General features: G+C 35.6%; 2 protein-coding genes across 3 annotated transcripts; one reads left to right on the top strand and one right to left on the bottom strand.

Moving 5' to 3' along the window:
* The first annotated feature begins 1,445 nt into the window (after positions 1-1,445).
* LOC140169688 (uncharacterized) lies at positions 1,446-17,064 on the top strand. Of its 2 annotated transcripts, none has more exons than XM_072192985.1 (8): positions 1,446-1,881; positions 9,696-10,175; positions 11,262-11,441; positions 12,512-12,638; positions 12,991-13,065; positions 14,367-15,277; positions 16,057-16,163; positions 16,391-17,064. In XM_072192985.1, exons 2-7 carry the CDS (start codon positions 9,717-9,719, stop codon positions 16,093-16,095), a joined length of 1,791 nt encoding a protein of 596 aa, XP_072049086.1. In that variant the 5' UTR covers positions 1,446-1,881; positions 9,696-9,716; the 3' UTR covers positions 16,096-16,163; positions 16,391-17,064. The 2 variants fall into 2 exon arrangements, with proteins under 2 accessions (XP_072049086.1, XP_072049085.1); XM_072192984.1 differs by having other exon boundaries at positions 1,446-1,877.
* A 7,563-nt stretch (positions 17,065-24,627) lies between these two features.
* Positions 24,628-39,031, bottom strand: LOC140169689 (uncharacterized). The gene is made up of 5 exons (XM_072192986.1): positions 38,893-39,031; positions 37,979-38,197; positions 31,832-31,996; positions 29,613-29,766; positions 24,628-25,053 (listed from the first exon to the last, which is right to left on the bottom strand). The coding sequence occupies exons 2-5, from the start codon at positions 38,178-38,180 to the stop codon at positions 24,990-24,992; spliced, it is 585 nt and encodes a 194-aa protein (XP_072049087.1). The 5' UTR covers positions 38,181-38,197; positions 38,893-39,031; the 3' UTR covers positions 24,628-24,989.
* Positions 39,032-72,089: the final 33,058 nt, after the last annotated feature.

A 72,089-nucleotide genomic window follows, 5' to 3' on the forward strand; every position in this document is an offset into this window, starting at 1 on the left:
AATTTAAGTGTATTATAGCCAAAGTATATGTCATCGAAATGGTCCAATCTGCGCACCCAGCTATTTCATTATTCATAAGACTCATTTATATGCATGATAATAACAAAACCAATATTGTTGGTCTCGCTCTGTTCTACCTCATTAAAGCCTTAATGTATAATTTCGGTCAAATTTTATTAAATTGACCATTCTTTGCCAAATACTATAAATTATTATTAGCAACAACAGTCAAGAAAGTTTGCTGGTCATTTTAAGCCAAATTAATGAAGTAAAATAAATAAAAAAAACAAAAAAACAACAACCACGCATTTATTGTATTAGCTGTTTATTTAACCGTGGCGTTCTATGGGGGATTTAAAGTCATATTAAAGCCATAATGGACGATCTTATAATATGAAATTGGTTTTTTGGCATATTTGTAATGTTTACACATATCCCAACTTGCACCAAAATAGAATCAGCCAAATTTGTTGTTTTTGTAGGTCAACAGAGCAAAGTTTGACATTAAGTCATAATTATGACTTTATGTCATCCTATATGTCATCCTGCATGTTAAACGACCAGAATAAACAGTAAAGTTTTGAAAAAAAAGTACATATTTGTGATTCTTGGGCAAGGGCGAATAATACCTTGAAGTGATATTTGAACACTTTCAATTTTTTGACAAAAATATTGAATTCAAATCAATGATATGAGGGTCAGTCATTTACCTGTTTCTGACAACTGACATATTTCAATGATTACAAATGAGACAAAAACAGAAGACGGTGGCGGAAGTTGTAACTAAATTTGTTTTGTTGTTATAGTGACAATTCAGTGACGTGATTGTACCCAGGTGGTGGATGACATGATCGAACCGGCAACTTGTGAAACCGCCCGGCCGTATGGCATTTTCAATATACTTGGTTAGTTTTGTGGGGTTCATTATCGAACCCCAACGGTTTTAGCTTGTATTTATATTACTTATTAACATAGGCCCACTTGTTTGTGATATTTCAAGCGTTTTAAAATTTCAAAATAATCCCATTCAATTACACGGTTGACGATGAAAATTTACTGAATTTAGAGAATGCAATGCGGCCACCACCCGATTGTACCTCGACTTTGACCTGCATTGTACCGATGCATTTCGACATCCGCGACAAAGTGTGTGTTAACTCTCTCCACGCGGGTGTCGAATGCAGACGACAAATTTAAAAAAAATTATAAAATTTCAGAATTGTATTATTTCATTACCATATTTGGAATCAACATGAAAAATGCAAGAAAATGAGTACAAACAAGCCTAGTATTGGTTCAGTGGTTCTTTAGATAGCTCTTAATATTTTGAGAAAAATTCTCAAAACTTGGATTTTTATGTTGAAGGCTATGGCTAGCACGCAGAGCATTAATACTGAGCACTTTGTATTTTACCCAGTATTACCTGGTATTGTAACACACAATCCGGTTCACCAACAACCAGCACGTTTCTACTGATGCTTATAAAAAGCATTGTGTTGTATGTACCTGAAGTCCTGAAAATGATTTCCTAACAAGCTGCTTTTAGGTTTATGGAATACATACAATGTTCAACTTAGAGAAGAGCAACACACCAAGCAACCGTCAAACCGTCGTGTTTCCGCTGCGGAAAATACCCGTATACAAGTTGTATCAAACACCTATATCTGCACTGCACCACTCCAAACCGATCTGTTTCCACTGAGCACATAACCGGTAAACCTCATCACACACCAACTTTTCCCCAGTAGAAACACGCAGATCGACATTCTGGTCGAGGTCTACTTGCACTATTTTGTATAGCATTTTGGATGACATGCATGACACTACACTATACTATGTCATAGTCACTTTGGACTCGCTGTCATATTTCCAGTTAGGTGGGTATGTATAGATTATTTTCTAACATAAGAAGTCGTGTAATGTTTTAATTCATAGATAAATAGGTAGGCAAGTCCGATTATTGTTTATTATTATTACTATTATTAGTGTTATTATTATTATTATTATTATTATTATTATTATTATTATCATCATTATCATCATCATCATCATCATCATCATCATCATCATCATCATCATCATCATCATCATCATCATCATCATCATCATCATCATTATTATTATTATTATTATTATTATTATTATTATTATTATTATTATTATTATTATTATTATTATTATTAATGGGGCTTCTGTGCAGATGGTGTGCGCCCGCGTACATTTGGTGATCGGCATTACACTCGCTCTGAGTTTAATTGTACAAAGTCAGTCTGGTAAAAAATATTGAATTTCTTATTTTCGTGTGATACAAAAATTTATTGCACTTGATAGAAAAGTATATTCTTGTATCACATACAAAGCCATGAATGCTATTAATAGCAATTCACAAATCTAAAAAAACCACCCAAAATACCTATTTAATTTTTCGGGTGAGTTTAATATGTATTTCTGACTTTTGACACTGTTGGCTGCACAATTCAGCAGAATAGCAATGCTAGACGCGTTGACAATGTGTGCATTATTTAACAGTGACCTTGGTAACGTTAGCAGACAGGAACTAACGGAATTACATTGAAAACAACGTCACCTCTGGTAGGGTGTGGATAATGTGCGAGTTGCGAGTTGCGAGTGCGAGTTGCGAGTTCGAGTTGCGAGTTGTGAGATGCGAGTTGAAATCTGCGAGTTGCGAGTTGAAATTTGCGAGTTGTCAAAGGAAGTTGCGAGTTGGATTGCGAGTTGCGAGTTGACATTTGCGAGTTGAAATTTGCGAGTTGCGAGTTGAAATTAGCGAGTTGTGAGTTGAAATATTGTGAGTTGCCAAGAGGAGTTGCGAATTGAATTGCGAGTTGTTCACAAATCCAACACATGTCAACATAATATTCTTGACATTCTGAATGTTCTGAACTTTCAAAGCCAGAATTTGCTTACAACTCACAGTTTTTATAAAACATCTCCATGGCAATATTCATCATACATGTACTATATAGCAGCACATTTCTGTGTAACGTATCGGGACCATGGCCTGGATGGAGAAAAATTAACTTGGCTGTCAGTGTTAAAATCCCAAAATAATCAGTAGTAAAATAATATAGGCCCCTATTATAAGAAGTAGAACAATTTATCTGCTATGATTAATTTATGGTTAACACTTGGACTACATGTACATGAAAATTATGTATACAGGAATATGCAAAGGCAAAGCAGGGCAAGCGTTCAATATGGGTGTCACAATTGTTTATGAATTGCACACATCCCACAATATATTGTACTGTACTTCTGAAATGAAATCACCTAAATTGGATTATTTATAATATGGGCACAAGACTACATATGAAAGTATTGACAGTTGCTTTGAAAATATTTCTCCTTAATATTTCCCCAGCTGACTTTGGATCTGGAGGGATGTTTTACAAGTACACAAGTCATACTGCAGTTACTGTCCGCTTTCCTATACACAATACACAGTGCTCTTACCATTGACGCGTGACCTCTACAAAAAGCGTACGTTAGAAGTATGGGGATTTGCCTAGTTAACGTCGCTGTGTGAAAAATAACCGCCGAATATTAAAAGTACTCTTCTAAAATTCTAGAAAATATAGTTTTGTAACATGTCCTAAATTTTTATCTAATTTAGATGTTTGGAAATATGCGTACTTTGGTGTTTTAGTGTATGTTATAGGTAATAGTACATTGCCTAGTTAACGTCACTGTGTGAAAAATAACCGGCCAATATTAAAAGTACTCTTCTAAAATTCTAGAAAATATAGTTTTGTAACATGTCCTAAATTTTTAGCTAATTTAGATGTTTGGAAATATTCGTACTTTGGTGTTTTAGGAAGGATATGTAAACGACAGATAACACCAAAAAATATGAAGAAATTATTTCCAAACCGTGTTAAGTCAACAATCATTATGTTGCTCATTTTCAAGAATGCTGGTTAACAAAAAAGCAGACCATTGTCTCCTTTCGTGAACAAAGATCCACATACCATTGTTTCCTTGCGTTTCCTTTATAATCGGTTACCCAACTGAATCTATAATAGCAGCTCATTGCGATACCGCACATATAAAACAGACACATGTGCACAACCAGAGAAGATCTGATTTAATCAGTTGAGCTGTTTTCAATGAGTGTTATCTTGGTTTAATAGCTTTTAATGGGGTTTAAGTCCTGCAAAGGTCGTGGTGAATTCTACTGTAGACATGACTACACCATGTGTACACATACATTGCGTAGCACTACTTTCAGGCTCTGTTGCTTTCATATACTATCAAGCGGGGATGCATTCATCGCGGTTGCTCTCGACACATACTTGCGTGTGTGAGGGCCACAGACTGTGGCTAACATTGTAGAGCTTGAAACTAGTCAATTCCACTGCATTAAATGGGATGAACAATCATCATGAATGTATTTACTGTGACCACGTTTATGCCATGTGTGGTGGCATGACAGAGCTCTAAGAGCTGCTCAAAGAACACCATAATAGGCCTATAACATAGGAAGAGCTCTATAGTGGTGTCATGCATCATTGATTCTCCCACATCTGCACTATGTAAACAGGTTATAAATTAGCTAGACTTGTATCCGAGTCTACCTCGTCTGAGTCAAGCCGACATAAGTCTACCTCGTATAAGTCAAGCCGAGTCCATTCGAATCCGAGTCAGAACCACTGTCCGTGTAAATTTTACAAAATTGTTTCAAATTTTGATCAATCTGTAAAATCGCCAAAATTCTCAAGAAAGCTTAAAATCTACAAATTGCTGGAAATCACAGTAAATTATGCTAAATTGTGACCGATCACTATGAATCGTGCAAAATTTTATTGAGGTAAATTTTACAAAATAGTTTCAAATTTTGATCAAACGGCTAACATCGCCAAAAATCACTTAAATTCTTCAAAATGGTGATTAATGAGCAGAGATTGTGCAAATATATTGTGCGATTTACCATCTTTTCCCATGTGACATGGGGTCTCTTACATTGCGATAAGCCGGATCATTTTGCATGTAAAACTCACACATGTGTATGTTAAAATGATCTGATTTTAATGGGTAATGAAGGTCTAATTCCAATAGGGGGTAAAATAGGGGGTAAAACAATGTCTGTATATTTTGAATTCTGTAAATTATCAACTCGCAACTCAGAAGAACTCACAAATGTAAACTCACAACTCGCAAATTTCAACTCGCAACTCGCAAATATCAACTCGCAAATGCCAACTCGCAACTCGCAAATCAACTCGCAACTACCCTTGGCAACTCGCAAATACCAACTCGCAACTCGCAAATCAACTCGCAACTGCCAACTCGCAGATTTTCAACTCGCATCTCGCAAAATACCTTTACCCCCTCTGGTGCATTAACATTACCAAACTATACGAAACTACACGCAACTTTAGTGTATACATGTTGAGGGGCCAAGTGGACTTACGGTCTTGCGCTCAGGTCTTCATATGAAGTCATACTTACTAGGGATATTTGGTAAAACAAAATTTGATGAAGCAAGAAGCCAATTATGATTTAACTTTAAATCACGTGAACTTTGTGTGTGACGTTGAGTTTTCTTTTACCTTCCTTATGGTATTGTATAGTTTCTTTATTTGTAGTTCAAAATGAATACCAGATGTTGTTAGTGTATGTGTGTTTAAATCAGAAAGTTTTGATACATTGCTATAACGTCATTACACTAAGATCGTTTTTATTTTGTTCCGGCCTGTTTAATAGTTTTGAGATGCATAATGGGCCGAGGAACATCCGACTAAAGCTATTGACAATAGCCCGATGACTGACCTCTCTGTGTGTGAGAGAGCATGGTACGCACGGTTCTATCGCAATATGCAAACTAACGACTATCATATCCTTTCAACGGATAAAAATTACGGGAGATATTCAGCATTTTCTATCCTGGTATCCAAAGATTTATCGTCTGAATATCAAATAGTGCATAGCACATTGACGTGTATCGATCCCGGGTATTGATTTTAGTGTCTCTGCTGTACCAAGTAATTATTAACCAGGCGACGATGTTGGTGTGCCAGGCGATGTTGGTGGTCTGTCATTAGTCAGAAAAAAGTTTAGGGTTTTTGGTACTTTAGACTAGAATAGGGTTATGGTTAAGATTATGGTTAGTGTTAGAATTAGCCTGGCATGAGTGTCAGGGATAGCGATAGGTTCAGACAGAAGAGACCTTCTCTAGTTGGGGTAGGGGACAGTGTTAGGATTAAAGTTACGTTTAGGTTGTAGTTGGTTAGGTTAAGGATTGTAGTTGGTGTTAGTGTAGCAGGGTTAGGAGTAGGGCTTAGGTTACTGGTAGTTATGGTTATGGTGAGAATTAGGGTAAGGATTATGTTTTATAACGTCTCTTATAGGGTTTTCGGACTAATGGCCCTTCGGACTATCAACTGCTGGCTTAACTGTCCTTTATGATTATTATTATAGGTTATATTTTATTTTGAGATACAGGGTCATTCTTTAGGATGTAACAAACGTTACCTACCTTCCCAGCAAACACAAAACGTTTTCGACATCATTCGCAAAAGGTTATAAAAGGTTGTCAGAAAACGTTTAAATGTCGGGTTATATAAAGGGTATATTAAGAGTATAAAACGTTTTCATAACCTTAAAAACCTTTTTGATAATCTACTGCTCAGCAAACAAAAATGTTTTACAAAAAACGTTTAAATGTCGGGCTATATAAAGGGTATAAAAACGTTTTAATAACATTCCAAAAACATTCTTGAAAACTTTTTACAAAACATTCTAAACAGAATGTTATTTTTTGAAAAAAATATTTTGCGAAAAATGTTTGCCCAAAATATTTGCAATAACGTTTTAAAAACGTTTTCATGACCTTTATATAACCTGACATTTAAATGTTATTAAAAGGTTTTGAAAAAAACATTTTAAGAACATATCTGTGTTTGCTGGATTTAAATATTTTAACATAATGTTATTTCAGTATTAACACAATATTTGGCAAAAATGTTTGCAAAAAAAGTTTACAATAACATTTTTTGAAAACATTTACAAATATTGTTGTAGTAGTTTTCATACAAAACGTTTTAAAACGTTATCATGACCTTTATATAACCCGACATTTTAATGTTATTAAAACGTTTTTACCTAAACCAAAAGCCAAAATATAACTTATTTAAAACGTTTTTAAAACGTTTTTGTGTTTGCTGGGTTGTTACCGACCATGTTGTACACTGGAAGATATTGGTACGTAGCTGGTGGAAGCTCTATAGTCCGACGGTTCTTTATTCCGACGGTTCTTTAGTCCGAGGGTTCTTTAATCCGACGGTTCTTTATTACGAAGGTTCTTTATTCCGACGGTTCTTTATTTCGAAGGTTCTATAGTCCGAATTTTAAAATGGTTCTCTAATCCGAATATTAAAAGGGGTTCTTTAATCCGAATTTTAAAAACGGTTCTCTAGTCCGAATATGAAAATAGGCTCTATAGTCCGAATTTAAAAAAAGGTTCTCTAGTCCGAATATAGAAATAGGTTCTCTAATCCGAATTTGAAAAAAAGGTTCTCTAGTCCGAAATTGAAAAACGGTTCTATAGTCCGAAACGGATACCGTGTTCTTTAGTCCGAATTGGTAAACGGGTTCTGTAATCCGAATTTTATTTTTATCATTTGTTTCAGTGTTAAATACAAATCCGCTGAAGTTCAACATGGTTGGTTTCTCTGGATATTTACCGTATTTACAATACATTGACGTTCACCTTTATTCTGGTGATATTTTCTTTATTTTTATCCGTATTTCATTCCATTATAATATTATATACTAGTAATACTCTACGATGTATTCGGGCATTGTCGAGTTCAAATTTTCATAGCGCCATCCCGCCATGTAAATCCTGCGGCTGTTTCATTTAAACAAATTTTAGTCATTTAACAAATTAGTTTACAGAATAGTTAAGGTATAGTTTTATCTTGCGATGGGAGCGTGCCCGGGGTGTAAAATGTTTCAATGTACGGGTAGTCTTGTGATTAAATGATCATCATTTTCGACATGTTCTCTACCCTGAAAACCCGTTTCTGGCCATTTTTCAATCCGAGTGCCTACTTTATTCAAAAATTGTGTTATGCAACTTTTTGGGCGATCCAAGTTCATGTGTAGGTCTCACATATTTATTTAAGCTATAACATGCCACTCTTTTTTCCACAGAAAGGCCCAAATATCTCTAAAAAGATTTTAGTTTTTACCGGAATCCATCTACATTACATCGTCATTACATCGTGATTTGGTGGTATGCGCCCTTTTAATAGCAGTAGCGTCAAGTCCCGTTCATGGACTCTGCTTTAGTATTATCTAGCTAGAGGGCGCAGTATATGTTAATGTTTTAAAAATTCGGACTATAGAACCTTTTTACTGATTCGGACTAAAGAACACGGTATCCGTTTCGGACTATAGAACCGTTTTACAATTTCGGACTAGAGAACCCTTTTTTGAATTCGGATTATAGAGCCTATTTCTATATTCGGACTATAGAACCCTTTTTAAAATTCGGACTATAGAGCCTATTTCTATATTCGGACTATAGAACCCTTTTTTAAATTCGGACTATAGAGACTATTTTCATATTTGGACTAGAGAACCGTTTTTAAAATTCGGACTATAGAACCTTCGAAATAAAGAACCGTCGGAATAAAGAACCTCTTTTCAATTTTTTTTCGGACTAGAGAACCTCTTTTAAAATTCGGACTAACGAATGCTATGAACACGTGTTCGGACTAGCGAACCTTCGGACTTAAGAACCTTCGGATTATAGAACCTTCGGATTATAGAGCAGTCCCCACGTAGCTAACGTTTGTGACAATCCTACATATAACTTGTAGGGAAAACATGGAATCCAACAATATCTTTAATATGTTCCAAATATCTTATAGTTACATAAAGTTGTTGTAAAATATATCGTTTTGGATTAAAGTTGGTATAGAAGGCACATTTGATTGTATTTCTTAGAAACACTTTTAGACACACATTGCTACATGTTGTCTTTTTCAGCAGCCAAATTAAGTATCTACTCCTGATTCCAAACACTGCAGCACACATTATTTTAAGATTAAAGTTTCATCTATTTTTGCGAAAAAAGACAAAAACATGCAACTTTCTACGTTTTCTAACGATTGCAGTTTCAAAATTCAAATACTTAAGTATTTGAAACTTAAAAGTCTGAGCATTAAGAATCTTCAGTAAAGGCCAATATTATTATTATTATTATTACACAATACTTATAGGGCGCTCTACGGAGCACACATTACATTGCTTGTAATCCTACTATTTTATATTTAATAATGAGTTATAAAATAATTATGATAGAAACTGTCATAACTGTCGTTGCTAAAAGTAATAGAGTGCATGTCGGTATTAGATTTTGTACAGGTCTCTAGGCTTGATTGTCAAAGCATACAAAACACCCTAAAACGCATTGCAATTTCAAGAAATGACCAAAATAATATTGAATTTTCTACTCTTATTAACAGTTAGTTCCAATTAAAGGATTAGGAATGAGCTATGTTTTATTTGGAAAAATAGGTTTTAAATTAAAGAAGTACTATTTCTGATTTGGAATTGAGAATATAACATGCTAAAATGTCATTCTGTATTTCCGCATCTTGCTTATTTATGTTTTCAAAGTACTTGATATTTGTTTTTAAATTAAAGGCCCTTTTTACATTTCACAGATATTACAATGAATCAAGAACATGATGGCACAAGTCTCGAGTGAAAACTTCAACAGATGTCTGACTGCTCTCCAGGTGTTGCTGTCGAAGACACTTCCTCGTCTTCAGCATGCAATTGACACATGGCATCACCAAACTACGCACAACATACCACCATGTGTCACCCCTAACCTATGTCCACAAAAGAAGAAACCGTCTACCAAAAACAAGGCCTGTCAGGGATGTATTGATTGGGTGGCAGCCATCGAAGCTGAGGTGCATCCGCCAACTATTGTTGGATCCCTTCAATGGACCAATGCCAATCCAACACTATTCAGCAAAGATCCTCTGGAAGTTATCAAGCTCTTTGTACTGCGACAACAAGGTCATCAGTCTTATTCGCAACTTGCTGATTTTGACCACGCATCGCTACTGATGATAATGGGTAAATTCAAGCCATTCCATCAAGGGGATCAAGACGTGTCTAAAAGAGTACAAAGGGTAAGATAGAAGGTTATATACTATGATTTATGACCAGATTTCTGGGTTAAGGAAAGTGCGACTTGCTTTTCAGTTTATCTATTAACTAAAAAAACTTACTATTAATACAATAATCTTATAGATTATAAGTCAAGGAAGACAATAATTCGCATCTATATAGGTCTTTAAGGGATCTAAAATGTGCGTTTATTGCGTTTCGACAGTATTTTTGTGGGACATGAGAGCACCTCAGACCTATCGAATTGCATTCTGAATACGAAGCATGTCTTTCTGATACCAAATAATTTTAATTTTTGAAAATCACAATATAATACAAATTTTATGACAACTTATAAAAATTTGATATTTTTCAAATTTTTGATTTATAACAGTCCTCGAAGTAAATTATATAAATCTAATGATATATTCTTAAAGTGTATGTAGCAGACAGGAAATGCCGACGGTCAATTGAAAATTTTGACATTTCATATTGAAGATATGGATTTTTTCCCCAAAAGACCTAATTTTTTGGTGTTTTGGAAAAAAAATCCATTTCTTCAATACGAAAGGTCAAAATTTTCAATTGATCATCGGCTTTTCATCCCACTTACATACACTTTAAGTATAAATCATCAGATTTATAAAGTTTACTTCAAGTACTGTTGTATCAAAAATATCAATTTTTAATGATTTGCCATAAAAGGTGTATTAAATTGCGAATTTCAAAAAATCAAAATTATTTGATATCAGAATGACATTCTACGTATTCAGAATGCAATTCGATATTCTGATGTGCTCTAATGTCCCAAAATAAATACTGTCCAAACGTTCATACCACTTCCCTTAAGTTAAGGCCAATAATATATCAAAACCAAGGACAACCTTATATCAAATCATGTGTTGTGACCTTCTTTAATGGAACCCATACCATTCCTATTGTGTGTCAGCTTTATTTGCCTCATTATTTGAGTGCAAAGTCATGCCATGCTCCCCTCCGACCTGTCTTAGATCGGGGCATAAGAATAAATAAATAATCACAGAATACGATCATGACATTTTAACATAATATTATCCAAACTTTCAAAATCAAATTTGATTTCAATATAGGTTGCTTTCATTCGAAATCATCTGGCTCATTTTAAGTTGGACAAAAATCTACAACTTGACGACCAGACATTCAACGTATTTTGGACAGACATTACAGATCTTGTGGATGGACTTCAAAGTTTAGGGAGACCATTCTTCACGCAGCAAACAGCAGATGAGCTACACGGCCAGTTAAAAGATGTAATTTGGATATGTGTTTATGTTTTTGTTGTAGCCCCCTCTCTCTGTCGCGCTCCAAATCACAAGTTTCACAACGCTTATTCCATTTATTGGTATTTATTAAAAACAAATTATTAAAATGTCGACATATTAACTTCACAAGCCTTAGCCACTCTATCGCTTAAAACTACTCGTACTACAAAAGTACATCTTACAATTGAATACATGAATTCAAAACCCACCCATGTCCATGGGAAGTGATTTTGAGAAAAAAACCCTGTGTATCATTTTAATTCCTGCAGTTAGATTTACCTGGCCAATATGGTAAGTTTTACGTGCAAATGAGTGGGTTAAACTGTATTAGCTATGACGATTAGCATATCAGGGACTTCGTGGGGTTCATTTTAAATGCTGGACTTGGGTGGTTTTTTTAATCATATACAAAGACAACAATGTCGGAATGAGATTACCACTAGTATTAGGTAATACAAAATAAAGCACACATGTATGTATAATGTGGACGAGCATTCTGCCATGTAATATAAACCACATACTTTCCTTGATTAAACCCATGTTTGTTTTTTTAAGTCCCTCTCCAGCAATGAATGTGTTACAAGTGTACTTTTATGAATACTGGATTTCAATCAATGTGTTACAAGACTCAAATCATAGACTTGGGTGGTTCTTTCATATATGCTATTTTTCACATGCTCAATAGAAACAGAGGATGAATTTCAGTTGTTATTTCATACATATGACAGGCCTATGTATAACAACAATTTCCCATGCTTAACTCAATTTGGCCCAAGTATGGACTTGGGTGGTTTTTGTATTCATCATTCAATTAGTCAACCAATAGCCATTGTATTAGCCCAAATAATTCCCCTACTTCCATTAAGCCGATCGTCTAAAGTCAACAAAGTACACCAAACTAGCATATCCAACAAGGAGTGTATACAAAGTGCCTTTCTATTACAACAGTAAATTGGTATGATAAATTATGATAAAAGTATGATAAATTATGATAAAAGTATGATAAATTAGCTTCATAAAATTTTGAAATCTGTTTTTTCTTATAACAAAAAAATTAGATAAAAACGCAACCTATGCCGGTAAAGCTTGATAAGGGGATTCTAAGAGCTTTGATTAAAGATGTTGTCTCCGAATTCAAGTCAGATGCTGTTGAAGAGGATTCCAGCGATGATCAGAACTCATTACGTAAGCGTTTGGACTTGTTTTGTTTTTCCCGAATTTGGTGTCTTTGAACAGTATTATAATCTTACTTACTGTAATTTTAATCCAATTCGTATTAACAAGTTTATCTCTGGGCAAACTCACATCATTTTAATGTATTGAAGTGGGTTTTTTTTGCGTTTGGTTAAAATTTATTGGTCAAAAGTCATCGTTATAAAGATGTTAAAGAAAATAAGTTATAGTACTTACATTCATATCGTAATTGATCCTGCAGCTTTGTAATTTTCAAAGATCAAAACAATGTCACCAATTACCTAGTAAATAATTATATTAATAAGAATACCAATCATTTCTTATTGCTTTAATACCTGAACAGATGCGATACCAGGTGACACACCACATCCACCTCAAGGCCAAACCATCATTCCAGGAAATAAAGAGAACATGAATGGTGAGTAGAACTCCTGAACTTTGACATGATTCTTTCAATCTCATGATTGATAAAAAGTACGAACATCCACAAAGAAGGCGCAATCACTTTTTCATATTTACGAGGCATCTATTGTCAATGATTGATATTTGAATCATCGGAACGGATTGAAAATGAAATATATTCGTAAAATTCTTATATTTCAACAACGGAGTGGTCAATTGAATATATGAATACAAAACCAACCCAAGTCCATACATTGGCCAAAATGAGTTAAGCATGTGAAATTGTTGCTATAGGCCTACACAGGCCTGTCATATGTATGAAAGAACAACTCAAAGTCCTCCTCTGTGTCTATTGAGCATGTGAAAAATAGCATGTATGAAAGAATCACCCAATTCCATGATTTGAGTCTTGTAACACATTGATTGAAATCCAGTATGTATAAAAGTCCGCTTGTAACACATTCATTGCTAGAGAGTTTTGAAGGAAAAAAAGGTTTAATAAAGGAAAGTGTGTGGTTTATATTACATGGCAGAATGTTTATCAACATTATACATACCTGTGTGCTTTATTTTGTATTATCTTGGTAATCTCATTCTAACATTATTGTCTTTGTATATGATTCAAAAAACCACCCAAGTCCAAAATTTAAAATGAACCCCACGAAGTCCCTGAAATGCTAATCGTCATACCTAATACAGGTTAATCCACTCATTCGCACGTAAAACTTACCATATTGACCAGGTAAATCTAACTGAAGGAATTAAAATGATACACATGTTTTTCTCTCAAAATCACTTCCCATGGACTTGGGTGGGTTTTGTATTCATGTATTCAATTGTCAAACCTTACGCAGTTTGTGATAATAGCTGTTTTATTTCTCACCACAACAATTATCTAGTTTGGTATGGGCATTGAATGTTTAACGAACCCCTTCATATTATTGATAATAACATAAAGATAAAATGGTTGTACAAGTCACTCAAAGAATTAAAAAGACTAGTTTGCGTCTAAACTCACTCAATCAAACTAGTAGTAGCGCATAAGTGGAAGACTGGTGCTTTCATCGATCGGAGAAAAGGGACAGCAGAAACTTTTATTGGCATTGCTGACAGGTGAATTCAGGAAAGAAAATATCCCATTACTTAGACCTAACTTTTGAGACGGTTTGTATGTTTGATGTTCGAAGATGCTGCTGCCGCGTTCAGAAACTCAACCATCATAACAACAGGTAAACAAAATTAATTGTTGCTGAGTTTGATTGACAAATTATATCTTTAATTCTGTTTCCGATTATAAAGTCTTGTTCTGGTTTTCAGATTTGATTCAATCGATAGCTGCAGATCTCAGGAATTTCTACCTAAACAGTTACTGCAAGAAGCAAATGTATCCATGGAAGTCTGGTAATTACATGGATCTGGATGAAATATATCTTCCCGTCACTATTGACATTACCATTCCTGGAATACGACCGATAAAGAAGCGTTTGAAATCGTATCAAGAGATTTTTGAGAGTAATGATGACAAACGGTATATACTGACAGGTAGTCCAGGTCAAGGAAAGTCTACGTTCTGCGCCAAATTGGCATTTGACTGGTGTCATAAAACAAATGTATCTCCCCTTCAAGACGTTCAACTCTTATTTATTGTTCAGTTAGCAACATTAGATCATCTAAGCAATATTGAAGATGCTATCTGTTCGCAATTGCTTTCATCTGATATTGATAGGTCTATCATTGGCAAAATCATCCGTGATCTTGGCAAAGTTGTACTTGTTTTAGATGGGTTGGACGAAGCCCCTCTTGACTTACTCAAACACGAAATCACTGGTAATCTTGTAGAGATCATTAGTTACAAACAATTACGAGCATGTCATGTACTTGTAACAACTAGACCGTGGAGGGAAACCGAGATAGTATCGCAGTGTCCTGTATACAGGCGTTTAGAACTGCAAAAGATGAACAGGTCTGATGTTAAACAGTACGTGCGGAAACTATTTGGGCAAAGGTCAGATGACCTCACAACAATAGCATTAGGAAGGCGTTTGCTACAGTACATAGATGAAAATAAACTCTTATTGGATACTTCTACTCCATTGATGGTATTATTAACTTCGTGGTACTGGGTTGAAACCAACGGTGAAAGAGGCATACCAGACAGAATCAGTGAGGTGTACGAACAAATAGTAAACATCATGTATGAAAACTGTATGAACGCAACCTCTAATGAGGTAAGTAAAATACTTTCTTTTTAAACGGCATCTTTAGGACGTTATGCTGTTGACATGTTCAGTTCTATGAAAATATGAGTAGGCGTAAATAAAGGCCACGCGGACACGGGGAAAGAAGTTCTTTGTTTTAGTGCTATTGAACAATAATTGTAAGTATGTATCAATATGTTCGTTCTTCTTCACCGAATTATTTAAATGCATAATACGCTATATATATACCCCACCGATAGGAACAGGTGCAGTTTCCAAAGAAATTCCTTCGCTCTCGTGAGATGAATAGTTTGTTTTCATATCACCAAGGGTAATAATATATCATCCAGATGGGGGAATCAGTTACATCAGATGATCTTGTTTTAGTCCAGATTTCCTGAGAGTGACCTTTGTCTGAAGCAATTGGTTGTGAAATATTGACAGTTTGTGTCATGCTACAAGTATTTTGGCCATAGTAAGGTTGAATGAGTTATTACCCCTTTTGAGCTAAAGCGTTGGTAAATTTGACAGAATTGTTTAAAGGGTGTGTAGCGTAATGTTCTATCTTTAGATAAAATAACATGGCGACTAACAGACTCATAATAAAGACAGGGTGATCTAATTCTACAATATCAAATATCAGGGTCGATTTACACGAGCCACGAAAAGTGACGTTTATAGCATAAATACCGAACATGCTTTAAATCCGCTCATGATTTCTTTTTATAAAAAAATACTAAATCTGAATTTTCAACGATTGTGTGTATAAAACCACCCTTATATTTAATTCTTATTGTTATCTTTTCCAGAGCGCACAAAGCACGGTGCACTTCAATCTGGATTTTTAGGTCGAGTAGTTACATCGGCACGCCAATTTCTGCCATCCTTGAGAAAAACCAAAGCCATATCTCTGAAGGTACATATTATTTTATATAAGATGAAATGATAAAGGCACACGTCTTTCCTTTACTGATTTGGAAGTTCGTTAGATCACTATCATATTTTGTTTACCCTATTTTTGAATAATTTGTTTAATAACAGTAATAATTGTTTTTATATCAAAGTATAACAGTTCTTGTTAAGAGAGATTTTTTATTCATTCATTCATTTGAAACGTTTTTGTGTCTATCTATTGCGTTGCAGAAAATGTTATTTTCCAGTCTAGGAGAATTGGCTGTCGACGGCTTGACACCAACAACTACTAAAATTGTGTTCACAGAAGATGAAATCAAGAAAGCTTGTGGTCAGAAGTTCCTAAACCAAGCACGCGCTATCGGAATCATATGTAGAAAGGGTAATCATGCGCTGCAGTTCTTCCACAAATCAGCGCAGGAGTTTTGCGCCGGCAACTATCTCCAAAATAATCCCCAAAAGCTGATATCCTATGTGCAAAGTATCAACACTGTCAAAGATGCCCTTGTTGTAGAATCTGTTTTGACTTTTGCATCTAGGTCAAAGTCTGCTGCCCAAGCGATAATTCGAAAATTGTTGGGAATTTTCAAGTCTGATTTACAAGCACGGACTTTCTATAAGGAGAAATTATCACTAGATGAAACGCGACTGATTCAACAGTATATTGAGCTGGGTTTAGCATGTAACTTTGAAGCTGATGCCAAGGCTGAGTTCGTCTCAGTTCTAAGAGATGTATTCAGGGAAGGTGATGTGCTACTTTATGGTATCTCATCCAAGACCGCCATCTCACTCGCATACTTCATGAGACATTGCGATCCTGAGGCTATTCGTGGTATAACATTGCGACCTGTTGCCCGCGCCAGCGATAATGAAGTTTGCATGGGGCTTTCCCAAGCAATGTTTAAAAGTACAGACTTACACGAGAGTTGGATAAATGAGTATTCGTCTGCTGAACTAGCGGCATACATTCCATGCATCCAGGCATATGAGGACTTACCGTCTCCGTCGGAAACAAACCTTGTACCTATCATACACATGATCAAGCATATCAAATTGGAAACACTAAATCTCAATCACTTCAAACTTGGCAGCAATTTTGATCACTTATTGGATACAATAGAAAAAGGTGATATGCAATCATTATCGAGGCTTCATTTAAGATCAACTTCCACCAGCGAGCAGCAAATAACAAAACTTGTGTCATCACTTCAAAGGATACCCAAACTACGTTTACTTGATATCTCATACAATAAAGCTGAAGCTGGACAATGTATCCCAATCCTTGCTGCCAATGTCAACAAGTGTAGAGAATTGCAGATGTTATTTGTGAGCAAGATGCAGGCACCAGCAAATGACGTAGAGGTACTGGCACACACTTAACCATCAAGGTTAACAAAGCTCAGTGTACAGGGTAATGACATGAATGATGCAGTAGCTTCACATCTGGTGAATACTTTACCTCAGAATTTGACATTTCTATCGATCAGCCCACACCATCTTAGTGTGAGAAAACACAACAACCTATTAGACTCAATAAATGTCAGATTAACGCGTCTACAGGTCCTTTTTATCTGGCAGTGTCCATACGCATCAGACGCGATTAGACACTGTGGCCTGATATTAGCTTCGTGCAAGTACATGCGAAATCTCTGCCTATCATCTACGTGCAATGACTTGATTTCTGAGGACAGCATATCGACATTTCTGAGAGGAATGCAGCAGGCAGTAATCATAGATGTTTTAGGTCTCTCTGGATTTCAACTAGACAAGGTATCATTTCAAAGATTGATACAAGTATGTAGACAAAAACAACTGTCTGAACTCAAGTAAGTACCTTTTATTTGTTATTTGTGTATATAAGTATGAGAAATTTTTTATTCTTTTTATTCATTTTGTATCATTTTTATTCTTCATCATTTGAACAAAATGTGGTAGTGATTCCTTTAATAAGAAGTTAAGCTTTCTAAGAGTATTATTCACATATTAAACAACACTTCACCTGAAAGGAGAGTAATAAATGATATTAATCATGCCATGATCACAAAATGCTTCCGGTATAACACCTGTTACCAACCGTTAACATTTGACAGCTAAGTGTCTCAGACGATGGTCACTTCCTGGAAAGCTGGGTAGAGCAAGGTCATCTGATGTAACTGATTTTCATCCGGGTTATACACTATAGTAGCCCTTAGCTGTTTGAAAAACTGTAAACGGGTCATGTCAGGGATAGGGAGAGAATTTTTTTGGAACCAAAGTTGTCAAGATTTACTGAATGGGTGACTCCATGTAAATTTTGCACCCCATGTATTCCATCGGGGGTATATGGATTTCAAATGGACTATCCCAAATGATTGATTATAGAATTAGGAGCAAATTTTAGCGTTAAGTCTGGGTTAGGATGTGGGTTAAGGTTAGGATTAGGGTTAGGATTAAGAGGTCAGGGTTAAGGTTGATTAGGTCACTGCTCAACAAAGTAGAAGCTAGCAATTCGTATCAATATCACGAATGTATGTTTAAAGGTATTGTGTGGTTTATGATACTCTAGTTTGTCAGTGACATATATTCGCTTTTCACGCGTTCTAACCTAATCCCGCAGAATCTATACGCACTCGTACATGGACCGTTTACAAGTCTACACGCTTGTGGCGCAAACGTGTAAAATCATTGACGCTAATAAAGGTCGAGGTGAAATAAAGTGTACCTTGTTTATGTTAGCTACTAATTAAGTATAGAAATTACATTTTTTTGATTTCATCTAAAACAAAATATATTTACACTTTGTTTAGGTACACAAGACGCCTGCTCCCTGACGGTATTTTGCCAGAAGAACTGGATGACTTCGTCATTCTTGATTAGCAAGTAACAGGTCTACGATAAACTTTACGGTGATTAGGATATGCCAGATAAATTCCTGCCATAGAGGATTATGAAAACTTGATGCACAATGAAAAAACCTGGATTTGGTTTTGAGCATCACCAGAACTTCTGGAATTCCTACAGAAATATGTAGATAGGGAAAAGGGGAATGCCAAATATCTGAAATTTTGGTCTCAAATAGAGAGAGAGAGAGAACAGGATGGATTGGCATTCCTTGGTCGCCCACATCACTGGATAAGCATTAGCAGCAGGAAATATCTTGAGCTCCGGTGGGGTTGTTAGCTTCATATTTATCAAACTATTTTCTGGAATAGCCCGTTTATTCATTGTGCATTTATATGATGTGACACGGTGGGCTGTTCCATTCGAAGAAATAGGCTACAAGTTGACAAACAGTTCTCTGAAGTATAAATTTGTTTCTTCATGGTGCCGGATTTTTGCTGAACTCCCTCCCGGAACGTAACCTACTATAATGAAAGACAAAGATAAAGAGAATTTATCGCGTCTGACGTCATCTGTCAATCAAACTCGAGCACGGTTTGTTTACAAGTGTCGTGATGATGACTTGCTGAACGCGGATTTATAACCGGGCGCCTTATTGTTAATTTTGCACCTTTCGACATGCAAGCAATCGCAAAAGTTCGGTCTTTCATAACCGAAGGCACCATGTCCACAATGCCTAGAAAAGCTGCTTTTTGCCATGTAAAAGTACGTAATTTTTCGCCATTTGCTGCTATTCCTTTTCTCCGATCAGCACCAGATAGATCGGTCTTCCTTTACGCGCTGATTAACCTGTGTAAACCAATCAAGGATCGAAATTGACAGTGACATCAGACGCGATAAATTCTTTTCATCTCTGTCTTTAATTCTAATAAGGCCACATTAAGTTTTTTTTGTTGGTTTTCGTCTCCGCTCGCACTGTTTTCTGGAATTGTCTTTTTTAAGCATAGGTTTTAATACGAATGTTCCCGAAGTTCATTATGATGACAAAGCAACATGAATCAACCCCACACAGTGTCATCGCCCGATATCTTCATGGCCGAAATCACCATGGTAGGTTGAATCCACAGCCACGCATGGCCATTTTGTTCCGACCTTTGAGACGCATAATGAGCCGAGGGACAACCGACTAAGGCTACTGACAATAGCCTGGTAATTGACCTCTCTGTGTGTGAGTGAGCATGTATACGCCATTGATGAGGTCAATGGTCATATGCCTTTAGACTGTTTGCACGAGTGAGTGCAGCTAGCCCACGCTGCGCTATAGTTCGGCACATATAAAATCAGAATATTTTTGTCAGTTTTTGAGTTCAAGACGCAATGTTCTTTCTCAAGACGCAAGCTAACGACTATTATATCCGTTGAACACATATATTCAAGTGCAAGGAACAAAATCTGGCATCTTAATAAATAAATTACGGGAGATATTCATCATTTTCTACCCGGTATTCAAAGATTTATCGCCTGAATATCAAATCGTGCATAGCACATTCACGTGTATCGATCCCGGGTATTCATTTCAGTGTCTCTGCTGTATAATGTAATTATTAATCGGGCGATGTCGGTGTGCCCCATGAGAACTACATGCCGATTGGCCAAAAAGAAGATTTCATTATCAATTGGCCCAATCACCATCATTGTTAGAATAATTGCACCACGCAAAAAATGGGGGTGAATTATTTGCAAAGCTCCATTCTTATCGGTAATTTAAGTGAAGATATCATGTAATTGACCAATCAGAGGTAATGTTAGATCGGCAGGTAGTGCGCAGGGGGTTAAAGGTGGTTTTGTAGCATTCTATCTACCTCCCTTAGACCATGGGACAAGGCTTGCTAAGTGCTTCAGAAAGTAGTTTTCGTTCTCCCTTTCTGGGTAGAGGATGGTTTATACATGAAAATATAGCTATTATATCACTGATCAATAATATAACATTTCCCACTTTCAAAAGTTGCATGTTACTGTGTAATTTAGGAGTTATTTGGGGTTAAAAATGTGTTTTTCGTGATTTTTTTGCCATTTTTGCCCAAAAATGTCAAATATTAAAATAGCTGTAACTTTCAAAATAAATTGAGTAGAAATTTCATTTCTATTGTAGATGTTACATATTACATGGATGTCTAACACTGGTGAATAAAAATGTCACAGCACAACTCTAAAATATAAAAAAATGGCAAAAACCATATTTTTGTGCTATTTCGGCCATTTTTGAGCTAAAATGTAATTTTGCATGGGGAAAAATAAATATAAATTTTATTGATTTAAAAATATGTCATTATGTCAACCTAGTTATTCTGAACAAAAAGTTAATGATGGTGAATGTCTGTGACCTATAGTTTTGATTTTGATCTATGGCCCTTTCAAATTCATATATGGACTAAAATAGCATGTTTTGGTTCAATATTTCCAATATTACGCCAAAAATGGTCCTTTATGGCCATTTTAACCAACTTGTTAGTTTTTGAAAGTGGGAACTTCACTTAATAATATGAACATGTAATTGTACTTTAATGTTAAGCTATTTCAAGATCCACTAGTATGCCCACTACTGTGGTAGCAGCAATTTTATCTACTTTCAATGCAGTAAAATGATGACTAAAATGATTTTGCTGCATTGAAATTAGTAAAATTGACCAATATAATTGCTGCTGCCATGGAAACCGAGCTACCATTGGATCTACAACTAGCTTAAAATGAAAGTACTATAATATATCCATAATATATGTGAAGTTCCCACTTTCCAAACACTGAAAATTTTGTTAAACTTACAAAAAAGGACCATTTTCAGCCTAATATTGGAAAAATTGACAAACACATGCTATTTTAGTCCATATATGAATTTGAAAGGGCCATAGATCAAAAACTATAGGTCACAGACATTCACCATCATTAACTTTTTGTTCAGAATAACTAGGTTGATATAATGACATATTTTTTAAATCAAGAAAATATATATTTATTTTTTTCCCCATGCAAAAATTAATTTTTTAGGTCAAAAATGGCCAAAATAGCACAAAAATATGGTTTTTGCCATTTTTTCATATTTTAGAGTTGTGTTGTGACATTTTTATTCACCAGTGTTGGAAATCCATGTGACATGTAACATCTATAATAGAAATGAAATTTCTACGCAATTTATTTTGAAAGTTACAGCTATTTTAATATTTGACATTTTTGGGCAAAAATGGAAAAAAATCACGAAAAACACATTTTTAACCCCAAATAACTCCTAAATGAGTAAAGTAAAACGTGGGAACTTTTTGGATATTAATTCAGACATATATTTACTCTTGATTTGTTATGTTTTCATGTTCTGCCCAAGAGTGGACTACGGAAGTGAAAGATAAATGCCTATGTCCCATAGTCTACCTCCCTCATCACTTTTCCAAAAGCATCCTGACGAGAACCAAAATAATTAATTTGATAGCTAGAATTTGACCGTTGTTCGGTCAACTGGCTCGCTATTTTTTTCTTACCAAACACTGATATCACAACACAAAGCCTATGACATATCATAATTCAGAACAGGTGCATTAGCCCAGGCTTGAACCAGTCACCAATGGTTACGTGCACTACGACAGCGAATTGGTAAAAATATTTTCTGTATCGTTTATTTCCCGGTTTACGTGCGCATGTCATTGGATCCCAGACTGTGTTTTGTTACGTGCACAAATGCTCGTTCTCTGCAGAAATCTCCAAATTATTATTTTGTTTGTCGAAATTACCTTTGTTTTGACAACAGAATATAAGAGGTTAAAATTCAATAAATTCACCTTTTTGGTATCCCGAAAGCCTTAAGGTGGTACTACACCCCTTGATAAATTACTATTTTTGCATTTTTCTCAAAAAATAATAATACACTGGTAACAAAAGGTATATTATAGGGGCAAGGAATCCAATTACTTCACTGGAATTTCAGTAATTCAAGACAAGTGGTTCATAATATAGGCTATGTTATTTTCTTATCATAAATAACGTACCGCTTATCTTGAGTCACTGAATTTCCAGTGTTCAAAAATGGTGTAAAAATATTCCAAGATACTTGATCGACACAACATTTTTGAATGTCCAAAAATGGTCTCAAGTAACGGTACTCCATGATCGGTAATGACTTAATGACATAAAGGCTTTCGGGACATACCAAAATGGTTTATTGCAATGTTTATAAATGTAACAATGACCTACCCTTTTCAGAACATTTTCCGTACACTCCCTATGGAAGACATGACTTAAATCTAATTCCACACTGGGACTGTGCATTTCAAATCGGGCTACCTGAATACCAAATACCCCAGGACATGTGATTGTGAAAAAACTGGGGTTTAGCTCGAAACTCGGCCTAATAATGAAGGTCCAAAGCTGAAGAAAGTTTTGAAATGTTGAAACATGGTATTAAAAAATTGGTTTTTAGGACAAAATTCGGCCAAATAATGAAGGTCCAAATTTGAATATTTTTGAGCAACATTTTTGAATGTCCAAAATGGTCTCAGGTTACTCCATGAGACATGATTGATGCAGAAAAACATCTAAAAAGATGTCAAACTACTGTCACCTTGCAAATTATATTTGATGTAAAAGATACCCATAATACTAACATGTCGAATATGAAGATGACCATTCAACTAAGAACTTCAAGTTATTTTACTACCAACTGCGCAAAACAAATCACTACTTTGTTTCAAGACACAGAGACTCACAACAATTAAATTAAAAACATGTTTATTTAACCCATTATTTTAATAGTGATTCCAATACAATAGAAATCTCTTTAAAAGGAATGTGCAGCGATGCAGATTAACAACTAATTGTTTGGGTAATACATAGTTTGGGAGTTTGTTAAACGTTGTTTTAGTAAACTAATGAATTGACTACTTTATGTCATTGTGTTATAATTTTATTTTACGGGATGTGGAACAGGGTAATATTAGATTAAATGCTTAAAACTTGAGATAACCAGTCTATTAACCAGGAAACATTTTTAAAAAATTCGACCCAAAGCCCCGATATCCGACGTGACAAAAGACTAGTGCTAAAGCTTTTTTTTTATCTTTTAATCTTTTTCCCAGTATAATAATAGGGTCCAATAAATAATAGTATGTTGTTTACACAAATATTATACTCATTATTTTCACCCATTTCTTCCGACTTATATATAGTTATGTGCAATCAAATTGAACTCTTTGTCATACCCAGTAAACACAAAACGTTTTCGACATCATTCGCAAAAGGTTATAAAAAGTTGTCAGAAAACGTTTAAATGTCGGGTTATATAAAGGGTATATTAAGAGTATAAAACGTTTTCATAACCTTAAAAATCATTTTTTGATAATCTAATGCTCAGCAAACAAAAATGTTTTACAGACAACGTTTAAATGTCGGGTTATATAAAGGGTATAAAAACGTTTTAATAACATTCCAAAAACATTCTTGAAAACTTGATACAAAACATTCTAAACAAAATGTTATTTTGGGGTTGAAAAAATATTTTGCGAAAAATGTTTGCCCAAAATATTTTCAATAACGTTTTAAAAACGTTTTCATTGCCTTTATATAACCCGACATTTAAATGTTATTAAAAGGTTTTGAAAAAAAAAAACATTTCAAGAACATTTCTGTGTTTGCTGGGTTCAAACATTTTAACATAATGTTATTTAAATATTGACACAATATTTGGCAAAAATGTTTGCAAAATAACATTTTTGAAAACATTTAAAAATATTGTTGTATTGTGTTTTCATACAAAACGTTTTAAAACGTTATCATGACCTTTATATAACCCGACATTTTAATGTTATTAAAACGTTTTTACCTAAACCAAAAGCCAAAATATAACTTATTAAAAACGTTTTTGTGTTTGCTGGGTCAGTCACCCTTTATTTATAAGCAGGGTTATCGTTCTTTTGAGAACAATTTACCGACGTTTTCGTTGAGACATTTAAAAACGTGGCAAAACTTTTTACCATACAATGTCGATATAGAGGAACAGTCTGCCGTTGATGCGTTTGTAAATTTCCATATGGCTGTAAAAAAGAGAGACAAACACACTTAGTATATCACAAGGACTGCGAACTATAAATATATTCTACTCTTCAGGCCTTTGGGTTTTATTCATTATGGATTTCAGTTAAGAAGGATTAATAGTAAATTATGCCCAACTATAATAATAATAACCATACCTTTTTAATACTTTTAACCCAATAATTTCCCTCATTCTTCAAGCCCTGCCCTCTATTGGGGGATAATTTATAGTTTAAGTTGGATATCCATATTTCGTGGTTAGTGCTTCTTTGTAGCCCTGCGGGGCAAACTAGTTGAATATGTAAATCTCGCTGTTAGTGGTTCTTTTTTAACGCCCTGTAGACACCAAAACCAGCCCCATACCGTTTCTGTTCTGTTTTTGTAGATTGAATGGTGCTTTCGACTACCACGGTCATATGCACCATTAGCTAGGCATAATCCTGTAAACTCTAGACAGCTGTGTTCCACTACAATACGTTTTATGCTTCACTGCACCGTCATTATTTCCATTGTCCAGACGGCGTGGTGCCACGTTGAACATGTTTCCTGTATATAGACGAATCCATTTTCACGCATTCCTCAAAGCCATAGCTGAGTCCCCCTTAGGTCTATCCCACCTAAAATGTGAAATGATGTGGCCTTGGCGGGGATAGTAAATTGCATTCCGTCACCCGTGTTACATGTAGACAAAAGAATGATGAAAGCTTACAACACAATACAATTCATCATCGATTTTTAAGCGGATTTAATCCACCCAATTGGGCATTAACAACACCAGTTTGGTGCAGACGGGACCCAGTAATGGACCCAGTAAATCCCCCCAATATTTTGCCAGGGGGGATGGTCCATACAATCATCCCCCCCTCAATGTTGACACCTGATAATGGGTTTCTTGTGACCAAATTAACCTCATATTTGCCCATTTTAGCCCCAAAAGTGCAAATTTTCGCGCGTTGCGCGCATTTATTCTACGTTTACAACATATTTCATCAGCTTAGCTTAAAAATAGCAATTTTGTCGCTAAAAGGTGCTGGATTACCTATACTTGAAGAATTTTTTCCAAATCCATCCCCCCGGCCCCCACAATGTCAAAAAGAAATCTACGCCACTGCCACGAGGAGGTTTGGGTTGAGTTGCCCACTACAGGGCACCGACACTACCTCATTTGCATAGCAAAATGACCCGTCTCCTCCGCAGCCAATTTGGTTCCGCTCCATCGAAATCAAGCTGGTCACGGAGGAGACTACCCTCCTTTGTGTTTGTTCATTTGTGTATGGAGAGCCCTTCTTGGAGTCTATAATGACTTAGGCTACGCTCTCAGCATGGAAGAAAGAGATGAGAAGGAACCACAACGACTTCGATCGGCCAAGTTTTTATCCGCTTATCTATTGACGCATGAAAAGAAAAGCTATCAATGGTACTTCCTTTCATGTATGATCCATTTACCGCGATCGATGCTTGGCGAAATCATTACTGGAAAAATTTATAACAAACCCATCCACGAACAAACAAACGCTACCCAGAAGTAAGATTATGGAATTTCACTGATGCTCTGAACATGTATAGTAGCTTTGTTTTGGGATCTACAGTCAAACTGTTTTCTTGATCGTGTTGTGTAGAAAATGTCCTATAAAACATCGAAAAGGTAATCAAAATCGGCCGTTTTTTTGCTGAGTTTCATCTTTAGCAAATAAGGTAAGATTTTGGTGACTTTTTCGATGAAAATAGATGTAAAATGTTCTTAAATAATGCACAATGTTCCGGTTGAGTCCGGTACATAAAACCTGTTTAATTTAATAGTTTATATGTGTATAATCGTAACTAGCTAACTCGTTTCAGTGCCAAAGACTGCCAACTCTGAGAAAAAAGTCATCAGAGTTCGGAAAAATTGGGCAAAATGGAAGAAAAAGATGTAGGCCATCAATGACCGATGATCACGTCACCAGAGAAAATCCTATAGGGTGCTTGCACGGAAGGTCATTAGTTCAAATCATCCTTCACACACGCTCCAGAAGACATGCAAATACATGGAATACAATACCAATCACCTATTTAACGCGGGGTATTGATCAAAGTAAATCCTCATGAATAACAATGTCAACTAAATGTCGGTAAAGGGAGTGGACAAAGTGAATGCGTTCGTTGTGGTTCCTTCTTATCTCTTTCTTCCATGCTCTCAGCTAGAGTCCGACGCTGCATTGTACTAGAAATACCGTTTCTGTGAATTCGCTATAGAGCCAACCGGGAACACGTATTCGTTTTGAAAATATAGCATTAAAATTAGTATCACCCTTGTGGCCCCGTGCAGTGGAAAACCTTAATTCTTTCATTAAAAAGAAATGAAAATTAAAAAAACACGGACCTACCTGTGCACCTATATGGGCACAGAAATTTGTCTTAATATGAATGGATTTTAAGAAACATACGGGATATGATGAACCAATGACCTGACGCCATTAAAAGGGGGATCTATTAGTCGTTTTATATATAATGTATATACCGTGTTGTCATAATACCAATATTTGTCATAATATATAACGAGTAATATTTAGTATTGTAAATATGCAGTTCATATGCACAAACGAACACTGATCTTTATGATATTCAGGTTGTTGTACATCTCATATAACATGTCATGTAGTAGGTCATATGTGTTGACCTTCTCCTATTGTATTTGTTCATCTGTGTATGGAGAGAAAACCGCCATTGAAACTCCATCGGTATTAGGGCGTAGTTCATTGAATTCACCGGATTGCTATACGCTGGCGAAGTTACGTAATAATCGGATTAACTACCATAGCAATAGGTGAAAACAATTTTTGAATATACCGCGCTGCACTGATACTTTCACGCGGTTCCTCTGCATTGAACCATATCATGCTGATCACTTGCACCTGTAAGATTAGTATCTTTGAAAAGACCAGTATTGTGTTCAATCTATGATTGCAGACATACACAGGTGATTAGTTCAATCTGCTTGTAGTGCAGCGCGATATGTTCAAAATTGTTTTCACCTATTGCTATGGTAGTTAATCATTACGTAACTTCGCCAGCGTATTCCAAGTACTTTGATAATACAGATAATATGTATTAATGGGTCGAGACGATTGCATTGAAAAACCTAATAAATTATTCACAACAGTTACGTAATCAATCGATAGTGCGGACACTTTTCATTTGCAAACCACCAAAATTCGTGATCTTTTAGCGTTGGAAAAGAAACCACGTGAATAGAGTGCCCTCTCAAGAATATCTACTCTCTGCCCGCTAGCATTTACTGTGCCAGCTCTACGGGCCTTGCCGGCCAAGGCCCCATCATAGACTGTAATCTTTTTACAGTCTATGGCCCCATACCACACTTCCATTTTTAACTAATAAAAATAATGGTTTCCATATTCTATGGTTTCAAATATTATTGTTTTATAGCTACCGATCTATTTACAAACAACAGAGGGCGCTGCTGAATATATAAAATTCAGCATGTGCGCATTTTATTAAAATGCCAAGTGTAGACATTTTTATATAAGAATCATGTTTGCGCATACGCATTTTAACACCAAAATTACACATTTTAGGCTGTGAATATGTTGTAATAATGATAATAATAATAAACAACCCACCCAAAATACTGTGCACTAGGATAACGCATGACATTCACCTATTGGATGTCCAATATTGTGTAACGCAATTGCAGCTAAAATTTACGAGCCGAAACTTGGAAATATGTGCAAGTTCGCGTAAAAGCTGGCAACCCAATTATTTTATATTAATTTGGGAATTATTTTGTCTGCCACGTGACCCTAAAAAAGACCCATCGAAACCCCTACATGTCAAATAATTCGTCTGGGCCTAAGAATTACCAAAATGTAACATACTTACACACAGAACGTATGTGACTCAACAGGTCCAAGGTCAATTTGCATGTTGTAGTGGAATAGTTTTTTTACTATCTGCGTGTGAAGGTCAGATGATGATTAATAAATACAAATGTCATTGAATCCGATTTCGATGGAATCCTATACATATCTTTTAACTCGTTGCTGTGTAACATGCTAACTAGACAGCGCAGATAGTACAAACTATTCTTTTTCAGAAACTGTTAAGTAGATGAACAGTTTGCCTTAACTTTTACGAAAATTAGACCAACTTTGACTTTTGACCTATACACAACAACCAAATCAGCCTTAGGCATTTTAGGCAAGTTCTTAACTAACGGTCGTACATCCACAAACATTACATTACTGAGATCCGTGGTGCCAGACGCATAATTTGACATTTTTGAAAGTGTTATTGGAATCAAATTAGTTTTTGCCACCTGTACGATCATGTGGGGGTAATTTGAGGGTTTTTGTGGGTACTTTAATATTATTACAAAATGGATCCAGGCGATTGCATTGAACAACCTAACAAATAATTCATAACAATTATGTAATCGGTCGATAGCGTGAACATTTCTTCAATCGCAAACCACCAAAATTCGTCATAGGTTTACGTTGTTAAAGTACAACCTTGAATTGAGTGCTCTCTCAAGAATATTGATCTACTTTCTGCTCAAACTTACTGAAACGAACCAACGAGGACATCATCCTTGTAGGCAGTTCCGACACCATCTTCCCAAACCCTTCCACTATGTTCACCGAATGCACTAGGGGTGTACTCTATAAGATCAATTCCAGGATTGCTTTCGAACCAATCATACCAAACCAGCTCCATATCTGTAGAAACACATATCATGATAAATGATTCGCTGTTCTTTTAAAAATGGGACATACCTCACGCTTACCTTACCAAACTTAACCAACGTGAGTTTCGTCCTGGTAGGATTTGAGATACTATCTTCCCAAACCTTTCCAAAATCCTCAAAGGTCCAATTTTTACTATTCGTAGTTCGTGAAACGGTATTCAAAAAAGTCCAAAAATACCCAATTTTTCAAGGGGATCAGGCCGGGGGATCAGGTACACTTTATTAATCTGTCCAAGCGCACGTTTCACTAACACTAACTCTAACCTTGGAAGGCAGCTCATAATGGTTGCACCTGCCTATTATGGTTGCAGAAAGAAATGTTCGGCACCCCCAAAATAAATCATATTAAAGATAAACATTTTTTCCCAAAAAGACCTATTTTCTTTGGTGTTTTTGGAAAAAAAATCCATATCTCCAATACAAAAGGTCAAATTTTTTAACTGATCGTCGGCTTTTCATCACAGCTGCACACACTTTAAGTACATACCATTTGATTTATATAAATTACTTCGAGGACTGTTAAATATCAAAAATATCAATGTTTAATTATTTGTCATAAAATGTGTATAATATCGCGAATTTCAAAAAATCAAAATTATTTGATATCAGAAGGATCTTCGTATTCAGAATACAATTCGATATGTCATAATTATGTGCTCTCATGTCCCACAAAAATACTGTCCAAACGTTAATACCCCCCATATAAAAAGGTTTGACTACAAAAACGATTCTCTTATGAATGCATCTACGCACAGTTTCAGTTTCCACCTCGATACATCCGATCACATAGAAATTTCCAAGCACAGCGAGTCTAGACTCTATGCAGACTGTGTTTTACTACACGGTTGAATGCATAGCATCATAAGAGCTGTGTGTAATCTAGTGGAAAATAGAAATCTGTGATTGGTTTTTGTCATCCAATCAGAATTTTTATTATATCGAACGAAAGCTAACACTTCCCCCTAAAACACTTTTTCTCATTAGGTCAACAGATTCAATGCTTATAGCAAGGCGAATGTGGTAAATCTGTTGAAAACGATCTATCTCAGCATGTGATTTCACATCGCCGGCTGGGAATTCAAAGCGCCGGTGTAAGCTTACCGTAGTCCTTCAACACACACGTTCATGTACACGTCAAGCAAAAGCTTTTTAATGAGACCAAAAAAAAACCCCGCGATATTTTCATACTTTTCTACCCAGAGTCGAAATCTAGGCATCAAAGGTCGAAGGTATGAATTTTGTACACAAAACTGACGTACGTCGTATTTTCCTTACCTTTCCCTCAAATTTGACACTCGGTTGTTTGGTACGCACATCGAAATGTTCTATTTTAACATTTGCGCATGCTCAGATCAATTATCGTTCCTCAGTTTCGGATCTAAATCAGAGTCAATTTCAATGACGTCACTGGCAACCACGTGATTTGCTAGGCGTATTTCTATTGTTTAGTTTTCCAGACCGTACTAAAAGAATTATTAACCTGGTGTAGTCCATGTGAGGCGTAGTTTTGGAAATCGCAAGCTCTTTAGTAGTAGCATTTAGTGAGAGGTTTACTAGTATTCCGGTTTGTAATTCAATGTGTGCATTTCAATCCCGGGATTACGATCCCGGGGGGGTACTCAAGTTTGGTTTTGGTAGGGACGTGCCGCTGAGAATTTGAAAGTGGACCCATAAATATACCAATTTTTCAAGAAATTTGGACCCATTTATATACCAAAAGTTAAAATTTTCGGCCGAATTTAACCCAAATTGTCTTAGTTTTTGAAAATTTTCCCAACATTTTGGGAAAATTTTGAAAATTTTAGCTAGATTAAGGAAAAATTGGGCTATTTTCCGAAAAAAATTAGAAAATTTTGAAAAAAGGACCCATTTATATACCAAAATAGGCTTTGAAAAAGGGGTCATTGATATACCAAAAGGCTAAAAATGCTACCCATATTTGCGGCACGTCCCCGTATGGTCATTTGTACTGAGTACCCCCCGGGATTACGATCTTGTTTGCCAAAATTGAGGAGTCAAATAATTTTAACGCTTACCTGCTTTACCAAATCCAGGAGCTTGTCCTTTAATCATATAAATACAATCGTCCGCGTATATCTCTTGAATGATGGCATCAATATCACCGGCTGCAATCAATTTTGATTTTTTCGCGTTAATTTGTTTGATCTCGTCTTCAAGGTGGGGACTGCCATGGTCTAGTTCTGACAAAAAAACAAGAATGATTAATTCGAATCATTATTCAAGATTTATACAATTTCCCAGCAAACACAAAACGTTTACGACATTATTCGCAAAAGGTTATAAAAGGTTGTCAGAAAACGTTTAAATGTCGGGTTATATAAAGGGTATATTAAGAGTATAAAACGGTTTCATAACCTTAAAAAACTTTTTTTGATAATCTACTGCTCAGCAAACAAAAATGTTTTACAGAAAACGTTTAAATGTCGGGTTATACAAAGGGTATAAAACGTTTTAATAACATTCCAAAAACATTCTTGAAATCTTGATACGAAACATTCTAAACAGAATGTTATTTTGGGGTTGAAAAAATATTTTGCGAAAAATGTTTGCCCAAAATATTTTCAATAACGTTTTAAAAACGCTTTCATGACCTTTATATAACCCGACATTTAAATGTTATTAAAAGGTTTTGAAAAAAACATTTTAAGAACATTTCTGTGTTTGCTGAGTTCAAATATTTTAACATAATGTTATTTAAGTATTGACACAATATTTGGCAAAAATAGTTTACAATAACATTGTTTGAAAACATTTTAAAATATTGCTGTAGTGTGTTTTCATACAAAACGTTTTAAAACGTTATCATGACCTTTATATAACCCGACATTTTAATGTTATTAAAACGTTTTTACCTAAACCAAAAGCCAAAATATAACTTATTTAAAACGTTTTTAAAACGTTTTTGTGTTTGCTGGGTTGTGTGTTTAAAGATCCGCAAATATGATATTGTGTCATGTAACAAGAGACTCCACAGTAGGTGAATGTATTCTACAAAATAATTACAGTATAACTCTGATTATTTTGGTGATCATTTTGTTCATTTTAAGGGTAGTCTTAAGGGGGTGTAATACCATGATTTTCATTAGTACCCCTCTTCTTTTTTTGTTGCAAATTTATGAAGTACATAAATATGTTCATCACCTTATGTCCTGAACTTATAAAATATCTCTACATACAAAGTGCTTTTAAACCATTTTAGTAAATCACTTTGGCCCTATATATTTTTTGTTTACTGTATCCTAGTAACTCAGATGTGTGTTTCATAACAAACCATGATTTATTCTATTCAAGTAGAGTACATGAATAGAATACATTAAATCATTTGTTATACTATCTATAGAAAATGTATTCAGCGATGCATGCTAAATAACACTGAATAAATTAAATAAGCTCTTCCACAATAGAAGCATAGCCAATTTAATACTATGTACCTTCTATAATGTGTTGTTAGGAAAAGAGATTTAAAAAGGCTATAGGTCATCATAGGTCAGGTTTGTAGGTCACTTGGTTCAGGTCAAATTTAGGCATCCATTTTGAATACATGTGATATTCTGTGATATCATAATGAGGCATCAATTTTGATATTTTGTCTTTTACTGGATATATAAGGTGTGAGGTGGATATACTAAAATACCCTGGGATGTAAATGGTGAGTACAATTTAGATTGCCTAGTTGAAGTGGATTGGACAAATATAAAATAGTTACCAAAATCACAAAAGTGAAGCTTACTAAAACTACCTAATATGGTGGTATAGGTGACAAGAAATACAATTTTTGTTTTGCTGTAGTGTGGTTGTGGTAACCTGTTACCTATAGCTTAATTAAGTTTCAGTGAAATAATGTCGCAAGTTAAAATCATGCAAAATATAGCTCAACATTGAAAATAGAAGCATTTTAACCGGTTCGGTTTTTTTTAATCTAGTTTTTAAGAATTAATGAAAAAAAAAATTTGGCCCACGAATTTTTTTTGTTACGTTGACCGTAAAAAATCACAAATGAGCATTTTGGCCCAAATTTGTCCTCACAGATGAATTAATCAAGGCTTTGCCATTCTAAACATGTTTAATTTTATATTCTTTTGACTAACAATTTAGCAGTTATGACACCCCAAAGTTTCCATAATTCATGGGTTTAGATTAGAGTGGCAAGTTTTCCTGGATTTTCCGTGCGTGGTTTTAAAATACTAAATTCCGTGATTTAATTTCAATTCCGTGTTCGCATTCGGGGTAAAAAGAAGTTACTTGCATTATCTTTTTAGTTGTTTTAAGCCTGATATCTTTGAAGACGGACTTCGTTTTCATTATTTCAACCTATGAAATGAAGAAAAAATAATGAGATGTTCTATAGAACATCTCATTATTTTTTCTTCATTTTTATTTTTCTCAGGGAAAAAACAACGTATTCCGCGAATTTCCGTGTTTTCCGTTTTTTTCTTAAATTCCGTGAATTTGTCCGTTTTTCCGTGATACGGAAAACTTGCCACTCTAGTTTAGATCACCCTTAAGTGAAATTTTCTATTGAAAACAAGTATTGTCGTACATGGAACTTACTGGATATGAATCATATGATATCGCATTTGCATTACGGACAGGACACTATTTCCCTTTCCATTTTGTGGCTAATAACTATCATTAGTTATCAATGAATTAAAAGATTAGCCTATAGCAAATATTATGCTCTCAGCTCTTAATTAAATGTGCTAATATAGCCTGCGAGTGGTTCAGCCGAAAGCCGTGTATTTAAGACAAAATAAGACATTTTACACGAATCTGTAATTTAGATACTGACAGTATCCAAATTAGCTACATGTATTTGAATGGGGCTTCAACACAGCCAAAAAAGAAAGTCTCCAGTAGTTCCATCCCCATTTAATCAGATTCTGATGAGTTTATGGCAAAATAATTTATATAATAATTTTCTATACACTTTCCTTCGAAGATTGATACCAAATTTGATATCAAAAGTTTAATCATCATGAGCAAAAGAACCGTTGTTTGGAAATTCGTGCAATTTTAAAAATGACAAATTACGAATTGACCACGCAAAAGTCAATGCATGGTATCAGCGTATTATGTGGCCCGAAGCAACCCGTACAGGAATCATTGTACACTTGCCATGCTTGCCTGCGCACAATTAAAAGAGCGGGGTATTTGATTTGCATTTTGACATGCATGGGTAAACCTTTAATGACAATGAATTTAGACCTCTCAGATGCGTGTAGATGTGTAGATGTAAAAAATACTTTTTTTATTTTGTCGTAAAAGAAGCCATTGCAGATAATGTTGTGTGAATGCTGATAATTTTATATTTTATGTTGATGATGCTTACAAGAAAACGTATTGAAATTTTTTTGTCTCATTACTTATTTTGAAGTCTGCGCAAACTGTTTAGAACTTGAACTCAATAAATCTCCCGGTAAAGAACTTTACAACAACGCCGAAATGTGTGCAACAGCTACACATACAACCCGACATGTTATAACCCATTTGAAATTCCCGCAGTCACAAACAGTCACACTTTATCGATTAACCTGCCGGCCTATTCAGGCGACGTAATTTTTGGCACACACGCTAGCTCCGCCGCGTGATACAACTCCCTATGTCATTTTTAAAATTGCACGAATTTCCAAAGAAAGGTTCCCATGCTCACGATGATTAAACTTTTGATATCAAATTTGGTATCAATCTTCGAAGGAGAGTGTATAGAATATTATTATATAAATTATTTTGCCATAAACTCATCAGAATCTGATTAAATTGGGATGGAACTACTGGAGACTTTCTTTTTTGGCTGTGTTTACTTCAGTACTGCTGTTTTATTCGTTTTTTGCCAAATTTGTCATTTCAAAAATACCAAATGACAATTTGAATGACTTATCCTTCACTTTTAAGCAATTTACAAACAATTTTAATTTTTTAATCAATGAATGGGTCTTTAAGGCAGCATAAAAAGAGCTATACCACTCAACCATAGTTTCATAGCAGTCTCAGCTAACTGGTATATAAACTTGTACGGTTATTAATATTATCCATACCGCGGAAACATGGCATGTTGCCTATGGGGATCGATGCTAAGTCAGGTACCGCGTGAGCAAACCAAAAAATAGCGCATTAGACCCAGTTTTAACCACCGTTTTTCAGTGGGAGATGATAGCCTAATAGATAGAGTGTCCGTCTAGAGATCGGAAGGTCGTGGGTCCAAATCCCATGCCGGCACATTCCCTTGCTTTTTTCAAGTTGGGTTGTGTGCCGGTCGAGATTTGAGTTTATTTGTTGTCTTGTATAATTGTAACACTTTGGGTTGGTAAACTGTTCTTTCTTTCTTAATCATTGCAAACCTAAATTACTTGAGCATAAAAAAATTAAAATAATTATTAAAACAAGCAGGGGTACATAAACGTAAGCAGAATCTGTTCGATTCCTTAAAAAATTAAATTTTGTATATTGCTAATTTATGCGGTTAGATGGGGGAAATGGTAGAAATGAGTGGACACATGTATATGTGATTAGAAACTACTCATCTATCTACGTATATCTGAAACAAATTTTATATCATTTTGTACAATACAACAAAAACATGAATTTGGTTGTCGATCTTGTGAGTACTCGAGCAAATAAAAGTCGGGTATGAACGCTGGCAACAAATGAGATTGAGATAACAGAAATGGTCGAGTGACTTCATTATAGATCGACCTCGGGACTGACTGAATACATTCATCATCTCTATTCCCCCGTTTTCTTTTAGTGCGATTAAAACAGAGCGTTTGATTTTTTCTGGTTTTCCATAAGAAGTAATAGAGTATCTTTTGAACATCAGATAACACATTTACATTTCCATGCACATTAAATAAGTCATTTGCGAAATACCAATACTTTTTACTAATTAGACTTTTCCTCTATGTGTTAGATCTCTTTGTCTCCAATATCAAATTTGTCCTTTAATTTCGTGAGTCTTGTTTATTATTATAATATTATATTTACTATCATAACCAACAAATAAGCCCAATATTTTAACAGGTTCCTTGGTTGCTTTAATGCATACTGCAGTTACTGTCCGTTTTCCTATACACAATACACAGTGCTCTCACCATTGACGCGCGACCTTTACAAATAGTGTATGTTAGAAGTATAGGCATTTGCCTAGTTAAAATCACTGTGTGAAAAATAACCGGCCAATATTAAAAGTATTCTCCAAACTCCTAGCAAATATATTTCTCTAACATGACCTAAAATTACAGCTAGGTTAGATGTTCAGAAATATTCGCACTTTGGTAAAATATGAATGAGGGCAAGGCATAGCTAGCCAACTCCCCGTGTTAATTGAATGGAGATTTGACCGAAAATATTGGTAACGGACCGCTCAATTCTGAAGGATACCAGAAAAAACGGTACAAGCTACATTTAAAGTATTCTCTGAAATTCTAGAAAATATAGTTTTGTAACATGTCCTAAATTTTTAGCTAATTTAGGTGTTTGGAAGTATTCGCACTTTTGTGTTTTAGGAAGGATATGTAAACGACGGGTAACACCAAAAAATATGAAGAAATTATTTCCAAACCGCGTTAAGTCAAAAATCACTATGTTGCTCATTTTCAAGAATGCTGGTTAACAATAAGCAGACTATTGTCTCATTTCGTGAACAAAGGCCCACATACCATTGTTACCTTGCGTTTCCTTTATAATCGGTTACCCAACTGAAAATATAATACCAGCTCATTGCGATACCGCACAGGTAAAACAGAAACATGTGTACAAGCAGAGAAGATCTTATTTAATCAGTTGAGCTGTTTTCAATGAGTGTTATCTTGGTTTAATAGCTTTTAATGGGGTTTAAGTCCTGCAAAGGTCGTGGTGAATTCTACTGTAGACATGACTGCATCATGGCCATAAACAAATTCATTACAGTTTCTAAGATTTCCTTACTTCATCAATTTCGTTTTCTCCAAATTAATCTTCAAACCAGGCAACTTTCCAAACTTGTCTATTTCTCTTACAAGATATCGCTACAAATTTCGAATTTTATTATCAGCAAAAGGAATAAACATCAATAATTTCAGCAAGATCGGAGATGAGTAGAAGTCTTCCAATATAATTGTTGAATGAAATATCTGATAATGGAAAGAAGCTAAACTAAAATGTGTTATCGAAATACAATCATTTACCTGTTAATCTTGAACACGAAATGTGGCCATTGTTATTCTCCTTGAATTCCTCACAATGCCTGGTACATCCCAAATGGGAGAGTGTATCTGAGAGCTCGACGCATTCATTACAGATTTCGATACAATCATCTTTCTTGGAATTCACAGAGTTGGAAAACATGATGAAAATACCAATAACCATGACGACCAGGTTCATCTTCATCTTGACTGCGTTATTACCTGTATTATGGTTAATAGTATAATATGAAGAATTTAACATTCATGGATTGATGTATTCTGTTAGAACAAGTTCCTAGAGTAACTTTGTCTGTGTGATATTTACAAACTCAAAAATAGAAAGAAAAATAGTAAGTCTAAGGTAGTTGAGAAGGATTAACCTATCTACATTTCTATAGCGTTTGCAGTTTCGATAGATTGTCTTAAAGGGGCATTTTGGCATCAATAGCCTCATCCCTGACTTTTCTTATACTGCCGGAATCTACTGTTACTTAATAATATATGTGTGCAAACACATTCTTACAGATTGATTCGTTCAGAAAAAATCACTCAAATTTGTGTTATGATGTTCAGATAACAGGACGAAAATACAGCACCGTGGTTATGATCAATGTAATATACATAATCATGCTAAGAATCAACTGAGACTTTGGGAAATATTTTTTCATAGATATCTAGACTCACACAATCCTCTTCTAATTTGAGGTGGTCAAGCAAGATAAATGAATCGTCATCAGGCAATAAGATTCTGAATATTCCCAGTGTGTGGAAATTCAACAAAATTATGGATCACGGAGTAGACTGTTTACGTTGCTGTTATCAATAAAATATAAAAAAAAAAACCCCTTCTGGTCATATTAAAGTAAGAAATCGTCGTTTTCGTGATCGCGTCACTTCACATGCACTTACTCCCTTACCTTGTCCGTCACGTTAGCTACTTGAATTTAAACAAATTGTGTCTGTCTTCTACACAACATTGATGTAAAACAACTTGTCAACACCGTTTTATCAGAGTGATCAGGCATCAAGCAGCTTGTATGCGCATGTCAAAGAATTAAGCACTGACAAGGGGGTGACACTAAACTCACGGTTGTTCTATTAAACACGCAAAGCAATGACAAATCCCGCTGGTTTGCTTGGTAGAAAATGAGTCCAGTTATTGATCGGTTATGAATATTCATGTTCGACCCCTTGATCAGGTTAATTACGGTTGACAAATAAAGCCGCCATTCAGTATGCGAACTTTGTCTGTTCAATGCGAGTACCAAGCTTGAAAGTGCGCCCGCTATAAGAGCTGAGACCACTGACCTCTGCACCCGTAATCGCGGACTGGTATTTCCATTAGGCACCAGAGATATGTTTTTTTATTGAAAGTCTGCTAATTTGAGAAGGGAATGACTTTTTACAATAGCAATATCGAAATTAGGACTTGCTGTCAATAACGCGATGGAAATTCGAGAAGGTATGAAATACAAGTAGTATTTCAAGTCCAAATCTTTTACACCACATCTGACCGATCAGAAATGAAGACCACTTCGTCCCTTATTCATAGGTCTATCACCAAACGCCGTTTTGGAAATTACGTAACCAATGTCCTTGAACATTTTAAGATGTACGGCTGTTTTGACATAATAGAGAGATTGCGAAATTTACGTGAAACGTGACACGGGAACGCGAACGGCAAGCTACATTAGTCGAAAATCGGTTATTATGCCCTCTAGAGGGTGAAATCTATTGTGAATTGGTCAATCGTGGAATTACCGTAAGGCGATTACGTTGCGGTTGGTAAAAAAAAATGACGTTCCAAAATGACCAAAAAAAAACGCATTATAAAATGCAGAAAAATGTTATGTTTATCATATTATGAAACGAATCAAAGTATCCTAATAAAGCAAGTAGAGTCCGACATGTAATAAAATCCATTTTGGGGTTAAAGTTTGATCTCGTATAGACAAGAAGAAGTGAACAAATTTCGATTTTTTTCGACGCGAATTCGAACGGGCAGATTGCCTATTCATTTGTGTGTGGAAAATGCCGTCCAAAAATCAGCTTGCGAAGAGACGTTTTAGGCAAGATTGTGTCGTGTTACGGCATAAATGCGGTATAATTGTCTGTTTGGGACGGGGAACAGAAGTTCGTGCAACGCTATTTTTCGCTTTGCTTTTTCGTTGTGCATTAAACAGCTGTCAAAGTGTTTTGCTTATGGATACTATTCAGCAAACTCCAAAATGTTTTTAAAACATGATAATGCATGTGTTTTTGGTTTTAGTTAAAACGTTTTGATAACATATCGATGTATGTTTATATAAAAATCATGAAAACTCGTGTTATACTGAAAAAATAATACACAACATTTTAAGCCAAAATTCGAAATGCTATAGTAAAATATCTTTTGGCAAACATATTTAAGTGTCTATTGTGTTAGAACGTTTATCAGCAAGTTTAGAACAAAGGTTTTTTTGAATGTTATTAAAACTTTTAATGCCCTTGACCCTCACATAACCTTTAACCCGACATTATAACGTTTTCTGTAATATATTTGTGTTTGCTGGGTAGTAATCGAACTAGGCATATTAGATTATCTATTTTCATTTTGCTTTACAAAGTAAACAGGGTATTATTTATATGATAATGGAGTTTGTTTCTTGTTATTCGAATAATATACACCAAGACTTCCTGGGCATCCAACACCAAACTCTGTTTAGATTATTTAGACAAATAGCATACACGTGTGAACATAGGCCTATACTCATTTTCCAATAGCCCGCAAAACTCAAATATCGCTAATCTGGACTGAATGCTTATAGTAGGGATAACCATCAAAATGTCATGTTGTCCCTATTGCTACAAAAGATTGTTTTCTGGATAGAACTCATCAACAGAAGTATTTTGGTGGTTAAATGGTCAAAATCGGTCAAAAACTTTTCGAATTATGAATTTTAAAGTTTCCCATTCTGACCGGTCATTGGAACGAAATAAAATGACATGGTCCAAAAATAGCAATTGGGAGCAAAATTGGCATAAACATAATATTTACCTTTATATATTTCTTTATTTTAACATATATGCAAACATGAAACAAGCATATTGTGAAAGTATCAAAGGGTTTCTTATGAAATGGCACTTTACTAGTCAATGGCATAAAGTATTTTTTTAAACTGAGGCATTGAAATCATGCATTTAGAGAACATTTGCCAAAAATCATCCAAGATGGCTGATATGGCACAAAATCAAAATTGCACTTAGTCTAGGTGAACTTTTTGTTCACAACCAAAAATTTCAATGTTATTGGGTTTAATATGACCAATTAGTAGGTGTATGCAAACAAAATCTTAAAGTGTCATTGAAGGTCATTGACTCATTCACAACAATAGAGGTATGCACTTCACTCATCATGCTCATGTGTGACCTCTAACAAAAGGTGCTGGTTCCCGTAGTATTCTTCATTCAAACCAATTCAATGCATGACCTCGGAGTCACCTGCATGACTTTCGCGGGCTATTTTGAAACAGTTATGGTTGCACATTCAGGTATTTCTTTTGAAAGTTCTAAACAAGGTATAGCCAGCAGCAAGTTGTAGGCCTAAATATAAGAAAACGTTTAGGGTTGAAATCAGGTGAAAAATACATCAAATGAGCACGAAACTTCACATTCATGTTCAGAAAGGTGTCTTCTTAGCATGATTTGAAAGGAGTATGGAAATTCCAAAGGGAAGCTGGTGATTTAATTTGTAACTCGAGATCTACTTGTTCATATTTTTTCCTTTTTACAGAGGGTATGATAGAGGTATTACTGTCAACTCTGCCAAATTACAGCTCAGTAGGCCACATTTTTCACCTGATATTATTAATCTGAATATTTTGTGCCATTCTTGAGCAGTGCTGAACTCAGCCACTGGCAATTAAACGCACTGTGGCGATGGACCAATTTTGACTCGCACTTATAGGAAAATGAAATAAGTTGTGTTGCTGTAATTTGCAAGATAGTTACAAAATATAATTGGCATTTACTTTCCCAATTTTTACAGAAAAATATTGATAAATAAAAGAATGAGATCAATTTAGAAATGTCTGTGCAAGCAGTGCACAGTTGAGCTCCTTGCATGTCTATGGGAGCGTTCTAATCAAGTTGATGGTTCATTGGTCATCCCTACTTATAGAGCATTATAGATACAGCCAGTCGTATTAGCATATCAATACCGAGGAAAGTAGTTCGATGAAAGAAGATAATCTTCTCTGGTTCGATGTTCCCAAGGTGAATCAATGGGTGCTTCCTATTACCTTTAGATTATTTGTCTCAGCATAGCGCCATCATGATTGCAATTGCGTTTACACGTAGTCTTGGTTCAGACTCTATGTGGCTATCACGAACATACTAGGAACGACGAGCGTTAGGACCGACACAAACTGGCTGTGTAGGATGCTAGTTTGGATGTGAACGGGACTATGACGTTCTACCGCAAAATGCAGAAATCCGTAACCCGTATGGCGTTTGCAGTGAACGCCTCTCCGCAATCTCTCTAATATAATGACATTGTGATACTCGATTATATATCTTTGGGAATTAACATTTCTTTTCAGAAGCAGACCAATGGTGTTTGCTTGAAATGAATCTGATATAATTCAATATTATTGGAATTGAATTCTACATGCAGCCAGGGACGGCCACGCTGGCACCATCTATAGCTTCAAGCTGCTTCAGTCGGCGGAGCTCTGCACTACAGACAATAAAAAGGCACGTAAATGTCACATTTTATAAACTTAATACATTTAATATCACCCCCATTGTTATATAAAGAAATCGTGTACAAAATATACCAGCTTATACCTATATACAGAACGGTGATTTATGCATCAATTAAACATGCCTGTACACTTCCACTGGTTCGAACAGGCTCCGTCTGCATGCCATGACTAGCGCCATCTATACGAGCTGAGGCCAAATTTAAATAACAATACGCTATTTAAATAACAGTGCAGCTCATGCTAATGAGATAGTGCCGTTTCTACCAATTATTCCATGGCACTGACCACCTAACTGGACACCGTGTGATTGGACACTGGACACATGCATTAGAGCTTATAAGAAAAGAATAAACTACCTGGAACCTATTGAGCTACTGTTTTTATTGTATGCTATAGCAATTGGTCAAACTTTTAACATGTTTATTAACTTGAAAGGGATTAATGAGGTTTACTATGGGATTTGTTTTATATAAAGGGAACACTTTGGTAATTTCTTCACACACACGAGTCTCACCTAAAACGTTCCCACGTATAGGTGGGTAAAATCATTGCAAACATAAATACCATACTCGGAAGATTTAAGGGTACACGATGTCGTCGAAGCATCAAAAAAAAAAAAAAAAAAAAAAAAATTGATTTTCATTATCTTAATCAATATATTATTGAAAGATAACACTTTGATGTTTTACAAAAGTTCATTCAACAAATCACATACTTTGAAAACTTGCTTGATTTATTGTTGTTAATGATTTATGTACGTTTTCCAAAAGTGTTGTTGTTTCAGCCCTTTTTACAACATAACTCAAGAACCACAGGACCTACCAAACTATATCTGTGATATTTGAATTATTCTACACACTCGCTATGAAATGATCAATGTAACTTTTGCCAAAGCTCACAACCATTCGCAAGATGCAACTACCAAATCGCAACAGTTTAAAATAGTTGCTAACCTTAAGGGCTGGGGTATGAACGTTTGGACAGTATTTATTTTGGGACATCAGAGCACATCAGACATATCGAATTGCATTCTGAATACGAATAATGTCCTTCTGATATCAAATAATTTTGATTTTTTTAAATTCGCAATTTAATACACATTTTATGGCAAATCATTAAAAATTGATATTTTTGATATTTAACAGTACTTGAAGTAAACTTTATAAATCTGATGATTTATACTTAAAAAGTGTATGTAGGTGGGATGAAAAGCCTACGATCAATTGAAAATTTTGACCTTTCGTATTGAAGATATGGATTTTTTCCCCAAAACACCAAAAAAAATTAGGTCTTTTTGGGAAAAAAATCCATATCTTCAATATGAAAAGTCAAAATTTTCAATTGACCGACGGCTTTACTTCCTGCTACATACACTTTAAGAATATATCATTAGATTTATATAATTTACTTCGAGGACTGTTATATATCAAAAATTTGAAAAATATCAAATTTTTATAATTTGTCATAAAATTTGTATTATATTGTGATTTTCAACAAATGAAAATTATTTGATATCAGAAAGACATGCTTCGTATTCAGAATGCAATTCGATAGGTCTGAGGTGCTCTCATGTCCCACAAAAAATACTGTCGAAACGCAATAAAAGTAGTAAATTTACTAGATATATATCATATATCGAAATTTTGACATCATTTTTAAAATTTAAATTTTAGAATTAAATTGTACTTTATTTTTACTAGCTTTCTTTCAAGACGAAAAAAACCCCGAGTATTTTAACTTAAAAATTTACTGCATTAATTAAAACAGTTCAGGCTTAGTCATTCACGATATGTGACCGTACAGCACGAATGAGCCGTAAATGTCCTCAATTGTATTCTGAGTTACAGTGTAAAATGGGCATGAAGGTCGTATTCATAGGTACCTCAATTTGGTGCTACGTGTACCTCATTTAATGAGATACACGTAGCACCAAATTGAAATACCTATGAATATGACCTTCATGCCCATTTTACACTGTAACTCAGAATACAATTGAGGACATTTACGGCTCATTCGTGCTGTACGGTCACATATGTCAGTACATCATTGAGTATTACAATCATGCAAAAAGTAGAAATTCAACAAAAATTGATGACGTCGCTGTGGAGCACACCTTGGTCTGGGGCGGACATTTTACCAGAGCAGCAACGACACCACTTGCATTACATTCCAGATGTTAAATCTACATCATATGCACAATTTGAGGAAAAATGAACGAGTCAGTTTTATTTTAGGGCCATTTGTCTATAACTGGTCTTTACATGTAGCCCCATGGAGAGAGTGCCCGTTGAGGGCACTATAACCCTCATTTTAGGAAAAAATGTGATTTAAAAAAAATGACCCGTGCGAATTTTCTAAAATTTCCAGAGTATGCAGTATGAACATGTAGAAATATAGTTGCCCTACCTGCTCTTCTCCGAAAAAATAAAAAGTCCTATACCTCAATGATAATGAAACCTAGGTGAGCAAATCACACATTATGGCTTTAAATTTGATCGTAATTAAAGCACTTCAGGCTTAGTCTTTTGCATGTATTCTATTCTACAATCATGCAAAAGGTAGAAATTTGACAAAAAACAAAAACAACAACAACAAAATCGCTGTGAGGCAAATCGCACATTATGGTTTAAACTGTGTTATTCAACTTTTTATTAAACTGTTAAACACGCAATACCGTGTGAAGCAATTTCTACTCAACCATGTTATTAGCTTTTTTAAAATCATAACTAAGCCAGAAATCGGATTGAATTTGCCGTTAAATAATCATACTCATTTAATTAAAAGCCACACCTGGAAGCAAACATGATAATAAATAAATAAATAAATTATTGACACTGTTATCCTGTTTTCTTAAATTTGTGAAATTAATATTTATCGAAATAAATTAAGCAACACCTGCAGTTCATGCAAAACGTAACTCTGTCAGATAATAAATTGGATAGATGAATACTTTGGCCAAATTGAGTTAAGCATGGGAAAGTGTTGATATAGAGGAATCCAAATACACGCATCCCTACACCTGACTAGCAGCCTTTAGTTGGGTCCCCGCCGGCTACAATGCATCCAAAATGTGAAATGATTCGGCCTTGGTGGAAGTTTTAAACTGCATTCCATCACCCGTTTTACACCTTCCGCGAAAACACAGGTAGACAAAAGATTGATTTAAGTTTACAACACAATACGGTTCCAACAGTTGTGCAAATAAAAGCCGCCTAATACACCTAGATAAGGTCGAGGAGGGTTAATAGAATAATACTATAGAGATAATTCCGCAGGTAATCCCGTCGCATGTATTCATAGATGTACAAATGGATGAACAAAAGGACTATATGTATGAATAGATGCGACAGGATTACCTCTATTGTATATATTATTATATTAACCCTCCTCGTCTTTGCATCTTCTTCAGGTGTTAGGCGGTTTTTATTTGCACAATCGGGAGCTCAATACCCCAGGTTGGTGCTAGCGGGAAACCAAAGATGGCCGACCAAATCCTGACCATGACTTGGCTCGTTGGATTCGTCTATACATAGGCCTGTCATATGTTTGAAAGAACAACTCAAATTCATCCTCTGTGTCTATTGAGCATGTGGAAAATAGCATGTATGAAAGAATCAACCCAAGTCCATGATTTGAGTCTTGTAACACATTGATTGAAATCCAGTATGTATAAAAGTGCACTTGTAATATCTTCATTGCTGGAGAGTGAGTTTTGAAGAAAAAAAAGGGTTTAATCAAGGAAAGTGTGTGGTTTATATTACATGGCAGAATGCGTATCAACATTATACATAACTGTGTGCTTTATTTTGTATTATCTTACTAGTGGTAATATCATTCCAACATTATTGTCTTTGTATATGATTCAAAAAACCACCCAAGTCCAGAATTTAAAATGAACCCCACGATGTCCCTGAAATGCTAATCGTCATACCTAATACAGTTTAACCCACCCATTTGCACTTACAACTTACCATATTGACCAGGTAAATCTAACTGAAGGAATTAAAATGATACACAGGTTTTTTTTCTCAAAATCGCTTCCCATGGACTTGGGTGGGTTTTGGATTCATGTATTAAATTGGATAGATGAACTAGTTAAAGGCCAGAGAATTTATGCATTGCTCATAAATGAATAGGAAATAAACATCTCAAAAAAAGTAAATAACCCCCCTTAAATAATGACCATTATTCAATTATTGTATTACAAATCTGTAAAATGCGTTGGAAGCAGCATTTATTTCCGCACATTTTGACACCTCATTTGTAGCAATTGACGAAATATTGACATCACAGCGTACATTTTAATGTAACCCAAGATTTTAAAGTTGCAGTAAATTGTATTGATTTTGTATTCAGTATAATGCAAGGAAATCTGTGTAATGATATCTGAGTGTTTTTGTATTGTACATTGCCTCATTTCAAATATATAGTTTTAGTTTTGGTTTTGGTTTTGGTCACGTGGTTTCCTATTGTCCTGCCTAACCACTTGAATAATAAGATATCGAACTCATTGTTTCTACCTTTTGTTTAAAACCGAACATTTGTGTCAGTCAGTTTCGGTTTTGGTTTCAGTTTCTTATAAGTGGTGTGGATCGTAAAATTATTTGATTTGAAGTTACCTACTCTAAGTATACAAAAGAAATGTTTAAATTTCGCAGTGCAATATTCACGAGCAGAGAAGTCGAACAAAGCAGTCTACATTTGAAAGCATTGATTTAGTTTGAAAGCATTGACTTGAGACTACGAATTAGCCTAAGTTGATTTCACTGTGAAAATATATAGACCATCGAAATATTTCCACAGACATTACAATAGGCACTTGACAGATTATGACTTCAGTGTTATAAACACTATTATACACAACTCTATAATATGTGCATGTCGCATGACGGAAGATCAATATCATAGAAAGCTGGTTTAAACTAACTTTTATTCAATTTATTTATTGGAGAATAGAGAGATAGAGAGATAGAAGAGATCGCCAGGGAAAGAGGGTATGTGTGTGTGAGGGGGAGGGGGTAAGGGTAAGGGAGAAAGAGAAACAGAGGGGAGAGAGCATTGGAAGTGGGAAGGGAAGGAGGGGAGAGGGGGGCTCAAGAGTGGAGTGGAATAATAGGGAAGAGTCGATATCGAGTGTGGGGAGGGGGAGGGAGGAGGTTATATATAGGTGGCGGAGGGAACATAGGTAACAGGTATGGGTTGTGCTTTCCGGGGAATAATCTAATTCATAATCAAATCATCTACATCATCATGCATCGTTTATATTTCAGACAAATAAACAAAACACCCCCACCCCCACCCCTCAATATATGCACATGATGTCTATGCATAACTTATCAACTCGGGTGTAATTTTATGGTGTCCTGGAAGTGTGCCACATACGGCAGAGAGCATCAAAAGTCGTCCGCGTTGATAGATATCGATAATGAAAATGTTAGCACAATAGGCTATTATATACGTATGGTTATAGGCCATTATACGTTTGATTATATATACCCTCTTGTGTCCTCCCAGCACAATAGTGTTATGATTGCATACCAGTTCATCTCCACATTTTAATCCCTTGATTTTTGGTTTCTGAACAATAGAGAAACCAAAACTATATATTTGAAATGAGGGAATGTATACATTGTACAATTGATTATTTATCTCCGCTCATGCGCGACTTAGATGACTGTTACTTACGATCAATAAAGTTTGTACCTTTGTCTTTCAAAACACACAACAATTAGTATCAGAGTACCATTAATTACGTAATCTCATTTGCATAAAGCCATTGCTATATGTACACTGACAATTGTCGACATTGGCGGGAAATTTGAACTGTAGTTGAGGAACGTGTAATAAAAAGAGGCAGAAGTAAGGACCAAAGCAGTTAACAAGCCTTATTGGCAATATCGTATTTCACGGCCCACTATTTTGGCGCCAAAGTTGGACCCCCTAGCTTACTGAAAATTGGTCGCACTATACGCAAATAGCAAAAATGATGATGTTTTTGAATTGTTTAATGTTTTCTTGCTGTATTGTCCTATAATCTTGTTAAAAAATTTGGTAAGATATTATATTTAATGTGTAGAAATGTATCTTGGTGAAAATTATAGTAAATTAAAAATAAAATGAAATAAAATACAGTTTGCCAGTGTTGCTTTTGTCTTTGAGAGCATTTTCTTTCTTGTATTGTCCTATCCTACTATGCCTATTAAAACAAAATTTGGAGCGGTAAAAATGAAAAGCATTTATTCCGTTGTTTAATCGTATAGTTATAGGTTCATCATCCAGTACATTTTGTAAACTTATGCGTTTTTAACCCGGGTTTTTAACGGAATAAATAGCAATCCAGAGGGCCTATACTATGGCATGCCATTTATTCCGTCAAAATTATGCAGATAAATCTGTTATTGTCGCGTGTCGGCTATAAAATGACGGAATAAATCATAGTAGTAGGCCTAGGCATAAAGTATACAATTTATTCCGTCAAAATTTTGTCTGTAGGCCTAATAATATAAAAATGTTTTTTTTTTGAATTATCAGTTTTATTCTTTTAACGGAATAAATCGAATCAGTGTCACTTCCCAACTTTTAAACACGGGATCAAGTCATAACATGTTACAGTAATAACGGAATAAATCATAGTAGTCCTAAGCATGAAGTATGCAATTTATTCCGTCAAAATTTTGCCTGTAATAATAATAATAATAATAAATCTTTTATTGTCGCGTGTCGGCTATAAAATGACGGAATAAATCATAGTATAAAGTATGCAATTTATTCTGTCAAAATTTTGTCTGTAATAATATTTAAAAAAAAAGCAATTGCTTTTTTAATTATCAGTCTTCTTTTACGGAATAAATCGAATCAGTGTCATTTCCCAACTTTTAAACACGGTATCAAGTCAAAGCATGTAACAGTAATAACGGAATATGCAAATATTTGTTGATTATACATGATCATGCTGACATTCTAGTGCCGGTATGGTATGAGATATAGGCCTATACGATATTTTTAGAGGTAATAATAATTCAAGCGCAGTTGATTAATTTGCTTTATTCCGTACCTACCGAACGGAATAAATGTAAAAATTAGGAATGATTTCAAAGCAGCCTACATTGGCTTAATCATACAGCAATATTCTGTGTTACAGTCTTTACGGAATAAAGGCAAAATCAAGTTATATTGCGTTGATTTATAATTATTTTAATCATGCTAGGGGCCTGGTTTTTGTGACGGCATGATATAGGCCTATTTTTAACGGTTTATTGTTGAGCAATCTCACAATATATTATAGTGTCATAGAATAAACAGTTTTATAATTTTCCCGCCTTTTTAAAACTTAAGTTTCCCGCCAAAATGTTCCCGCTCTTTCTAGTTTAAGCTTGTTATAGCCCCGCAAAATCTTCTAAACCCCGCTTTTGCTGCGCAATTTATCCCCCCAAAGGAAACCCTCTTTCTCGTCCTCCGGACGGGGACTTATTTTTAGTTTTAGCTTGTTGGAAAGCCTATATATATATAATCGTGTTTGGCGGCCCACCCTATCGGAATATTCTATTATTTGCGTGTAGGTGGGCCGCCAAACACAATTAGGCCTATATATTAAGCTTGATGATGTTCGACCCTATATATATAATCGTGTTTCGCGGCCCACCCTATGGGAAAATTCTATTATTTGCGTGTTGGTGGGCCGCCAAACACGATTATATATTAAGCTTGATGATCCAAGTTCAGTTTTATAATTTTCCGGCCTTTTTAAAACTTAAGTTTCCCGCCAAAATGTTCCCGCTCTTTCTAGTTTAAGCTTGTTTATAGCCCCGCAAAATCTTCTAAACCCCGCTTTTGCTGCGCAATTTATCCCCCCAAAGGAAACCCTCTTTCTCGTCCTCCGGACGGGGACGGGAAACCCTATATATATATATATAATCGTGTTTGGCGGCCCACCCTATGGGAATATTCTATTATTTGCGTGTAGGTGGGCCGCCAAACACGATTATATATTAAGCTTGATGATGTTCGACCCTATATATATAATCGTGTTTCGCGGCCCACCCTATGGGAAAATTCTATTATTTGCGTGTAGGTGGGCCGCCAAACACGATTATATATTAAGCTTGATGATGTTAGACCCTATATAATTTCACTTGCACAACTACGCAATCTCTCGTCTTTGTATTTTACCGCGCACGACAGAAAAACATCCGTTTATACAGCTCGCAGATATTATTGATTAATTTTCAGTAAGCCAGGGAGTCAAATTTTGGCGGCAAAACAGTGGGCCGTCAAACACGATATTGCCCATATTTGTTTTGAAAGACAAAAGTACAAACTTGTATTTAGCGTAAGTTACAGTCATCCAAGTCATGCATGGGCGGACCATAGTTGCGGGAACTTATTGACCAGCCCTCGTATAAGTGCAACTTTCAAATCTGGACCTCACTACATTAAATTGATCGGTGTTTTATTGTTTTCTGGGTTATCGTATCAAATGAGGTGTCAATATGCGCAGAAATAAATTTTGCTTCCAACGCATTTTACAGATTTGTAATACAATAGTCCCTTTTTAAATAATGGCCTTTTTTAAGGGGGTTAGTTACTTTTTTTTGAAGTGTTTATTTTCACTTATAACTTTCATGTATCGCATTAAAGATGTCAATCTGGCAAGAAGAAAACATCTGGTGCCGCGTCAGAGGAGCGAGGGTTAACTGAGGAATGAGTTGTCCCCATCCAAAAATAAAGTAAGTGGTAAGGAAGTTGTTAAAAAAATATGTGCTCCCATAGTGCTCCCTTTATATAAAACAAATCCCATAGTAAACTTCATTAATCCCTTTCAAGATTAAAAAAATTTGACCAAACTTCACAATTGCTATACCACACAATAGAAACTAGTCGGACAGTAGTTCAATGGGTTCCAGGTAGTTTATTCTTATTAGCTCTGAAGCAGGTCCAAAGCAGGTGGTGTATGACGTGCAGTCCCTAAATTCAGTAAATTTCCATCGTCAACCGTGTAATTGAATGGGATTATTTTGAAATTTTAAAACGCTTGAAATATCACAAACAAATAGGTCTATGTTGATAAATAATATAAATACAAGCTAAAACCGTTGGGGTTCGATAATGAACCCCACAAAATTAATCGAGTATATGGAAAATGCCATACCACACCGACACCGCCTGGCTAATAATTATTTGGTGGAGCAGGGACACTAAAATGAATACACGGGATCGATACACGTGAATTGCTATGCACGATTTTGATATCAGACGAAAATCTTCGAATACTGGGTTAGAAATTGATGAATATCTCCCGCAAATGAATTTTTCTCAAGAAACCAGATGTGGTCTCATAAACTTGAAAATACGTGTTGAACAGATATAATAGTCGCTAGAATGCGCTTTGAAAATTGGCCGTGCGCTTTGAAGTCAAAATCTGACCATTTTATATTGCGTTGTTCCTGTAATACCCTGTATGGACTACAGCGTGTAGTACAGCTGCACTCACTGTAGGCAGTATTAAAGTCGATGACCATTGACCTCAATGGCGTATACAAGCTTATTCACGCACAACCAAGATCAATTACCCGGCTACGGTGAGTAGCCTTAGTTATGTCCCTCGACTAATTATTAGTTCTAAAGAGCTTTAAAGGTTTGAACCAAATGGCTAATCGTGGCTGTGGATTCAACCTACCGTGGCGATTCCTGCCATGAAGATATAGGCTCGATGACACTGTGCATACGGCCGGGCGGTTTCACGAGTTGCCGGCTCGATCATGTCATCCGCCGCCTGGTCCAAAGTGTCCAATCACACGTTGTCCAGTTAGGTGGTGGGTGGTCAGTGTAAATCTTTGACATGCGCATACAAGCTGCTTGATGCCTGATCACTCTATAATGTTGTGTGGAGGACAGAACCAAATTGTTTAAATGCAAGTAGCTAACGTGGCGGACAAGGTAAGGGATGTTATTATTATTATCATTAACAATATTACAATTATTATTATTATCATTATTAATATTATTATTATCATTAATATTATTATGTATATTTGTGAATTTGTATGCTTGAGATGGAACCAAAAATGAATGAATCTGAATCTGAAACTGAAAGAAAACAACAATTTCTATTATGACCAGAGCACAGCAGTGGATACATGGCATGATATACAGTCTATAATATCGAATTGATTAATTCGAATAAACAATTCATTGATGTTAGCACTGGGTAGTAGCCATTACTGCCAGTAGACAGGAAGTCTAGAAAGTTGACCTTAACGCTGTAGGTGGTCTTCCTGTGCTTTTGAATGGGACAACAGTAACCTTGGCCAATTTTTAGACCAAAATTTTGGATTTTTCAGATTTTTTTCTAAGTTTGTGAGAGCATAACAAGACTATCCGTCGATGGATTTTTAGTTCCGTCGGTAAATATTTTTCATAACATATTAAAAAGGCAGAGACCCCTGCTGTATAATAAATTAGCTAGGTAAGTTTTGAGTAACCTTGGGGAAAGTTATCAAAAAAGTGCCTATTCTTTTGTGTGTGTACGGTCCATCACCTGTCACTTGGTAGTCTTGTAACATGTCTAATGGCGCTGCCCATGGCCACTCGATGAATTGTTTAATTCGAATTAATCAATTCGATATTATAGACTGATAAAGGGCAGAATTATTTTATTCAGAGAATGAATGATCTCAACTATTTTGAATTAATTTGATTGATAAAGGTTCTTATTCAGATCCAATTAAAATGATACTACTCACTCAGAAATATTTCAATTCCTTTCAGGAATCTTGTTCTTGTGAAAAATTGGTATACTGATGGGTGGCAAAAACAGCAAAAAGTAGGTATAGAGAAAGTCAGCATCCGAAATCCTGCGTGGCACATCCCCGTAATTTTTTCGAAGACCCCCCCGGGATTTAAACATCCCTCTGCAGCCATGCTCTCTTTACAAGATATGAATGAAGCTGCATATTTGTCGGATTTTTTCGAGTTACGAATATACGACACTCTTCTTTCATCATCATGATCATAACATTTGGTTTGGTCATTTTCCATGCACAAAACTGAGATTTGCGGGCAACACTAGACCCGGGGGGGGTTCTTCGAAATATTTTGTACGGGGGTGTGCCACGCATACTTTCGGATGCTGACTTTCTCTATACCTACTTTTTGCTGTTTTTGCTACCCAGCAGTATACCAATTTTCAAGAAAAAAGCACCAAAAAAGCACCCAAATTTGCCATAATTGGGCGCTTTAATGGCATTTTTGCCCAAATGTGCCCAATTGGGCGCATTGGTATCCACTGAAAACCCATCCATCGATATACCAAAATCGCTGAAAAGGTACCCCAAAACCGTGGCACATCCCCGTATACCTTCAACCAGGAAGAACCCCCCCCGGGCACTCGACGTGTGTATATAGTTCGTATGTTTTGTATAATTGCTCATAATTATGTTTTATTATTATTATTATCTAAATAACATGAATCCAAATAACTGCATAATTCCCCAAATCCCGGCCCCAAATACAATGTATAGAAATGTCAATGCTTGGCATTCTGGGAACATTTCAATTTCAAGCGTTATACAAGACGAAAAGCAGCAGAACATTGATACCCGGTGTCAATATAACCATAAAAATATAAAACGTGAGTAATTTTTTTAAATTTTTTTTATTTTCATGGTAATCATGGTAATAATTGCAATCGTTAATTTTGAAGTTCTATCTTCATACATAATAAAATAATATTTTATGATGCGATAACGAAACGGTAAAATTTCCCTTATGTTCGTAACCTCGGTGTGATTTTTGACAGCCATATGTCTATGACAAAACAAGTGAACTCCATCGTTTCCTCTGTCAACCTCCAGCTTCGCAACATCAGAAGAATACAGCATCACATGATGCAGTCATGTCTACAGTAGAATTCAATTCGACCTTTGCAGGACTTAAACCCCATTAAAAGCTATTAAACCAAGATAACACTCATTGAAAGCAGCTCAACTGATTAAATCATATCTTCTCTGGTTAAATACACACATCATATGTTTCTGCTTTTACACGTACAATGGAGCAATGGCTGGGATTATAGTTTCAGTTGGGTGAACGATTATAAAGCGAGCGCTAGAGAACAATTCTGTGTGGGCTTTTGTTTACGAAATGAGACAAAACTCTGCTTATTGTTAACCAGCGTTCTTGAAAATGAGAAACATGGTGGTTTGCAGACTTAACACGGTTTGGAAATAATTTCTTCATATTTTTTGGTGTTATCTGTCGTTTACATATCATTCCTAAAACACCAAAGTACGAATATTTCCAAACATCTAAATTAGCTAAAAATTTAGGACATGTTACAAAACTATATTTTCTAGAACTTTAGAAGAGTACTTTTAATATTGGCCGGTTATTTTTCACACAGCGACGTTAACTAGGCATATCCCCATTCTTTTAACGTAGGCTATTTGTAGAGGTCACGCGTCAATGGGAAAGAGCACTGTGTATTATGTATAGGAAAACGGACAGTAACTGCAGTATGATTTGGATACGGACACTAAACATCATGTTGTCCGGGCCCTTATACTTTCGCGTTTGGACTATGGTAACAGCCTTCTCTACGGACTCAAGTCTCAAGATCTTCACCGCCTTCAATCCCTTCAACACAAAGCATCTAAGCTAATTTTCTCCGTTCCTAGACGTACTGATCCAAAACCTCTTATGAACAATTTTCATTGGCTTCCGATTAGCAACCGCATCCAATTCAAACTCTGTCTTTTGATTTATAAGTGCCTGACTGACTCTGCTCCACGATACCTCATCGATTCAATTAGTCTTAAGCCAACACCTTCCAGTGGCCCTGTTACAAGATCTGCCATGGACAGGGCTCTCCTAAACATTCCCATGTGCAAGTTAACCTGTGGTGATAAGTCATTTACAGCTGCTGGACCGTCCATCTGGAACAGCCTGCCGCGGAACATACGGCAAGCTTCTTCTCTCACACAATTCAAAAGGATCATGTTTTTGCATAAGCGCCTTAAATAACCTTTATTTATGTAATCCATTAACGTTTATGATAAAAAAAATCAATGAAGTAATTAAAAGTTTAATATAAAAAATGTAACCATAAAAAATGTGAAAGCTTATATAGGAAGTTTTATTTCATTGTAATGCTTGCACGTGCAATCGAAAATTATCATAATGATATTTATGAATTGATAACGAAACATTTAACTTTCTAGCATAATTGATGATGATCAACTAATGATTCGGTTACAAGTGAGTGTCTGAGTGATCGAACAATTCCTGACTGCGAAGTTTCTTTTTGTAAACGCATTTTAATGTTAAAACTTTGTGTTGCAACATACCAGGGGATGTAGTATGGTCGTTGAACATTTTGACGCGGAATCCATTAACGTTTATGATAAAAAAATCAATGAAGTAATTAAAAGTTTAATATAAAAAAATGTAACCATAAAAAATGTGAAAGCTTATATAGGAAGTTTTATTTCATTGTAATGCTTGCACGTGCAATCGAAAATTATCATAATGATATTTATGAATTGATAACGAAACATTTAACTTTCTAGCATAATTGATGATGATCAACTAATGATTCGGTTACAAGTGAGTTTCTGAGTGATCGAACAATTCCTGACTGCGAAGTTTCTTTTTGTAAACGCATTTTAATGTTAAAACTTTGTGTTGCAACATACCAGGGGTAATGGTCGTTACGAATTTGTGAATGTGTTTTTCAAATGATGGATATGAAATTGACAATACGTTATCACGATTATTATTTTCACTGAAATTTTACTTGCTGACGTACTTTCTGTTTATGTAGGGAAAAGGCTAGAAAAGTAATCAAATACCCTGAAAATTTTGACCTGTTTTCCAATTTTTCAAGTGGAACTTGAAGCCCTGGAACCGCTCCCTCTCTGCAGGCCCCGGGCATCTCTGCTGACAGGGCCTGTTCCCTTAAATCCGCCTCTGGTATAAGCCCAAGCACAAGACCGCGGGTCTAGGCTAGTCTTTGCGCCGGGAACATTGCGAGAATGAGACGGCAACCTTGTTAGTACGGTAAACCGCGAGGACCACAGCTTATGCACATCTACCTCCAACAGCCTATACAATTAAGTCGCTGGTAGAAAAGGACGAGGTTGTCAAGCGTCGCGTTAAGCCTGCAAGGCCACTAAGACTAGGTTGAATTTGCGTTGAAGAAATCCGGCTAGAGTTAAGACTCGGGCTTCGAGAGCGGGATAGGCTTAGTAGCCTCAAGGTCACCTTAAGACTAAGGCTTATTAAGACTCCTATCGGGAAACTCGCCCTTACTGTTTATAATTTTTGTTAACTGTTTACCTAATGCTGTGTCTGAATGTAAAACTGTAATGTATGCAGATGATACCTCTTTTATGTGTAAAGCTAAAAATGAATCTGATCTTAAAATTCAAATGGAGTCATGTCTAAGTAGGGTAGCTGAATGGTTCAAAGTAAACAAACTCACTTTAAATGTTGAAAAGACTAAGTTTATGATCTTTGGTACAAACAAAATGCTTGAAAAGTTCAACAATGTACATTTAATATATAAAAACAATGATATTGAAAGAGTAGATGAGTTTAAATATCTAGGTGTGAAATTTGATAGCAAGCTGTCCTGGTCAGCTCATGTCGATAATGTTAGTAAAACTATTTCCAAAAGAACTGGCATAATAAAACGTATAAAATATTTCCTTCCATACACAACCACTGTAATGTTATCCAATGCTCTTGTTATTCCCCACTTTGATTATGGAAACATGGTCTGGTCAAATTTTAGTGTAGAGTACCATAATAGGCTTCAGGTACTTCATAATAATTTAGCTAGAATAATTCTCTCAGCAGATATAAGGACACCAACTAATGATTTAATGAATACATTGCAGTGGGTTAAACTTGATCAAAGATGGCAAAATACTCTATTAATGACTGTTTTCAAATGTTTCAAGAATGAATATCCATCATACTTATCTTCTCAATTTGATTTTGTTCATGATAACCATAATCATATAACTAGAAATCATACTTCTAATACATTGATTGTACCAAAATTTAAATCAAATTCAGGTCAACGTACTTTTCATGTCAGGGCAGCCTATGCATGGAATTCTTTGCCACCGACAGTAAGAGCTCAGATGGAAAAATATCAATTTTTAATCATTTGCCATAACATGTGTATTACATGGCGAATTTCAAAAAATCAGAATGCAATTCGATATGTCTGATGTGCTCTAATATGCCACAATGAATACTGTCCAAACGTTCATACCCAACCCCTTAAGTAGATGTCTATGAAAAAAGTTGATTCTAATTTAGCATGATTATGTATATTACATTGGTCATAACCACGGTGTTGTATTTTCGTCCTGTTATCAGAACATGATAATACAAATTTAACTGATTTTTTCTGAACGAAATAATCTGTAAGAATGTTTTTACACACATATACCGTAAAACCTCGTCTACAAGCATATAAAGTGTTTTTGATGAAAGCTCAATTAATACGAAACAAGCGTAAATATTCCAATAAAATATATTGGTTTTACAATAATACTTGTTTGTATATGCTTGGATCTGTAATTTATTTGCTCAAACTCCATAATGGCGCCTGGAATAATTTAGCTTTTATCCGAGACACTCTATATGCTTGTAGACGAGGTTTTACGGTATTATGTAGCCAGTGAATTCCGGGGTATAAGAAAAGTGGGGTGGGGGATGAGGCTATCGATGATAAAATGCCCCTTTAAGACAAGCTATCAAGAAACTGCAAACGCTATAGAAATGTGGATAGCTTAATCCATCTCAACAACGTAGGTTTTTTATTTTTCTCTAATTTTTGTTGGAAAGTTGTTTTAAACGAATACATTAATTCATGAATGTCAAATGCATCATATTATACTATTGACCATAATGCAGGTAATAACGCAGTCAAGATGAAGATGAATCTGGTCGTCATGGTTCTTGGTATTTTCATCATATTTTGCAACTCTGTGAATTCCAAGAAGGAAGACTGTATCGAAATCTGTAATGAATGCGTCGAGCTCTCAGATACACTCTCCCATCTGGGATGTACCAGGCATTGTGAGGAATTCAAGGAGAATAACAATGGCCAAATTTCGTGTTCAAGATTAACAGGTAAATGATTGTATTTTTATAATATATTTTAGTTGAGCTTCTTTCCACTATCAGATATTTCTTGCAACGGTTACACATCTTGCTCAAATTATTGATGTTTATTCCTTTTGCTGATAACAAAATTGTGTTCCATTATGATGGTAAGGAATCGGATAGTAACGTTTGCCCAGTATTTTTGTGGTATCTGAGAGCACACCAGACACACCAAGTGAGTACATGAATACAAAATACACTCAAGTCCATGGAAAGTGATTTTGAATAAAACAAAAACAAACAAACAAACAAACAAAAAACACAAAACAAACAAATAATCACTTAAATTTCTTCAGTTAGATTTACCTGGTAAATAGGGCAAGTTTTACATGCATTTGAGTGAGTTAAACTGTATTATGATGATTTAGGGATTCAATCATGTTTCACCGTTGTTCATCACCGATTAACAACGAGTGTGTCCGCGTCGTCTGAGTGGTTTACTTCGCGAGGGCAGCTTTAGCTGGCCGAGCGAAGTAAACCACGCAGACGCGCCGGACGCGAGTTCAACAACGAAACAAGCTAAAGATGTCTAACTCACATGATTCTTTCATTCGGAATGTCCTTTTGTCATTGCCACTCAACCTTAGAAGAAGATCGCGGTATTTCTCTGCCGATAACAGCAGGGCCGTGACACTCGTATTCAAACCGTGTATAAAAAGTGAAGTCACTTTAATGCAGTTTAATTGACACATCGGCAGTTTGAGTGACAGTTGCTATAGGCTTTTTCAGTACACATAGTAACGCCCTGGTAACGCTCAGGCACATTAGCCTAAAATGTACGCACATTCTGCCACTTATCCCATATTCAATTGACAAGTTCGTATTTGATTGACAGTTGCTGGGCATTTTCAGTACACCAAATTTATCCAAGATGGCGGATGTCGAGTGCTATTTTACGTACTCTTTCCAGCAATAATACAGCTGATTTAGCCAAAGTCAACATGGGGTCATCGCAGATAATACTTTCCTAGCATATTGAGCTAACTTCTCAGCTACTTGGTTTTTCACAATATGATAGTAATGGAAACAAACAACCAAATCTTCGTCGGTTTTCGCATTTTTTTTTGAAACGATGCCATAAACATGCATCATCTCTTCCACAGGTGATACACTCCTACACAGCGCAAGCCATCACATGCATGAACGCGCATTGGGTGTGTGACTGATTTCATTTGTGCAAACGAGTGGCTTATCCTATAGTATATTGTAGAAAAATTATTAAATTCGTGTACATCGTGGAACATTCAACTACGCTTGTTACTCCGCGACTAATCATGCTAATACACAAGCGTACAGCGCTACTCTACGCGTCCATATAGACCTTTTTCCCTCTTTCCCATCATGCACTATTCCAGGGGGGGGGGGTATGAGTGTCGCAAAATACATAATCTCCCCGGGCGGGAGATATGTTCCATGATGCAGTCATGTCTACAGTAGAACTCATCTCGACCTTTGCAGGATTAAACCCCATTAAAAGCTATTAAACCAAGATAACACTCATTGAAGCAGCTCAACTGATTAAATCAGATCTTCTCTGGTTGTGAACAAGTGTCTGTTTTCAATGTGCGACATCGCAATAAAGCTGGTATTTATAGCTTCAGATGGGTAACCGATTATAAAGGAAACGAAAGGAAACAATGGTATGTGTACTTTTGTTCACGAAATGAGACAAAGACCTGCTTTTTGTTAACCAGCATTCTTCAAAATGAGCAACATAATGATTGTTGACTTAACACGGTTTGGAAATAATTTCTTCATATTTTTGGTGTTATCTGTCGTTTACATATCCTTCCTAAAACACAAAAGTGCGACCCTCTCCAAACATCTAAATTAGCTAAAAATGTAGGACATGTTACAAAACTTTATTTTCTAGAACCTATTTAGAATAATTTAAATGTAGCTTTTACCGTTTTTTTGTGGCATCCTTCAGAAGTGAGCGGTCCGATACCAATATTTTTGGTCAAATCTCCATTCAATTAACACGGGGAGTTGGCTAGCTATGCCTTGCCCTCACTCATATTTTACAAAAGTGCGACCATTTCTGAACATCTAACCTAGCTGTAATTTTAGCTGTAAAAATACAAAATATCAAAATTTTCAAATGATGGACAGATTTGTCTTACTAAATATGTACACGTTTATATACTTAAGACCAACAATTAAGCAGTTATGAGGCCCAAAGGCTTCCATAAAGGTTGAGTGGTATAGCTCCTTTTATGTTGTCTTAATCAAGAGCTGAAATCGAGCATAATATTTGATGTAGACTATTCACCTTGGTCTGGGGCGGACATTTTAAAAATGAATTTAGAAGAGCAGCAACGACATCACGTGCATTACATTCCAGATGTTAAATCTACATCATATGCAAAATTAGAGGAAATTCGCACGAGTCCGTTTTATTTTAGGGCCATTTGTCTATAACTGGTCTTTACATGTAGCCCCATGGAGAGAGTGCCCGTTGAGGACGTTATAACCCCCATTTTAGAAACAAAAATGTGATTAAAAAAAAACCCGGACTCGTGCGAATTTTCTAAAATTGTCAGAGTATGTAGTATGAGCATGTAGAAATATAATCAAGTAGTTGCCATACCTGCTGCTCTTCTACGAAAAAATTATATGTCCTATACCTCAATGATAATGAAACCTAGGTGTAAGCTTCTTATTCATTGATATGAAAATAATGATAAGACCTATTACTTTATTAGTCACAAAATGGAAAGGGAAATAGTTGTATGTCTCCTGTCCATGCTGACCATACTGCGAAATGTTGATATGCCGATATCATATCAAATGACTTCCATGCAAGAGAATAATTTGCTTTCAATAGTAAATGGTCAACTGATCACTGAAATCATCAGAGTTATACTGTAATTCAGAAAAATACTATAGTTTGCAGCATACCTTCACCCATTGTGAAGTGTCTTGCTACATGACAATATATCATTGTTGCGGATCTTTAAACACACATATTATATAAATTTAGAATAATTTGGTCGATTCACAATACGTTGCGCCTCCAACGGTTGCTGGGGAGAAGCCAAAATACGCAGTGCACCATGGGAAAAAGTCGACATCCAAATTCCGCGTAATACGAATACAACAGGAACAAACATAATGTCATTGTGTGTTTAAATGGTAATATAATGATGTTACACGTGAAAGCACACTAACACAGCAATTTACAATTACAGTAGATCCATTTTCTATCTATTGATTACACAAAATCCTTCATGGAGCTGTCTTCAACATCATTTATATTATCACACTCGCGTGAAAATCCAATGGTGGCTAGAACGGCGATGTCAAAAATTGGACTGACAAGAGTAACCGCTGGCGCGTATCGTATTATGAATCGCGAGAATCGGAAAGAACCATTCTTGCTTTTTCTTGTCAGAACTAGACCAAGGCAGTCCCCATCTTGAAGACGAGATCAAACAAATGAACGCTTAAAAAGACGAATTGATTGCAGCCGGTGATATTGATGCCATCATTCAAGAGATATACGCGGACGATTGTATTTATATGATTAAAGGGCAAGCTCCTGGATTTGGAAAAGCAGGTAAGCGTTAAAATTATTTGACTCCTGAATTTTGACAAACAACCCAGCAAACACAAAACATTTTCGACATCATTCGCAAAAGGTTATTAAAAGGTTGTAAGAAAAATAAAATGCTTTCATAACATAAAAACAGTTTTTGATAATCTACTGCTCAGCAAACACAAAATGTTTTACAGAAAACGTTTAAATGTCGGGTTATATAAAGGGTATATAAAACGTTTTAACATTCCAAAAACATTTTTGAAATCAATACAAAACATTTTAAAATGCGAAAAATGTTTGCCCAAAATATTTGCAATAACGTTTTAAAACCATTTTCATGACCTTTATATAAATGTTATTTAAACGTTTTGAAAAAAAAAAAAACATTTTAAGAACATTTCTCTGTTTGCTGGGGGCAAATATTTTAACATATGTTATTTAAGTGCCAAAATATTTGGCGAAAAATGTTTGCAAAAATAGTTTACAATAACATTTTGAACACATTTTAAAAATATTGTTGTAGTGTGTTTTCATACAAAACGTTTAAAACGTTTTCATGACCTTTATATTACCCGACATTTTAATGTTAATAAACGTTTTGACCTAAACCAAAAGCCAACATGTAACTTATTTAAAACGGTTTTAAAAGGTTTTTGTGTTTGCTGGGAAGATCGTAATGCTCACGTTTCACTAGTCTCACCTAAATGCTATTACTAGAGAGCTTGCGATTTCCACGCGTACGCCCAAGCATCTATTCAAAATCCCGTCACTTGAGAGGGATGTTGAATTGATGCAAGGGCGTATGATACGTACGTTTGGAAATCGCAAGCTCTCTGTGACGTTAATATAAGAATCGGAAGGGTCAGCATCACCCTACAGACTGAAAGCTAGAGGCCAGTTTGCTTTGTGATGTAGCCTATGAAGCTCAATGGATGAATTGAATCAGTAACGGGAAATAAAACAACCCTCTAGCGTTATTTTACTACTTTGGGAACAGGAACACGCCTTCGTGCAATGTTGATAATTACTAAATATTCCCATAATCGTGTCTACGTGGGATGTATGTTTTCCATGCTTTGAAATTACTACTATAATTTACTATTTATAATGCTTCCTGCGTGTTTACAGACATGATACAGGCTTAGTTCGAAAGCAGGTCCGTACGCAGGATAGTGGACCTCTTTTGAGTTTGTTACGAGTCGTACTTGACTCAAGGCCAAAATCACCTTTTACCCGAACTCACACGAATGCACAACACAAATACACTGTTTGTTTAAGCTAACAAAATCTAAGTCTTTAATTGAAAGCAAGTTTTGTTTGGTACAATATAATGACAACAAATGCACATATACACTAATCAAATATAATCACTCTTTATCTATTTTGTACTTAGCCAGCATTCTTCTTCTTGGCGATCATAAAGTTCTTGCAATGTTCTGGACGACTGATGTAATATATCCTTATTCACTTGTCCTGCGAAAATCAGCGAAGTCCAGTGAACACTTGAGTTTATGAATATCCTTGCGTATGAAATCCTCACACAAAAATGGCGTTGCTTTCTCCTTGTGTTGCTTTCTCCAAACTTGGTGCTATTTCCACCTTTCACACAATATCTTCAGGAAGCAGGACTGCGATGCAGTTGTCCCCACTTATATTGACAGTTGCGTTGCTCCTTTAACCAGACTTCAGCAAATCGGCAGAAGAATATATTTTCCTTTCTTGGAAGAAGTACGTTCTTTGACGTATTCTAGATATTCTCCGACAACACCGGCAAATAGTAGTACTTTGACTACATAAAATATTTCTGGTTTGCAATTTCCTTTCTTTGAAGGAATTGGACTTTAAGCATAGCCCAGATCAACACTATCAACTGTGACAATAATTGTGTCTACATTTTCTTATATATCAAGCATGGGAAAACATTATGGGCCATTTACTACCTTCAAACTATGCTCAATCTGGGAACATCCCAAGTCTTACTTATAACATTAACCTTTCTCATTACATCACTTCCTTAGGGGAATTCCATTACCTCACTTTCATTTTACAACCTCAGGGGTTTTCCAAATATTCCAAATTAAATATGATTCAACTTGTTTTGCTCAATTTGAGAGGGGAATTCCCCCAAAATGTCATCACTCATGTAACTTTGTAAACAAAGATAAATCATCAGAATAAATTACTCAGGGCACATCACAAGTTAAAAGTGCGCTTGCACAGATATTTGATTAAAGTATATACCTCAACCAACTAAAAATATTTTTGGACTTGTTGCATACCTTATCACCAAAATAATGGTCTTTTTGTCATACGTTAGGACATTCGTATTGAAACAAATAGTAAAAAGCGGACCTTTGTGGATTTTGGGTGGCTGCCGCACACCCGCACACCAGCACCCCGCACCTGCGTACGGGCCTGTAACGGTTGGAAAGCAATTCCAGCATCAATCGATTTTCACATATTCAATTACTACATTCGGGAAGGGTTAAAGGATGTCTCCGGCAATCACAACATTATGTCTTATATGTTAGAAATTTATTTTATTTAAAACAAACTTATATTGACCATAAAAAGGAATTAATACAGCCGTCTCTCAACACGTGATATTCAAAATTCCCGGGCGCCGACATTATCTAGTGCAATGACGTCCCAGTAATATAATGAAGGCTGACAACAATTGAGCACAAATAACCAGGACGTAATTGCGGAATTTTGAATATCGCGTGTTGAGAGCAGGCTGTTTTAATGGTCAATATGAGTTTGTCTTAAATAAAACCATGTGAATCGTGCATGATAATTATTTTTCTAACATAATAAGGCATAATGTTGTGACTGCCGGAGACATCCTTTAAGGTTTGGAAAGATGTTATCGCAAATCCTACCAGGACTATGGTTACGTTCGGTAAGCTTGAGGGCTATCCAAATTGAAAAGAACGGCGAATTATTGATCATAATATGTGTTTTTGCAGATATGGAGCTGGTTTGGTTCGATTGGTTCAAAAGCAATCCCGAGATTGATCGTGTAATACACACCCATAGTGCATTCGGTGAGCATAATGGAAGCGTTTGGGAAGATAGTAACATTAATGCCTACGAGGGCGATATCCTCATTAGTTCGTTTCGGTAAGTTTTTAAGCAGAGGCTGTATCTTGAGAGCGCACTTAATTCACGGTTTTTTTAATAACGTAAACCTATGGCGAATTCGGTGGTTTGCGATTGAAGAAATTTCCAATGCAATCGCCTCGATCCATTTCACAATGATATTAAAGTACAATAGGCTCCTGGGAGTTCAATGAACTACGCCCTGAAACAGATGGAGCATTGCTTTGACCTGAAAAGACCCCCCTCCCTGAAAAAGTCCTGGCTACGCCACTGAATAATGACGTGACAAAACCAAAAGGTCTGAATAGCATTATAGTGGTCCCTAGTAATCATAATATGTGACCATCCACCACAACTGAGCCCGGATGTCTCCAGTGCCACTATTGAGATATGCTCCATTGAACTTAACAATATACATATTTATGATTTTTCTTTGTTTTATTTTTAACTAATTTTTTTAATTGGGGGATACACTCTCATATTTATTTTCATATTCCTCGTATCATGCTTGACAATATGTGACTCCTCGCCACAACTAAGCCCGGATGTCGCCAGTGCCACTATTGAGATATGCTCCATTGAACTTAACAATAAACAATAGGAAACAAAGGATTTATTGACTGTTTTATTGATTTGTCACTACTTAAATGTCAAGTACTATAGACATGATATACATCATTTTAAAGCTAATTTCAAGCAGAATATTTTGGTTGAATATCTCAAAAATGATGATTGGCGACTTCAGGGCTCAGTTTTGCTGGATGGTCACATATAATAAGTGTGTTTTGTCTCTCTTTTTGCAGCTTTATGGAAATTCACAGACGCATCAACGGCAAACTATTCGTCTACATCGACATAGTATTTTAGTACACCATTAGGCATTACAATCAAGCACAAATTGAGGACGTCGCTGTAGGGCAAATCACACTTTATGGCATAGGTCAAAATAGGTCAAAGGGTATTAATATCAAAGTACATGGGTCAACTTTTCAAAATGCTACAAATTGAATAAACATAGTATCAAATTATTCGTCTTCAAAAATTAATACAAGAAAGGTATGGTTTGCTATAGCTGAGAAGTCATCTTATTCTAGAATTATGGGTCCGAGTTCAACCATCCTATACATCCTATACAGTATGTAACCTTGACAGTTCAGAGGTCATAGCATTAAATCTAGACTCCGTGGCATACTATATATTTTGTGTTTCATTTTGGAATTTGAGACCATTTTCATTGCAATTGGAGCGTTTTAAAAATTTTACCCATGTACAATTTAGTTTTTATCCTCTGACCTATTTTGACATGTATCTCATTATTAGATTGTGATTTAAGGCAAAAAAAAACCAAGTTTGTTTCCTGTAGCGCGCATTACGTTTTTGACGGCTTATTTTGCGCATTAGCATTTTTTTTTTCACTTACAAAGAAAAAAACACCCAAACCGGAAAAAAAAATCGCAAAAACATAATATAAAGCACTACTAGAGTAAACATTCACACATCACACAACAATCGGGCGTAATAAAAAACTACTGGAGAAAACATCACACATTTTTTTTAATATCTTTTTTAATCTGCAGGTTGAAAGGGGATCATAAATATTCGTGAATATGAAGAAATAATGTTTTTTGTGTGTGTCGGAAAGACCCACTGTAACTTCTCATTCCAATTTGCAGCAAAAAAGGTATTTTTTTTCATTTGAAGACATTGATTATAAAAAAAAATAAAAAAACCGCATTTCGCATTTGACTTTTTTGACCTGCTACAGGAAACAAACATGTTTTTCTTGGCCTAAGCATTTTTAAGCCGTCTTGGCTCCTGGCGGATTATGAATCTACACACCCCTGGTTGTCAAAGAAAAAAAATTACATTAGTACACAACTTCACACACATACGGCAATTTTCTATTATTTCTGAAATCTACATTGGATATAATGCTAATGTACGATGATGAATGGTTATTGCATAGTAACTCTCTTCACGCGGGTGTCGACTGCAGACGACATGTTTCAAAAATTTCTTAAAAATTCAAAAATTTCAGAAATGTAAATTTTCCTGACCAAATTTGGAATCAACATGAAAATTGCATTAAAGTGAGTACAAACAAGCCTAGTATTGGTTCAGTAGTTCTTAAGATAGCTCTTGATATTTTAAGAAAATATTTCGAAACTTGAACATTTTCCGTTGAAGCACATGGATAGCACGCAGAGCATTAATGGCCAAGTGGACCAAAAAACGTGTAAGATTATACATGTAACCTTACACGTGTAAGATGGCATCTTACACGTGTAAGATTGCATCTTATGCGTGTAATATCGCATCTTATACGTCTTAGAATCGAGCGGGATGCTTAAATTGACGAATCGTATATAAAGAACCCATATTTAAACCCCAAACAACCTATCATCTTACGCGATGTCATCTTCGACCATTGAAATCTCGCCATAGCATTTCTTATACGAATAAGAATGGCCTATTAGAGATGGACGGTATTCCGATTTGACTGGTACGATGAGTGCCGAATAATCGATATCGATCTGCACCGCGGTAGTTTTCACAAACGTAAACATTTTACTATCATCTCTTGAAATTAATTGATATTGAGTGTAAATTGACTCCAGATATAAACTAAAAAAAGTAGCCAAAAGTGAGATTAATCGGGCAGTTACCATGACGGACCAACAGTCGGAACAATTCCTGACAGACATTCGGCATTAAATAAAGAACATTGTAGCCCTCATACATATTTAGAAAATGCCTCGTTTACGATTTTGGTGGCGAGCACTCCTTATCCTCGTACGCCACCATAATATCGCGTATCTTCCATCACTAAAATCCAAACCTTACACGTTTAAGAAATCGTGGGTGTTACAAATCCCAAAACGTCTTTACATATTATTAGTTGAAGTTTATTACGCGTGAGATTGTGATTCGTCAATTTAAAAATCCCGCTTCATTCTTACACGTATTAGATGCAACCTTACCGAATCTTGTCTTACGCGTTTTTTGGACCACTTGGCCATTCATAATTGCATTATTAACCAACGCGTACAATGTATACACATTAAAATGCAAGTTTACTGAGATTACTGTCTGAAGGAGTCAATCAAAATTATCCAAAAAAGTGGTTTTAGTGGATGGCTCATATAAGGTGTGGGTAGGGGGAGGGGTGTGTGCGTGGGGGTGTGGGGTGTTTACCGGCATTTTTATGAAACTTTATACTCAAACCGTGGACGTCACTGCAACCGGGGACCGGAAATGTGAAATTTACTGCAAACAGTCTAATAATACATATAAGACTTTATCCCATATTGTTGTATGAAATCAGTCCACGGTTGATAGGTACCAGCAAACACAAAAACGTTTTAAAAACGTTTTAAATAAGTTATATTTTGGCTTTTGGTTTAGGTAAAAACGTTTTAATAACATTAAAATGTCGGGTTATATAAAGGTCATGATAACGTTTTAAAACGTTTTGTATGAAAATACACTACAACAATATTTTTAAATGTTTTCAAAAAATGTTATTGTAAACTATTTTTGCAAACATTTTTGCCAAATATTTGTCAATACTTAAATAACATTATGTTAAAATATTTGAACCCAGCAAACACAGAAATGTTCTTAAAATGTTTTTTTCAAAACATTTTAATAACATTTAAATGTCGGGTTATATAAAGGTCATGAAAACGTTTTTAAAACGTTATTGCAAATATTTTGGGCAAACATTTTTCGCAAAATATTTTTTCAACCCCAAAATAACATTCTGTTTAGAATGTTTTGTATCAAGTTTTCAAGAACGTTTTTGGAATGTTATCAAAAAGTTTTTATACCCTTTATATAACCCGACATTTAAACGTTTTCTGTAAAACATTTTTGTTTGCTGAGCAGTAGATTATCAAAAAATGTTTTTTAAGGTTATTAAACCGTTTTATACTCTTAATATACCCTTTATATAACCCGACATTTAAACGTTTTATGACAACCTTTTATAACCTTTTGCGAATGATGTCGAAAACGTTTTGTGTTTGCTGGGTAGTGTGTGATTGTCAGTCAACGTAGTTCATACTTTTTTTTAGCAGCGAGACGATAAGCAGAGTTGGTAACATCTTGTGAAATATTGTAAATCCAGTGCCAGAGCTGTTATTCGTTCCCGTGCTCCAAGATCAAATGATGTTGACGAAATCTCAAATATTATGATATATAAACTCCTCAACAAAAGTTTGGAAAGTTTTTTCAAGCATCTGTATCTCCAATTATTTGTGACATATTCATATCGTGTTGCATATCACTGGATTGCTACAATACTTCCCTTTACAATGACACCCCATTTGAAACCATAACATTTTTCACGGCTGAGTACATGCCTTGTGAATGTAGTGGGGTCTCAAAATGAATTTGCCAAATTGACCATTATTCTGTGCAGCAAGCTGCAATCCCATAGCTTCACAATCTGGGACCTAATGCAATCCTCCAAGATGACACCGCTCGCCCCACATAGCCACGGTAGTCAACGACTACCTACAGAATATGGGAGTAGAGTCAAAATGGCCTGCCATCAGGCCAGACCCGGGGGCCAGACCTCAACCCGATTGAACACTTGTTGGACCAGCTTGATCGTGCTGTGCGTGCCAAAGAAGCCCATAGGCAACCACATTGAATGACCTGCAACGAATCCTTGTGGAAGAATGGAATTCCATCCCACAGTAACATGTAACCAGGTCGGTGAGCAGCATGAGAAGGTGCCTGACTATTGTGGCTGCCTGTGGTTTTTCCACCCGCTATTAAGGTTAGTGGCTAGCTTTGTTTGAGCACAGAATAATGGTCAATTTGGCAAATTCATTTTGAGACCCCACTACATTCACAAGGCGTGTTGTTTCAAATGGGGTGTCATTGTAAAGGGGAGTATTGTAGCTATCCAGTGATATGCAACACGATATGAATATGTCACAAATAACTGGAGATACAGATGCTTGAAAAAACTTTCCAAACTTTTGTTGAGGAGTTTATCATATCGAGGGTTGAGAGCTAGAAAGCCTCAACCCATAATCACCTACTCCCACAAAATGAGCACAACGTCGCCAGGCACTGTAGAAAATACAGTCCATTAATCATGACAAAATTTAATAGATAACAAAAGAAATTGTTTAGGAAATATTGATTTTTGAAAACCAATGCAAGGAGTCAACTCATTTTGCAAAAGCTCATTAATATGTATTGTTTGCCAAAATTCAATGCTAAAATCAATGCATAAATAATGTTCAGGGAACTTTTGCCTTGCAACTTGGTCAAAATGTTTCTAATTATGTTCTAATGTATTATATAGTGAAGACGCCCTCTAATTTACATATTTGCAGAATTAATGAGCTAGTTTGCATAAATGCTAATTAATTGTGCAAATTAAGGCGGCTAGCTAATTAATTATGCATAATTTATCGGGAAGTCATCAGGAACACCTTTCTAAGTTTGAAGCCAATATTCTGTTAAATAAAAATGTAATGAACATTATGCATTGTTGTTAGCAAAATATTGGTAAAAAAGAGTACTTTCAAGTCATATTAGCTCATTCACTATATTGATTATTGATAAAACAATACGATACAAAGAAATTTAAATGTTTGTATTATGAAAACCGTATGTCGAATTAGCTTCAAATACGAGATATGTTGATCAGTGTTCTTTGCCCTACTCAATTAATCTGTTTAAAACATGAATAGAGTACTTCCAAAATGCTTCAAATACCACCAACCCGTTAAGTAACATCTCATGTTACAGAGATTCCATCTTTTCTAGGAGTGGTTACCTATCACACGGTGCAGGAGGCGCGATGGCCTATCGGTAAAATAATCAGACTCATGATCACAAGGTTGTAGGTTCGAGTCATATTGCGGCCAATACGTTGTTTCCATGGGCAAGATACTTAATCTCATTTGTGTCACTTCACTCAGATGTGATGGCTACCAGCTTAAAAGCTGAGGAGGTAAACAGACTCGCTGTGATGGAAGAGAAACCGACCCCACAGCAATAGTATAAACATCTCAAAGAAAGTAAGTAACCCCCTTAAATAATGGCCATTATTCAAAAAGGGGCCATTGTATTACAAATCTGTAAAATGCGTTGCGCATTTTGACACCTCATTTAATACTATAGCCCAGAAAACAATAAAACACCGGTCAATTTAATGTAGTGAGGTCCAGATTTGAAAGTTGCACTTATATACAACTAGATTTCGCGGTTCTCGGGTCGGGCGCTTCTCGTGATAGGCCTATTTCTAATTACCCAAACTCGTTACCCATATACCTGCCCTGACTTTTTAAACTACTAAGAAATGCGTCTCTCAATGATCAAGACCCAAGACACAACTTAATCAACTCTGTTTGTTTTAAAGGTGTGATGCTTACTTCGGTAGGCATACCCATAATCTGGAAACCAATCATTCGCCTCTTCCAAGCCCTGCCCTGTTACCACATTTAGAGAAACCGAAATTAGTACCTGGACGTGGATATAGGCCGTTACTAAAGTAATGAAATCAATCGCGAGAAACGTGAAC

The sequence above is a fragment of the Amphiura filiformis genome, chromosome 14 (genome assembly GCF_039555335.1).
Source record: "Amphiura filiformis chromosome 14, Afil_fr2py, whole genome shotgun sequence".
Lineage (NCBI taxonomy): Eukaryota > Metazoa > Echinodermata > Ophiuroidea > Amphilepidida > Amphiuridae > Amphiura > Amphiura filiformis.

What these genes read in the sequence shown, in the direction of transcription:
- LOC140169689 (XM_072192986.1), bottom strand. Translation starts at nt 38,180, where the DNA reads ATGAAGATGAACCTGGTCGTCATGGTTATTGGTATTTTCATCATGTTT. An exon ending in TCCTGGATTTGGTAAAGCAG is followed by an intron (nt 29,767 to 31,831) that starts GTAAGCGTTAAA and finishes GTGTTTCTACAG; the next exon opens with ATATGGAGCTGGTTTGGTAT. An exon ending in GTCCTCGTTGGTTCGTTTCA is followed by an intron (nt 25,054 to 29,612) that starts GTAAGTTTGAGC and finishes TCTTTTTTACAG; the next exon opens with CCATATGGAAATTTACAAAC.
- LOC140169688 (XM_072192985.1), top strand. Translation starts at nt 9,717, where the DNA reads ATGATGGCACAAGTCTCGAGTGAAAACTTCAACAGATGTCTGACTGCT. An exon ending in TACACGGCCAGTTAAAAGAT is followed by an intron (nt 11,442 to 12,511) that starts GTAATTTGGATA and finishes CAAAAAAATTAG; the next exon opens with ATAAAAACGCAACCTATGCC. An exon ending in CGATGATCAGAACTCATTAC is followed by an intron (nt 12,639 to 12,990) that starts GTAAGCGTTTGG and finishes ATACCTGAACAG; the next exon opens with ATGCGATACCAGGTGACACA.